Source organism: Hylobates moloch, unplaced genomic scaffold, assembly GCF_009828535.3.
Source record: "Hylobates moloch isolate HMO894 unplaced genomic scaffold, HMol_V3 SCAFFOLD_16, whole genome shotgun sequence".
Lineage (NCBI taxonomy): Eukaryota > Metazoa > Chordata > Mammalia > Primates > Hylobatidae > Hylobates > Hylobates moloch.
This window is the reverse complement of record NW_026652291.1, coordinates 53302718-53374806: the sequence shown is the minus strand read 5'-3', so window position 1 is coordinate 53374806 and position 72089 is coordinate 53302718. Positions and strand designations below refer to the sequence as shown.

At 40.2% G+C, this 72089-nt stretch overlaps 2 protein-coding genes and 1 pseudogene across 2 annotated transcripts in view; all 3 read left to right on the top strand.

Annotated features, from left to right (window-relative positions):
- PTGDR (prostaglandin D2 receptor) overlaps positions 1 to 3378 on the top strand; it is a 9032-nt gene extending 5654 nt beyond the window's left edge. The window contains exon 2 of the mRNA XM_032179867.2: positions 1394 to 3378. Within this exon, the coding sequence (XP_032035758.1) occupies positions 1394 to 1627 (234 nt within the window). The 3' untranslated portion in view covers positions 1628 to 3378. The remainder of the gene's footprint in view (positions 1 to 1393) is intronic.
- A 9556-nt stretch (positions 3379 to 12934) lies between these two features.
- Positions 12935 to 15571, top strand: LOC116484679 (pumilio homolog 3-like; annotated as a pseudogene).
- A 22975-nt stretch (positions 15572 to 38546) lies between these two features.
- On the top strand, positions 38547 to 52860 carry PTGER2 (prostaglandin E receptor 2). Its single transcript, XM_032180205.1, has 2 exons — positions 38547 to 39626; positions 51483 to 52860. The coding sequence occupies exons 1-2, from the start codon at positions 38784 to 38786 to the stop codon at positions 51714 to 51716; spliced, it is 1077 nt and encodes a 358-aa protein (XP_032036096.1). The 5' UTR covers positions 38547 to 38783; the 3' UTR covers positions 51717 to 52860.
- The last annotated feature ends 19229 nt before the right edge of the window (positions 52861 to 72089 follow it).

Genomic DNA, 72089 nt, shown 5'->3' with positions numbered 1-72089 from the left:
GAGAATGCCTCTGAAGCTCATGCCATATTCTATACACTTACACTTTCTTCCTATTGTATCAAACTGGAAATTTGAAAATTCAATCTAGTTAAGTGTTCAGCATTAAAGTGAATTTTAAAAATCATAGTCCAACAAACTTTTCATCAAGATTAATCAAATACAATATTTATGTTATGGAGAAGTTGTTGTTAAGAGTCCCTCTGCCCCCGCCCTACTTCAGATGGGCAAAGGCATCCAGATTAAACAGCTGAGTCCAATGTAAGGTATCTTCCTAAGTGCACTAGATTGGAGTGGCTGAGCCTGCTGAAATGCTCCGTAGAGAAGAAAGTAGAACAGTAAGGAAATGATTATGGGAAAAATGCATCTTCTCCAGGAGATGCTCTCTGATTGCCTCGAATGGGTCCAGTCTCTTATCCATATCCCTTCTTACTAATGTTGAGTTTGCATGCTTCCTGTTCCATTAGAGTCCATTTATCCTAATATGTATTTAGAATTGTAGGCATAGAGAATGTAATGGAAAAAGGAAAAAAGTGGCCAGACTTAGGCAGAGTGGAAAGCAATGGTTGTGCTGGTCTAGAGATCAGTGTTGGCTGAATGGGAGGAAAAGCTGTTGTTTGAGGCATTTTGCAGGGCTCCAAGGAGGCTACAGAGACCTCAGGGAAGATCAAGACAAGAGGAGTTGGTTGGACCTAGGTAAGGCAGCCTTATATTTTTGTGCATGTTTTTGCCTTCTAGATTGAAAAAAAAAAAAGATGTCAACCATGAAAAGGTAACAATTTGTGCTAAAAATAAGTACAGCAATTTACATGAGTTGAACAGTATTTTTTTCCAAGTCATCTCAGGTCTTTTCATTGTCATATTTCCTGTCTCTTCATATTGATTAAAAGCTTCCATTCTATTGGTGTCTCCATACATGTGACATTTCACAGGTATGACTTATTTCTGAGAGAACTAATAGGAGAGGATAGGAAGCAGGGAGAAGAAAGAAAGGAGAACTGAAGAAAGTAAGTGCAAGGACACTAGCTAGAAAGAGATTCTGTATTTATGAAAGCATGCTGACCCTGTTTCTAAAAGATTCGGCAGATCTTCATGGCCTGGCAGGGACCTAGAAACTTGAGCCCAGCAGGTAGAATAGCCTTCAGGAACTTAATCAGACTGGATCTCTGACAAGTACTCAGCTTCCGCCCCACCTCCCAGGTCTGGCCACACCCCACCTTCCCAGCTCCCCACTTGCACCCATCAGCTGCTGTGGCCTTAGCTACTTCTAAATGTACCAAAAATGGGTGTTCCAAGCTAAGCTGTGATGTTCTTACAGTAACTTAGGTGAAGTAAGTGAATCCATTGCTGCCATTAACCTTTCCGCATCATAATGGAATGTTTTTCTTCAAAACAGTATCGCGCTTACTATGGAGCATTTAAGGATGTCAAGGAGAAAAACAGGACCTCTGAAGAAGCAGAAGACCTCCGAGCCTTGCGATTTCTATCTGTGATTTCAATTGTGGACCCTTGGATTTTTATCATTTTCAGAGCTCCAGTATTTCGGATATTTTTTCACAAGATTTTCATTAGACCTCTTAGGTACAGGAACTGGTGCAGCAATTCCACTAATATGGAATCCAGTCTGTGACAGTGTTTTTCACTCTGTGGTAAGCTGAGGAATATGTCACATTTTCAGTCAAAGAACCATGATTAAAAAAAAAAAACAACTTACAATTTAAATCCTTAAAGGTTACCTCCCATAACAAAAGCATGTATATGTATTTTCAAAAGTATTTGATATCTTAACAATGTGTTACCATTCTATAGTCATGAACCCCTTCAGTGCATTTTCATTCTTTTATTAACTGCAACTAAAATTTTCTATATTGTAACCAATGTTAAAAGTCTTAAAAAGCAATGGTATTAATTGTCCCTACATTTGTGCTTGGTGGCCCTATTTTTTTTTTAGAGAGGCCTTGAGACATAGGTCTTTTAAAATATAGTAGAAACACCACCGTTTATGATCATGTGATGGGCATTCATAAAAAGCATAATTTCTTACCCTATTCATTTTTTGGTGAAACCTGATTCATTGATTTTATATCATTGCCGATGTTTAGTTCATTTCTTTGCCAATTGATCTAAGCATAGCCTGAATTATGATGTTCCTCAGAGAAGTGAGGTGGGAAATATGACCAGGTCAGGCGGTTGGAGGGGCCTCCCCAGCCACCATCGGGGAGTACTTGCTGCCTCATGTGGAGACCTGAAGCTGTAACTAGACACAGAGCAAGATACTATAGCCCACAACCCAAAGAAGCAAAAATTCATTTTTATCTTTTGAAGTCCAGTTTCTTTTGTATTGACTCAAGGGTGTCAGCAGGAATCAAAAGTTGGGGGTGGGTTGCAAAATGTTCTTTCAGTTTTTAGAACCTCCATTTTATAAAAGAGTTATCCTATCAATGGATTCTTTGGTGGAAGGATTTATGCTTCTTTGAAAACCAGTGTGTGACTTACTGTAGAGCCATGTTTACTGTTTGACTGTGTGGCACAGTAGGGCATTTGGCACAGCAAAGAGCCCACCCAGGACTTAGCCTCAGTTGACGATAGTAATAATGGCCTTAACATCTACCTTAACAGCTACCTATTACAACCGTATTCTGCTGTCTGTGGAGACAGTAAGATCTTAGGTTCCAAGACTGTACTTCAAATTACACCTTCAAAACTGGAGCAGGATATAGCTGAAAAGGAGCACAACTGAGCACTTTAATAGTAATTTAAAAGTTTTCAAGGGTCAGCAATATGATGACTGAAAGGGAAAAGTGGAGGAAACGCAGCTGCAACTGAAGCGGAGACTCTCAACCCAGCTTGCAGGTAAGAGCTTTCACCTTTGGTAAAAGAACAGCTGGGGAGGTTAGAGGGGTTTCAGCATCTCTGGAGTTCCTTTGTATCCGACAGTCTCAGGACTCCGAGGTGCAAAGCCTGCTACATTTGCGTGGTCTCAAGACCGCCAGCCAGAAGTCCCTTCCAAAGATAAGAGTACTCATGTTTATTTATTTCCAACTTAGCAGCAACCTCATTTGTTTCACTTATGTTTTTTCCAGTATCTGAGATAATATAAAGCTGGGTAATTTTTTATGTAATTTTTTGGTATAGCAAAACTGTGAAAAAGCCAAATTAGGAATACAAGAAGTATGATATGACAGTATAACATGATGAAAAAAATACAGTTGTTTTTGAAATTTAACTTTTGTTTGTATCCTCAATGTGTAAGTACATGTGTGTTTTATTGTCAGAGGAAGAACATGTTTTTTGTATTCTTTTTTGGAGAGGAGTGTTATGATAATTGTCCAGTTAATTTGAAAAGGCCCCAGAAGAATCAATAAATATAATTTTATAATATTTTGCAGAGGAAATTACTTTAAATGAAAGAAAAGGGCTTGGTTTTCTTTTTAGCAGTTGCCAGCAATATTTCATTGTCTAGCAGTTTCATAGTGTGAATTTTTATATACTGTCCAATTAACACATTACTTTAAACAAGCTTTCATAGACTTATCTAAGGACTCACTGCTCCTTTTCGTTTTCTACAAAACGTAGACATACCATTTTGTAGAAAACAAAATGAAGTCCGTGGATGAAGTCCGTGTTGAGTTAAAACCAACTCTTCAGTAATCTTTATAGATTTATTCATTAATTCATTAATTAATTGACAGAGACCTTGTGCCAAGCAGTTGATTAGGCACTGAAGAAAAGAATAAAAATAAGACTCAATCATGGTTCATGAGTTGCTCATTGTCCACTGGGGGAGAGAGGAGTGTAAACAGTTAGGATACAGCATAGAAATTCTCCATAGTATTGCGAGTACACATTTACTATTAGAAGAGGAGGCCCAAACTAGGGACCATGTGTAGAGTTGTCAGGAGAACTTCACAGGAAGAATATGCATTGAAAGTCAAGTATTGAAAACGAGTAGGAATTTTGACTCTGATTGAAAACTGAAAAGAACACAAAGAGAAAGTTTACATAAGAGAAAATACATATGGTTAATAAATGTAGAAAAATACTCAGCCTAATCAGGGAAATGCAAAAATAAAATCAAATTGTATATCAACAACAAACAACAACAACAACAAAAAACCTATGACTCTCAATAACAGAGGTTATTCAGAGAAGAACATTCATGTTCCCCTGGCGAGTTCGTAAATGTGTATACCTTTTCTTGATAGCAACCCAACAGTGTATCAAGAACCTAAAGTGTTCTTTTCTGTTGTTCCAGTAATTCCACTCTAGCATTCTCTTGCAGAGAATAATCAGTAGTCCTGGACAAGCAGCAGTAGCAACACCTGAAACTTACTACAAATGCAAATTCTCCAGCTCCACGTCAGACCTGTTGAATCAGAATCTCTTGGGTGGGGCCAGCAATCTGGGCTTTAACATGCCCTCCAGGTGATTCTCATGCATGCTAATAGTTGAGAACCACTGCTCTACACAAAACAAAACAAAACAAAAAATACCAAAAAAAGACAAGGAAATATGTGATAGACTATGTTTCTCTGACCTCTGATTCTCAGATCCTTTCAGTTGCAAATAATCCCTCACACCTGAACTTCCACAGTGTTTTTATCTGTAATGTTCTCAGCAAAGTTACAGCTTTTAAATATCTTTCAATACTGGCAGCCATTACTGATTATTTCCCAAGTTCACAGTTCCGATAGCAGTGATGAGATCTGTCTTGCTCACTTGGAGGTAAAGATGCTACCCTCGGCAATGATATTTCTTTGGACTCCTGCATTTAATTGGGCACTAAGCCTGATGCTGTTCCCTTGTGAAAGAAGATAAACTAAAGAGCCTTCGTTTATGAAAATATTGTCAAAGATTATATTTAAAGTGACCTTTCATTAGGGATTGAATATTTTCTAACTCTCTATAGGATAGAAATTTCCATTGAAATACGTAAAGCTATTTTTAAACTTTCATAATTTGACTTTTTTGTATATTTTCAGAAAAATATTATACATTTAATCTTTCTTTCTAGACATTAAAATCCTTGAGGACTAGTCACCTATTTTTTTCTCATTTCTCCTAGTAATTCACACATATACTGTAGAAGAGCTATAAACATACTATAAATATATTGAATAAAAGGTGTTCTTTCTCATGATAGTCCTAAAATGTACGTCTATTCAATAAGAGGCTGCTGTACGGCTTGGTTAAAGATTCCTCTGTATCTGATGAAGAATGTTGTCATATCACCATAAGGATTTTTCTCTTAGGCCAACCAAAGGTGAAAATAGTACATGTAGGAGAAAATATTTTTGCTCTATATTATTTCCCACTGTTACAGACATTATGTAACATGTATGTTTCCATTTTTATCCAGGAAATAGCAACTCATACATGACAAAATTAACATAAAAAGTTTGTTAATTAGGCAATGTTAACATTGTAAAAACAGCTTTGTCTTATTAGAACAGTGTTGACTGGCCTGCTCTTTGATTATTTTCTTCAGTGAGGCTAGGATTGCTGGTCTGGGTGTTCCCAGACTCTAGATGGAGGAATGCTGAGTGCATAGGATGGGTGGTACTATAATTAGGCTTCCTCTCCCTACCCTTTCACAATAGCCAAATTCAGTGGAATGAATCAGCAGGTCTCACCTGGTAACAGTGAGGTGAACATTCTAGTCTTCCAGACATTTTTATACAAACTGCACGAACTCAGGAGTAAGTCCAATCTTAAAAATATTTGCAATGAATGTGTTTAGAACCTATCATGCTCTGGTTAAAAAATACAGGGAGAAGATATAAACTTTTTTTTTTCCTACTAAAATGCCTCAACCGGGGAAGACAATAAAAATAAGTCAAAGCTCAAATGAAAGTATATTTTAGGCGAAGCATAGGGTCCTATGATGATCTTAAACTGAGTCAGCGCTTGGAGTCTAATTGGAAACACAAGACCAACTAGAAGGTAAAAATCATACAGTGTAGTGCAAATGTTACAAAGTACTAACGTATGAGTTATAGATTTTAAAACAATAAAGCCCCAAATCAGCGATAATTTATGTTTAAGATTAGTCTGGCAGCGCGTTGTATAAACACCTGGGCAAAGTTGGTAGCTTGCCAGCATCAATTTCCTAACACTACAAAATAGAATATGGAAACACTAATTGTCACGACACACAATTCATAATGAATTTAGACAATACTTTTTATTCCCCCCAAATTAAAAAACACCCAGAGTTCCCAATTAGATGAAAAAGATAAAGTACAATGATTTACTCATTATGATTGTGTGAAAGTAAAGTAAATCTTGGGACCCCAAACTCACTAAGCCAAATGGAAACATCAAGCTGGGAACTGGGTCACGCCAACCTGCATCTCATTTTGGCTCCTAAATAAGATGGCTAAAATACGAAAAGCTACATACCTCCCTCACATTTTGTCCACAAGGAAATTCCTTGGGGGCCCCAAGACCTTTACCCTAAAGTGTTTCTGTTAAAGTGCATCATGGCAATGTGAATTGATAGCTTTTCTCCACAGGTGTGGGGACATAGGAGAGAAATCAGTCATTCCTCTGCCCACCTGAGACAAATGCCTATCTGATTGTTTCCTCTGCTCTATCATCTACATTATCTACATTATGTAAAAATGCAGATTCACTGAGCCAGACAAAGGCATGAATGACTGTTTTCCCCTACCCTCTTCTCACATGAACATTATGTATTTCTCAATATCCTTCCCTTTCCCCTTTAGATATCGAAACCCTCAAAATCATCTTTGGGGAAAGGAGTAGACCTATCTCCCAGGTGTGTTTCCTTAACTTTGGCAACTAAACCTCAAAAAATGATCGAGATTTGCCTGGGTCATTTTCCTTGATTGACCACAGAGGGTTCCTGAGTGAAGGTGGTCCTGGCCTGCAGCAGCTCTCCTATTGCTACCAGCTTGGGCTCTTTATAGCCCAAACCAATAGGACAATTTGTTGAGGTCTGGGACCTCCTCCCTGCAGGAAGTTGGGGCTCTGAGGTTTAATTTGATGTTTAAAAAAAAAAAGAAACACCTTTTTTTTTTTTTCTGGGAGTTTTTGCTTGCTTCTATCAAGGAAGGCAAGCTTGTCTGCTTCTTCATCAGTGGAGAACAGTCTTGAGCTTGAGCCTCATCACTAGGTAAGGAGCTGAGTTGGGAATCTGTCTTGCAAATTCTCTTTAATGACTAAAGTTACTGTTAACAACCAGCTGGTCTTAATTTCTCCTTACATTTAGAGCACTCAGAAATTGTATAATTTGTGTGACTGCTGTTCGTTTTGCTTAGATATCTTATTTATTTGTTTCTGTCTTGTTAGGTGTTTTTTGTATGTTTCAGTCCTTCTCTTATTGGATTTGGCCAACTCTAAACCCTCCAGCTTATAAATATGGAATTTTCCTCTCCAAAGAAATAAGAGCTCACCCCTCTCAGCCTTTCTCAGGCAACCGAGAATTACATGAGGGTGTCTGGAAGAAACACTCCCTAAGATGTGCAACAGCTCTGAGTAGGATTTCCCCTCAGAAGAATGTACTTAGGGTCTAATCTCAGCTAGCAGGTGCAAATAAGGAGCTGATCTCCCACGCCTTCAGCCCCTGACACACTGTGCCAGTAGCCACGATGCCAGTTCAGGGAGTAACAGCCCTGAAAAGCTAGGTCCCCAAGCAGCACACTTTGGATCCAACAAACCCTCCGACTTGGTCAAATGTGAAGGAAAACTCTAAATTATGTGGGAGGAGCCCTTTAAGTTGGCTGAAACCCCCACAGCTGCGGAACACAAAGTTCCACCCTTAGAAACTCTGGCCAGGTATATGCAAAAACACTTATGATGAATTGTCATGCAAATATTTAATCAAGTGGGCCACTACAACCAAGGCAGATTCTAACCTACAGTGGCCTAGATGGGGATCTTCTGAGATGCCCAAATTAGTGTACCTGTGAACTAGGATGCAAAACGCACGCACAAAAACTAAACAACCAGAATGGGAGAGCTGCTTTCAATGGTACCTAGAGAGTAGCAAATGGGGGGAAGATCGCCTCATGTCCTTACAAGAAGCCAACAAACAACTTAGAAATGCTAACCAAGGACTCTCTAAAGTTCTATCTCTCTTAAAGAAGTCCCCAGAATCCCTTACTTCCCTGTGGCACCTCCCCACCTCCACTTTTACCCCCACTTTATCCCTGACCTCTCTGAACTTCCCGGACCAGATCTGTTCCCTCCTTCTCCTGCATGTTCTAATTTAACATCTTCCCCTCCTTGTATGCCACTCACTCAACAGAAGGCAGCAGGGAGTCTAACTTCCAAGACCCTACCTCCTGACAATTCCCTGACAGTGCCAGTGGCAGCCTCTCATCTGGAAGATGTGGAAAAGGGGGACCCTGCAGGGCCATCTCTCATGATCACCCTGTTTTGGGAACAACCGGTAACACGTAGGGGAACCCCGGTGATTGTTTACCAACGCTGGTCAAAGACTGAGTTGCAGGGCATAAAGAATTTCTGGGCCCCCATAAGATCCAACTGGGTATGCCCAAGAATTTGAATTCATTATCAGAACCTATGACCCAGGCCATTCAGACCTCTAACAGCTGGCACACATGTTGGTCTCGGAAGCTAAAGCTAAGGAATGGCTGGAGAAAGTACAGTGGTCAGACCCTGTAGCAGACTTAACCCTTGAAGGCCCAATAGAGCTACAATAACCAGCCCCCAGAAGTCGAGAACACAGACACAAAGATGCGTGGGAATGTGCAACTGCTCTGTTAAATATCATTTCTTCAATATTCCAAAGGGTTGTGGATTGGGATAAAATCCAGCAATGCCACCAGAACCCAAATGAATCAATTTTAGATTATTTTATACATTTTGACTGAGATAATATGTTCCAAATAATTAACTTACACTCTCTTGCCTGGTCCTTCTGACGAAACCCCTCATGACTATGTTCTGATGACTGACCAACTTCTCACTCCCAGGACAGACTTACAAGAGATGCCACTGGATAATGCTGAGCTAGAAAGGTATACAGATGGGTCTTATTTAAGAGGGGGGATGGAAATTTTAGAGCAGGATATGCTGTGGTCTCTTTACTAGAGGTAATTGAAGCTGGTCCTCTTCCTCAAGCCAAATCAGCTTAAGGGGCCAAATTGATTGCCCTGACTCAAGCTTGTCAAGTAGCAAAAGACAAGGCTGCGAACAAACACTGACACCTGCTAAGCATTTGGAGTTGCTCATGGCTTTGGAATGTAAAAGGAGAGAGGATATTTAACCTCCTCAGGGCAACCCATAAAAAATGGACAACCAACTATCAGAACTGTTAGAAACTATTCTCAACCAAAACTTTTGACAATTGTAAAAATCCCAGGTCACTCTACATTAGACACCACTAAAAGTGGAGATAACAAATTTGCTATTGCTACAGCCAAAGCAGCATTCAAGCCACCAGCTCCAATCCAAAAAATGATCATAAAGCCTGAAACACTTAAAAACATGTTTTTGTTTTTTTTTTTTTTTAGACGGAGTCTCGCTCTGTCGCCCAGGCTGGAGTGCAGTGGCGCAATCTCGGCTCACTGCAAGCTCCGCCTCCCGGGTTCCCGCCATTCTCCTGCCTCAGCCTCTCCGAGTAGCTGGGACTACAGGCGCCCGCCACCACGCCTGGCTAATTTTTTGTGTTTTTAGTAGAGACGGGGTTTCACCGTGGTCTCGATCTCCTGACCTCGTGATCCGCCCGCCTCGGCCTCCCAAAGTGCTGGGATTACAAGCGTGAGCCACCGCGCCCAGCCTAAAAACATGTTGAAGGAAACCTAGAGTATAGCCCCAACAAAAGAGAAATCCACTTGGAAACAGACAGAGGAATACCTGTCTCCTGAAACTAAAATATTGTATGGACTTAATAATAAACCATTATTCCAATGGGATGTCAGCTGCCCCTTAAGGAATGTGTTAATCTGACACAATGGAATCCAGATAAAAGTATATCCTAGTGTAAACAATGTTACTGGAAACCATCCTCCACAGTGGCACAAAAGGTTTATTCCCAGTGTGTTATTTGTCCTAAGTATAATCCAGGGAAGCTCCTCCATGAGGCCCAGGGTCATTTTCCCCTTCCAGCTGGACCTTTTGAGGTATGGCAGCTTAATTTTATCCAGCTGCCATCCTCTCAAGGTTACATGTTCTTAGTAATGGTCTGCATGTTTTCCCATTGGGTTGAAGCTTTTCCCTGCAAGCAAGCAACAGTGATGGCAGTTGGAAAACTTTATTAGAAAAAATTATTCCACTATGGGGAGGCCACTGTGAACTTTAAGAGTGATAGAAGAACTCATTTTCCTGGTCAAGTTATTCAAAATATTTGTGAAATTTGGCCCATATTTCAACATTTCCATTGTGCCTACCATCCCCAGTCCTCAGAGCTGGCGGAAAGGACCAATGGAATAATTAAAACACAATTGGCTAAGTTCATAAATGGATTTCACCTCCGTTGGCCTAAATCACTTCCCTGGTGCTCCTTACCCTCTGGTCCACCTTGGAAAACATCAACTATCCCCTTATGAAATTATAACAGGAAGGCCCATGTGTATGGGAACCAAAATAACCAACCCAACTTTTCTCAAGGGAGATATATTGCAATATTATAAGGGACTCATTCGTCATCTTTACAAAAGCCAAGATTTGGTAAATAATTCCTTTCATAGTCCACTCCCTGAAGACAAGGTTCCTGGTTATGATCTGCAGCCTGAAGACTCTGTCTATTGGAAAAGACATTTAATAAAGGACTCCCTTCAACTCCAGTGGAAGGAGCCATACCAAATACTATTAACTAATCCATGTGCTGCAAAAATTAGACGGTATAAACTCATGGATTTACACCTCTCATCTTAAAAGGCACAACTTCCTGAGTAGACTGTAACTCCTACCAAGGATCTTCGCCTGCAGCTCATTAACATCGACCTTCAATCCATGACTAGGAGCAGACCATAGCTGTTGTGGACTGCTTAAACCCAAGACACAGGACCAGGCCTGTATACAAAAGAACACCTATGTGTATTGTATGATAGCTATTACAATTATTGTCCTAGAGATACTGGCAACTGCTATCTTGTGCAGAACAGGGCACTTGCCTTGTCTGATTTAATGTCCTTTTAGTAGTTAAAATGAATTTCGCAACCTTGCTCCTATTTACCTTATGTCTCTGCACCTTCTTGCCACTGTCAGCCATTGTTGCCCATAAGACAAACCTGTTTCTACAATGGGCTCAGGATTATGCAGACAGATTATAAAAGGATGCCTGCTGGATATGCAGACTCATGCCTCTTTCCAGTGGCTCCAGCCTGCCATGGTGGGGATTTCCCTTCCAAGGTCAAGACTAGCTAGAATACCAAAATTTATTACATCACAGAAATGGTTTGGTATCCTTAGTGCTGGCATAACAAAAGACTAAATATATATAATTTCCCCATTAAAAACACTCTTAAAAGCAAGGACATGGGAAAAGATTTTCAAGGGAAAGGACCAGCTCACCAGCTCTCACTTTAGCATCCCCCCAACTAAAAGAGAAGGTGGCAACCATGCCCCAAACAACAGCCCATTTTCAAAATGGGATAATGCAAATTTGGAATGGATTTATCTGGTTCATCCCTTCATTTGGCCAACTCAGCCAAAATGCTCCCTTATGCTTGGAATGAAGAAACCACCCCAAGGACCAATGGCCAAACACTACAAGAGATATGGGGTGGATACCTGGAGAAATTGTGTTGTGACCTGGAGAAACTGGTGGCAGAAGCTATTGCTTCTAATAGGAATAGTAATAATAATAATTTGTGTTGTGTCCTGTTTTTGCATACAATGTTATTATGGCATGTCCAGATTAGTCATCAACTGAAAGGGCTAGAATAATGATTGCCCAAAGAGTTGCTCTAATTGAGGAGGCAGTAGCATAGCCTGATCCAGCTTCCAGGTTTGCTTTCCCTTTTGTTGCTATATATCTGGTCTAGGTCCCTATATTTTTAATTTTCTTTTTCCTTCTTTCCTCCCCCTATTTTAATCTTCATGGGACATGACCTGCTAAGAATGAGCCTTCTTAGCAAGGTGGGACCTGAATTTCTGGGAATAAACCATCCTAACAAGGAAGGACCGCTCAAAAAAAAAAAAAAAAGAAAAAGAAAAAAGCAAGCTGAGACCAGAGACATATTTTCCTTCTAAAATGCTTTCTCCAAATGATTTTAAAGAAAAAATGGGGGGAATGTGAAAATAAAATAAAGCTTGGGACCCCAAACTCACTAAGCCAAAAGGAAAAGTCAAGCTGGGAACTGGGTCATGCAAACCTGCCTCCCATTTTGGTTCCTAAATAAGATGGCTACAAGATGAAAAGCTACATACCTCCCTCACAAGGAAATTCCTTGTGGGCCCCAAGATCTTCACCCTAAAGCATTTCTGTTAAAGTGCCTCATGCCAATGTGAATTGATAGCTTTTCTTCACAGGTGAGGGGAACATAGGACAGAACTCAAAGTCATCCCTCTGCACACCTGGGACAAATGCATATCTGATTGTTTCTTCTGCTCTATTGTCTACATTAATCTTACGTAAAAATGCAGATTCACTGAGCCAGACCAAGGCAGGAATGGCTATTTTCTCCTACCCCTCTTACATGAACATTGTATATTTCTCAATATCCTGCTCTTTCCCCTTTAAATATTGAAGCCCCCAAAATCATCTTCAGAGAAAGGCATAGACCTGTTTCCCGGTTGTGTGACCTTAACTTTGGCAAATAAACCTCCAAAAATGAATGGGACTTGCCCTGGTCATTTTCCTTGATTGACAGTTGGCACATCCAAAAGAAAAATGATAGCCCCTTGCTAAAAGAGCTAAAGATAAAAATGGAACAAAGATTTATACTTCAAATGTGGACACAAAGTAATATTAGGCTAAGTAGAACTTAAGACAGTAAGTTTTATGGTTAAAAAGTCAATATGTGGTCGGCTCCACGTGTGCAAGTTGCTACAGTGGAAGTCAAAGGGGAAACAACAATTCACAGGGAAGAGTACAAAAGCATCACAAAAAAAGAAAAGTGATTCCATAAACATAGTGATTCTGGTTCTTCAAAGACATTTCCAAGAAAAGTTGTTAAGGAAGGTGAATCTAAAACCACATCTAAGAACTTTGAGAAAAGTGTCACAAAACCAGGGGAAACGGTGTGAAGCAGTTGAAGAATAAGCAACAATGGGACAAAGCACCAAGGAACAAATTCCAGCCAGCAAATAAATTCAACAAGAAGAGAAAACTCCAGCCAGATGGCAAAAGTGGTGAATCGGCAGCCAAGAAACCCAAATAGGATGACTTCAAAAAGGAAAAGAAAGACCTGAAGCAAAGCCGGCAACTCAGTGATAAAAGTAACTATGACACTGTTGTGTGGGCAAAGCAGATTTGGAAGACTTTAAGAAGAAAAGACTGTGACAAAGAAAAAAGAGTAAAGTTAATGAATGACTTGCAGAAGTTGATTCAAGGGAAAATTTAAACTATTGCATTTATTAGCTGGACATGTTGGCACATTCCTATAATCCCAGCTACTCAGGAGGCTGAGGCATGAGACTCCTTGAACCCGGGAGGCAGAGGTTGCAGTGAGCTGAGATGGTGCCACTGCATTCCAGCCTAGGGTACGGAGCAAGACTCTGTCTCAAACAAACAAACAAACAAACTATTGTATTTGCACATGATTCAACTCGTGTGATCCAGTGTTACATTCAGTGTGGTAATGAAGAACAGTCACAACAGGCTTTTGAAGAATTGGGAGATAATTTGGTTGAATTAAGTAAAGCCAAATACTCCAGAAATATTTTAAAGAAATGTCTCACATTGTGAACACGTACCCTAGAACTTAAAGTATAATAAAAAATAAAAAAGAAAGAAAGTAGGAAACTAATGTCTAGTGAGTTTAAGTATCTTGCACAAGGTCACGTAGCTAGTAAGTTACATAGTTGGGATCTGAATTCAGTTGTGGCTTCATGCCTGAGCTTTCAACTACTACTACTAAACTGAGAAGGCACTTGCTTGAGTAAATGATGTCATCCTCTTAATGAAGCATTATGCAGCTGTTAAAGATGATAGATGTAAAGGTTATGGGGCAACATGAAAATATAACTCATTTATTCAATAAATATTTGTTTCTAAATATATTCATTTGCTGAATGAATAAAATGTTAAGCCAAAAAAAAAAAAAGAAATGTCTCATGTATGGAAGTCAAACACAGATTGCAGAGATAATGAGAAGTTTAAAAGGCCCCGTGAGGAAGATGCTGTGGCAGGCAGAAACATCAGCCATCATGTAGGACACATATAATGACAAGGCCACTTTGGAGCAGAGGAACAGCTGACGAAAGAGTTCTATGGGAACACATTTCACCTTTACAAGTCAGTCGATCACCAACTCCAGACAAAGTATTAGAGGTACAGCCAGAAAAATTAAGAGCTTATTATGGACGAAATGAAACAGATTCTAACTCCAGTGGCCCAAAAGGAAGCTGTGATTAAGCATTCACTGGTGCATATTCTTGGACTTTTTTTTCTTTTTTTTTTCACCTATGCACCCCGCAAACTCAGATCAGAAGTGATTGAAGTCATCCACAAAGCAGTGGTATACCTGGCACACACACACGAGGGCATGGGTGGCCATGCACTGCCTGTGGCATGGCATGCCCAAGGACAGGGAAGTGACTGTGAAAATAATGAAGACTTAGGTTGAAAAAGTGACTGATGGCCAATACTCTTATTTGGCTTTACTGGCAGCATTTGACTGTATTGATGATACTAAGCTTGTGAAGCAGATTATCATCATATCAGGGATTAGCAGTTCATTGCCTAGCACAGGAAATGACAGACATGAAAGGAAGGTCCTGTTGTATTTACTAAGCCCCAGAGCTCCTGTATATCTACTATGAGAAATCACTGAAGTTCTGCAAAAAGGAGATGGAAATGCACACAGTAATAAAGGTACAGAAATCTGCAGATACGAGCTCCTAGAATCCATTTCTCCAGCTTTGTTAAGCTACCTGCAAAGACATGCCCAAGAGGTGGTGCTAGATAAGTCTGCGTGTGTTGGCATCTGACATTCTGGGATCTGCCACTGGAGACGTTCAGCCTGCCATGAATGCCATTGCCAGCTTGGCAGCAGTGGAACTGCAACCTAGTGGCAAGGACCGAGAGCTTCACATTGCAGAACATCCTCCAGGACATCTAGTTCTGAAGTGGTTAATAGAGCAAGATGAAAAGATGAAAGAAAATGGGAGAGAAGGTTGTTCTGCAAAATCATTTGTAAAGCATGTTGGTATGAGGAACCTGAAGTCCTGGGCTAGTGTAAATCGAAGTGCCATTATTCTTTCTAGCCTCCTCCAGGTTGTGATCAAGAAGTTGCAAACAAACTCAAAGATGGACTGAAAAGCTTGATCCCTACATTGGGAAAAAAACAAAGGCACCGACAAAGGAATAGAAACTCTACTTGAAAAATTGGGCTCATGGGTGGAAAGAGTTAAGAGCAAGATGGAATCATTTATCCTGTTCCCTGTTCTGTTTCCCAATGCAGAAAAGAAGGGCTAGGGTCCACCTTACTGGTAATTTGGGTGCTCTGTATATATGTTTCTTCTTTGTATAAGAATCTATTTATGAAATTGTTTTTAAAATGAAAGTCAATATATGGCTATAAGATACAATCAATAGTGAATTTACAGCATGGAGTTACTTTGACCAAATAACATGACGATGAAAGTACAAAAGAAAAAGCATTAGAAACATGAGAAATCAAAATATCACTATTGTCATGGATGATTTTCATGCCCCACCATCAATCAAGGTACATCAAATAGACAAAAAGACATTGGTTTAAATATATTTATATTTTTGTTTCAACATCACACAAAACTCAGATGGATTTTTATAAAATAAGCAGAATATGTTTATGCTGGACTGTGTTTCAGCACAGGCTGTGATACAGACCTACAATTCTTTGGTGACGCTAAAGGCAACTCAAGAAAGACAAGGAATGATCCCTCAAAGCAGCTCAAACAGGTTCAACAAGAGGCTTGAGTGGAAGATACCTGCCATATGTAAAACGGTACTGTGGGCAGAGAAAATGAACAGTGTTTCAAACCCAAGCCCCAGACTGGAAATCATAGGGACAGAATCTCTGACTGTTAAATGTAGATTGGTGATCACGCTGCTTTATGCATGCAAGACTCTGTATACTGCTATATATTCAGGATGAGTACCATCAGGATTCTATTTCTTTGATAAAGATGAACGATTCTCCAACACAACACAAGAGAAGCCAGATAGTGAGTTGTATCACTGTAGTAGGCAGCTTCTAAAAGAGCTACCAATGATCCTGGTCTCCAGGTCTCCTGGTATTCATGCCCTTGGGTAATTCTTTCCCTGCAAGCATGATCTGGACCTACAGACTTGCTTCTAAGGTGTGGAATACAGCAGAAAAACATCTGGAAAGTTACACCTGAGATCAGGTTACAAATAAGCCTTGGTTGCTTGCTCGCTCCGATGGAAACCAGCTGCTGTGCTGTGAGCTGTATTGTGGAGAGGCTCACATAGCAGAAAATGGAGGGAGGCCACTGGCCAACAGCCAGCAAGGAATAGAAGCTCTTAGTCCCAGGAGGAACCAAATCCTCCAACAACCACATGAATGTTCTTGGAAGTGGATCCTTCCTTCCAAGTACAGCTTTGAGCTGACTGCAACCCCAGCCAATGTCTTGACTGCAGCCTTATGAGAGACCTGAGCTAGGGGACCCAGCTAAGCTGCACCCAGATTCCTCACCCACAGAAATCGTGAGGTGAGAAAATGTTGTTTCATGCTGCTACATTTTGGGGTAATTTTTTCAGCAGTCATAGATAACTAATATAATTCATTGAATTATAATTAAATTAATGGACATCCCATTATATATGAATCCATAGCATATTTTATTGACAAATATGATACATGAAATATTTATAAGCTCTGATTATATACTAGGCTACAAGAAAAATCTCAATAAATATAAGAAAGCAGAAATTAACAGTTTATTTTCTTCGATTAGAATACATTTTTATGAGTTAAAACCAAAAAGTCTCTCTAATTACATGGAAATTTTTCTTCTTTTTGTGTGCATTATACATACTAAATTGTGCATACAACATGCATATGCAGTTAAATAGTAATTATAAAGTAAATATCCATGTAGACATTGTGCAGGTCAAGAAACGGAATATTGCCAGTACCAGAAGCCTTCTGTGTGCCTTCCCTGATCACAGTCCCTCCCTCTCGCCGAGGGAAACCCTGTCCTGACTTTTAAGAAATCATGTCTTTGCTTTTCTTTATCTTACCCCCATGTGTGCATCATAATATATGTATTTAGTGTCTTTTTCTCAAGCTTAGTAATGTGTCTTAGCTTGGATTCCTCACATGCAGTCTAGGACAAAGAGTCAGGTGCATGTGACCTGTGGAGCTCCTGCTTTCAGGAGAAAAGCGGTGAAAGCAGCAGGACAGGGCAGGGACAGAATCAAGGCAAGGATGAGGTCTCAGCTCTGCCTGATCCCAAGGGGGAGCTCTGGAGCTTGAATAGCACCACACTGTTGGTCCCACCAAGACACTTGTGATAGCCTGTTACTAAGTTTTTGGCCAACGTGTTCCTGGGGGTACCCTTTGAGCCAAGGGCAATTTTCCAGAAAAGGGGCCAGCTCTGAGCCATTAGCAACCATAACTCACAGGGGGTGGGGGCAATGGCTTGGAAAAGGAGATCTGGATGATATTCACCATATAGTATGTTTGTGAGATTCATACTTTTTGTACGTGTAGCTGAGTTCCTATATTTTCATGGCCAAATAGTATTCCACGGTATGAATATATCACATGCTGTCAATGGGCATTTGGGGCATTTCTAGATTTGCCTACTAGAAATAATGCTGTTTTATGATTCAAGGGACAAAAAAAGAAAAGAAAAATAAATAATGCTGTTTTAACTGCTCTTATTATGTCTTGTGTTGGACATGTGTACGAGTATCTCTAAGGCATACATCTAGGAGTGGAATTGCAGGGTTATAGGATATGTGCATCTTTTATTATATTATAAAAATTGTTTTCCAATTTACACTGACACCAGCATTGTTTTCATTGCTTGACATCTTTGCTAATACTTGTATTGTTAGATTTTTAGTTTTAGCCATTTTGGTAAGTTTGTAATGGTATTTCATTGAGGTTTTAATGTATTTTTCATATTAATGATGATATTGCACACCTTCTCATACATTTATTGGCTGTTTGGAAATTCTAGTTTATAAAGCTTCTGTTCAAGTCTTTTGCCTTTTTAAAAAATGTAGTGTTTGTTTTTCATATTGATTTATAGATGTCCTGATTACTGTTACTTTGTCAGTTTTATGTGTTAGAAAAATCTTTTCCCATTCTGTAATCTGTCTTTTCACTCTCTTTTTGATGACTTTTAATTAATAGAAATTTTTATTTTATTGGAATCTAATTTCTTAAACTTTTCTTTTATGGCTAAGCTTTTCATGTTTTATTTGAGAAATGTTTTCTAAACCTAAAATTATGAAATATTTTTCTATACTACTTTATAAAAGCTTTATAGTTTTGCCTTTCACTAACCCACCTATGATTTATTTGGTGTATGGTGTAATATAAATATCCAATTTTGTATTTTCACCATATAAATAACCACTTGTCCAAGTATCATTTATCAAAAAGTTTATCTTTTCCCCATTGATCTTAAATATCATCTCTGTCACATATGAAGTTTCCATATTTGTATGTTTGTTTCTATTCCATTGGCCTGTTGTCTTAGGTACATTCATGCTTCCACCTAGGTTTCCTATTAGACTCCCCACCTTTGCCAGAATATAAACTTTAACTTCTGAACTTGCAGACCCTGAAAGAATAAAAACAATAAAATCCAGCTTTCCTTCATTGGCATATGTCCTCAGAGGCAAAAGCAACTTCTGTGTTCTGAGACAGGGTCTGGCTCTATCTGCCAAGCTGGAATGCAGTGGCAGGATCTTGGCCTACTGTGACCTCTGCCTCCTGGGCTCAAGCTATCCTCCTACCTCAGCCTCCTGAGTAGCTAGGACTACAGGCGCGTGCCACCACACCCAGTTAATTTTCGTAGATATGGGGTTTCACCATGTTGCCCAGGCTGGTCTCGAACTCCTGAGCCCAAGTGATCTGCCTGCCTCAACCTCCCAAAGTGCTGAGATTGCAGGCATGAACCACCACCCAGCTGCAACTTTTGCATCCTGCTTTTCCTCTAGATTCTCATTGCCATTTACATGTTGTCATGATAAATCCTATCTTATCACCTTTCTCATGCTTTTCAGACTTTTCCAATTTTGCAGCCTTTTTCAGTTGTTTTCAACTGGTGGATTAGTCTGAATAGTTTACTGACTACATTACCCAAAATAGAACTCCTTTAAGTTTGCAGACCATCAATAATTATGGAAATGGGCAGGGAATCTCTTAAATGAAATGACTAAAATTGTTTAGTAAAAAGTTGAAACAAGATCAGTTCATATAAAACTGTACAAGATATAGTCAATCCTATAATTTAGAGGTAAATCATAGCAATAAATACTTTTCTTGTTCTTGTTTTTGTTTGCTTCTTTGGAAACAGGGTCTCTCTCTGTCACCCAGGCTGGAGTGCAGTGGCATGATCATAGCTCACTACAGCCTCAAACTTCTGGCCTCACACAATCCTCCTACCTCAGTCTCCTGAGTAGCTGGGACTACAGGCACATGCCACCATGCCCAGCTAACTTTTTGTATTTCTTATAAAGACAGAGTTTCACCATGTTGCCCAGGCTTGTCTCAAACTCCTGGGCTCAAGCAGTCCACCAGCCTAGTGCTCCCAAAGTGCTGGGATCACAGGCATGAACCACTGTGCCCAGCTGGGACAAATAATTTTTAAAGTCAGCTTCCCAGAGCCTCGCGAGAGTAGGGCACATGAGAGGAGATGGCAGAGCATCACATCGGGAGGGGTCCAAACTTTTGCCATCTGGTCACCCAGAGCAGCTCCATCTATATTGATACCTAGACTTAACCAAAAATATCACACAGAACAGATAAGCATTACAAATTGCATCAAGGGTCCCAAGACCACCCCTGGTTTCGAGGCTTCTCTAGATAGACTCGCAGGACTCAGCATACAGTTGCACTCATGGCTACGGTTGATTACAGGGAAAGGATACAAAGCAAAAAATCCGAAGGGAAGAATCACATGGAATGAAGTCAGAAGGAAGCCAGATGCAGACTTCCTAGAGGCTTCTCCCATTGGGGGCACACGGATGTGCTTCCTTCTCTAGCAACAAGGTAACAATACAAATGAAGTGTTACCGATCAGGGATACTCACTAGCAACTCAGTGCCCAAGGTTTTTGGGGGAGTTGGTGGTATAGGCAGCCTATGCCTGGCACATACCAAAATTTCAAATTCCTAGACAAATAGCAGGTGTTCAGCATAAACTATATTGTGTGCAGAAAGCAATCCCAACAAAATAAACCACGCTTATCATGTAAGAAATGGTGGGAACCCTCCCAAAATCCAGGTTACCAGATGCCAACCATGGACAACCTTGCAAGCAGGCCTTTCTAAAAACAGCAGTCTCAGGTCTGCTGTGGTGACTCTTTACTACACACACAAGAAGAAATATATCATTTTAAACTGATATTGTATATCTATAAAATATAAAGGAATTATCTGATAAACTATTAAATAAGAGCTTATAAATATGACAATATAGAATTAATAATATGTTTATATACTAGCAGAAACATATACAAACCAATGAACAAAAGGTCCTATATGCAATAGCAACCAAAACATATGTAATGCCTGGAAATAATCTTAAAAGACATATAGTGACAACATGAAGTAAAAATACCAATTATATTAAGAAATATAAAATAAAACTTGAAAAAGCAACCAGATGATTATTCCTCATTAGGAAGACTGGACATAAAAATAATGTTCAAAATTAATTTATAGGTCTAATGTAACCACCATCAAAATCTCTGCTGCTTTGAGTTCTTTCTTTAAAAGAAAAACATAGGTTTTGGGGGGTTTTTACCTACTTTAACAAAATGATCTCAAAGTTCACTCGGAGAATAAAAAGAGAAGAAAATTCAGAAAAAAAATAGTTGTTAGAGGATGAGTCTTATTCTGTTTTAATCATCTTACAATGATATGATAATTAAAACAATGTGGTAAGTGTACAAAGAATAGCCTAGATCAATGAAGCAGTTAAGTCCAAATATAATCTTAGTATATGAATAACAAAGAATGCCTCACAAATCGATGAGGAAGACAAAAGTTAGTCAATATATGATTTAGGAATAACTGTTTGACAATTTGGAGCACATTCATCTAAACCCTAATTTTTTTTTTAAAGAAAGCCAATCATGTCTGATCTTTTTATTACTGCAAATAGCCATTATGAAATATAATTAAAACCAAGATGTGTTTGGCTTTGAAAAGGTTACAGTTACATTAGTATTTGCTACTTCTATATGTCAAAAAAGGAGGTAAAATAAAAGGACAGACAGGCCTGGGAAAAATATTGCAAAGAGTTAATATATTTTATATATTAATAAAAATATACAGTCACATATTGCTTAATGAAGAGATACATTCTGAGAAATGTGTGATTAGGCAGTTTGTAGTGAGAACATCATACCCTGTATTTACACAAACCTAGATGGTACAGGTTTGCACACCTAGGTTAGATGGTATGGCCTATTACTCCTAGGCTACAAACCAGTACAGCATGTTACTATATTGAAAATTGTAGGCAATTGTAACACAGTGGTAAGTATTTGTGTATCTAACATATCTAAACATAGAAAAGGTCCAGTAAAAATATAGTATTAAATGAAAAAATGGTTCACCTGTGTGGGGCACTTACCATGAATGGAGTTTGTAGGACTGGAAGTTGCTCTGGATGAGACAGTGAGTGGGTGGTGAGTGAAGGTGAAGGCCTAGGACATTACTATACACTACTGTAGACTTTATAAACACTGTACATTTACATTACATTTATTTTTATTTAAAAATAGGGCTTTTCCTTTGATAATAAATTAACTTTGGCTTACTGTATGACCACCACCATATATGCAGTTCATTGTTGACAGAAATGGCTTCATGCAGGACATGGCTCTTTATATGAAGCAGAGGTGACAGAGGTGATAGTAGAAAGTATTTTGTCCATGGCCATGTGGCCTTGGATAAGTCATTTAGCTTCTCTAAACCTCAATTTCCTTCCTTCTTGCAGGTTGTGGCAAGGCATAAATACACATAAGGCTCTTGGCATAATATTCTACTCATTATGGTTGACTAACAAATGATAGCTAATTAGTAGTGGTGGTAGTGGTAATTATACTTGTAGTGATAGTAAAAGCTCACATAACTAAGAAAGCATTGTCCCCAAAGATAAATGCATAAAAAACATGAACAGAGAATTCTCGAAGGAGAAAATAAAACTCATGAACTTGGAAAAATGTTTGACCTCACCAAAAGTCAGAAAAGTTCAAATTAAAGCCATGAAAAGGCATTTTTTCGCCCACTAAATTATCCAAACATTTTTTAAAAAGTAGTACCCAGTGCTGCGAGGGTGTATTGAAATCGACGTTTTCATACATTGCTGATGATTTATAAATTAGCACAACTGTGTTAGGAAGTAATGTGGAAATATGTACTGTCATTTCCCCAAAAGATCATGTTCTCTGATTTAGTAATTTCAAGGCTGAGATTCACTCCTTGGAACAGACCCCAAACATGAAAAAGCTACATGCAAACAAATGTTCAATGTAGTTGTTCTTGAATAATTAAAAACAATCCAGCTGTCCAGCAGTAGGAGAAATTACTACAATTTACTCAGTAGATACGATAATTAGAATGTTACTCAGAAAATATAAGAAGTAAGGCCAGGCGCGGTGGTTCACACCTGTAATCCTAGCACTTTGGTAGGCCAAGGTGGGCAGATTGCTTGAGCTCAGGAGTTCGAGACCAGGCTGGGCAAAATAGTGAAACCCCATCTCTACTAAAATACAAAAAATTAGCCATGCATGGCTAATTTTTTATGTGTAGGCGCCTGTGATCACAGCTACTTGGGAGGTTGAGGTGGAAGAATCGCTTGAACCCGGGAGGCAGAGGTTGCAGTGAGCCGAGATCACGCCACTGCACTCCAGCCTGGGCGACAGAGCGAGACTCCATCTCAAAAACAAACAAACAAACAAACAAACAAGAAGTAGTCCAGGCGCGATGGCTCACGCCTACAATCCCAGCACTTTGGGAGGCCGAGGTGGGCAGATTGTTTGAGGCCAGGAGTCAAGACTAGCCTGGGTAACAATAGCAAAAACCCCGTCACTATCAAAAATACAAAAAATTAACTGGGCATGGTGGCAAGCACCTGTGGTCTCAGCTACTTAGGAGGCTGAGGTGGGAAGATGAGTTGAGCCCAGGAAGCAAAGGTTGCAGTGAGCGGAGATTGAACCACTGTACTCCAGCCTGGGCGACAGAATGAGACCCTGTCTCGAAAAACAGTTAAAAAATTAAAAAGAAAATACAATATAAGAAAATAAAACAGGAAGCAGCATTGTATGTGTATGTATAGCAGACAAAAGTGGAAAGACATATAACAATTTAGAAACAGTAATATTAAAATGTATGATTATGGAGAATTACTACTTTTATAATTTATAAATTGTAGTTAATCAAAATTAGATTTTGATAATTATTTCCACATGAGTTCTTTCTTCTTTAAATGACACCAAAATTTAACCTCAAAATCTTGGCAAACACTGACAGCCCTGAGTTTTTTTATATTGCTCCTCTAGAGGGAGCACAAGTGTTTAAAATACTTCATAACCATAACGATCTGTTTCACAATAGTCGAGAATTTTAGAAGGGCAAGAAAACACAGTAATCGCCGGTCGCGGTGGCTCACGCTTGTAATCCCAGCACTTTGGGAGGCCGAGGCGGGCGGATCACGAGGTCAGGAGATCGAGACTACGGTGAAACCCCGTCTCTACTAAAAATACAAAAAATTAGCCGGGCGTGGTGGCGGGCGCCTGTAGTCCCAGCTACTCCGAGAGGCTGAGGCAGGAGAATGGCGTGAACCCGGGAGGCGGAGCTTGCAGTGAGTCGAGATTGCGCCACTGCACTCCAGCCTGGGCGACAGAGCGAGACTCCGTCTCAAAAAAAAAAAAAAAAAGAAAGAAAACACAGTAATCTACCGCAGTTTATCAGTAGTGTAGTCTGGTGTAGATAATATAGTCCTGGATACAGAAGATGCCCTCTAGCTATAAATAATTTATTTTCTATTATTAGCGCTGCTTTTAAGTGACATCAATTTTCTTGCATTGAATATATCATCTTTTTGAGTTGAAGTTCCCAGTAGAGAGGAAAATGATGAAAAGGAAAAGAAAATCAAGGATGCAAGCTACTCTCAAAGTCCTAATATTACTGACATGGAATTATGGTTTAATAACTTTTCCTTAAACTTCCAAAGAAAAGTGGTATCAGCCCATTTAATTTTTTTTTTTTTTTTTTTTTGGTTGTTGTTGTTTGTTGTTGGTATCCTATTAATGTTGAGTTCCACAGAGCACCAAGAAAAGGAAAGGAAAGAATTTGTATCTTTGATGTGTTAGTTAATTTGACTAGGTGCCTACCCAGGCAGAGCAAATCTGATCAATGATCCAATGTGTCTCTTGCTATGCCAATTGCAAAAGGAGATGGGGTTTCGCTTTGGACGGTTCTCAGCGTCAGCCACTTTCTAGCTCTGAGTCCACTCTAAATGTTCTCAAGTTTGTTCGATTTGAATTTCAAAAACCCTAATTAAGGTGCATAATTTCCTTCTGTAACCCAGTTTTGCCACAAAGCTACTTGGAATCAACAGCAACATGAACAACCATAGCTTCTTCACAAGTACTTGTTCCTCCTTCCATCTTTATATACCCAGACAACAACAAAGGCAATAAAAGATGGAGATGACAGGAACCTGAGAACTCTTTTTTCTTCTGACCTGAACAATGAACATCTTTTCAAATAACATAACAAGTCGTAAGAGAACAGCAGATGAATTATTTCTCATGGAATCTAGAGGTAGAAATGCCCCATAAAACTTTTCTATTTGGGGAAGGCTTGCTCAGGAATCTCATTTCCTCTATTGGGTGTAGTCTGACAGATGAGACAAAAGGCCAGGATCCTGCAGGACCATCCCCACTTTGGAACCCTTGCCCAAAACGGAGGTGGTGAGCTTCACTCCCTGCCCGTCGGGACATCTTATCCATCTTCTTTGCACTTTCAAACTACTACTACTACTTAGTATTTTAATTACTTTTTATTATTTAAAAGGATGTGAGCATTGTAGAAAATTACCCTCCAAAAACCCAAAATCCCTGCTAATTTAACTTAAGGTTCTCCAGCTTTCCATGTCAATACATTTTCATCTTATCTAATATCTAGTCCATATTCAAGTTTCCACAATTTATTCCTAAAGTGTCCCGTATAGTTAATTTGTTCAACCCACAGTCCAATCCAGGACCATGCATTGCTTCTGGTTGAAATGTCCTTTGAGCCTCTTGATTGAGCCCCGTTTCTCTTCTCCTTCCTCCTTTTGTTTTGCGACAGAGTCTTGCTCTATCACCCAGGCTGGAGTGTTGTGGTGCAATCACAGCTCACTGCAACCTCAACCTCCTGGACTCAATCAATCCTCCTGCTTCAGCATCCCAAGTAGCTGGGACTATAGGTGGGCACCACCATGCCCAGCTATATTTTGTATTTTTAAATAGAGATAGAGTTTTGCCATGTTGCCCAGGGTGGTCTCAAACTCCTGGGCTCAAGCAATCCACCCATCTCAGCCACCCAAAGTACTGGGCTTACAGGCATGAGCCACTGCACCCGGCCCTGTCTTTCTTCTTGTTGAAGAGCCAACCAGGCCAGTTTTCCTAATTCCTGACTTTGTCTGCTTGCCATTTACCACGCTATTCAACTTGTTCCTCAACTGCTGAAGTTTACATCTGAAGTTAAAACTAAATACGATGAATTCAAGTTAATTTTTAAATCTATCATAGATGGTGGTATACTTCACATTGCATCTTCATCATATCAGAGAACATAAATATTAATTGCTTGCTAAGATTCCTCCCTAGGTTAGGGTAATAGTCTAAGCCTTTTATTGAGTGACAGAATGCTGATTTTCTAATTCTGTCATTCTTCTACATTCTTGGCAAGCATTCTTCTGAAAATAGAACTTTCTCTTTCAGTTGGAGCTATTTGGTTACTCTAAGATACATTTCTTACATAAAGGTTAGATAAATGCTTAATTCTTTCTTTCATTACCAATTGTCAAAGTAAGAAGTCAATTGTCAAGCCATCTCAAATGATGGCTTACGAGTTCTCTTTTGGGCTTTCTCTTTTTTTAGTGTCCCTATAGAAACATGGATTTTTAAAATTTAGTGTGATTCAACTCATTAAATCAATATTCTTTTTGATGTTCAAATTGTTGCAAATTTGGGTAAGGGTGGGCTCCCAATTTGGACATACTTTTTATTTTTATTTTCCATTAAAAATATTTTTAGCATTTCTTTTGTATTTGTCTACTTATTTATTTTTGTACATGAATAAGTTCTTTAGTGGTGATTTCTGAGATTTTGGTGCACCCATCATCCAAGCAGTGTACACTGTATCCAGTTGTAGTCTTTTATCCCTCACTCCACTCCCACCCTTTTCCCCAGTCCCCAAAGTCCATTGTATCATTCTTAGGCCTTTGCATTGGACATACTTTTTAACTTAGATTTTACAGATAATATTCCTTCCTCTGGGCATTATCTCAGTCCCCAATTTATGCTTAATATTTTTTGTTAATGTTCTTCTCTGTCATTGATTTAGAAATACTCTTATACCATATATCTGTGTGTGTTTTGTCTACTATAAAAAAGTTCCACTTTTTAATTTTCAGGTTTACAATTCACGTACATAAAAACTATCCTTATTTGCCAAGTCAGTGATTTGATGTCCATTTTCTTATCAGTTTTCAAAATTTTATTGTTGTTGTCTCTTCTCCGACAACAACGTGGCCTCATGGAGAGGTAGGCAAGAGCCAGGGCATGAAGAGTCTTATATGCCAAGTAGGAGAATTTAGACTTTCACCCAAAGGCAATCAAGAGACATTGAACAGGCATTGCAGAGGAGTATCATGATCAGATCTCCTTTTTGGAATGATCAGGTGATCAGGCTATAATATGGAGTATTTCACAGACATGAATAGGACTAGAGGCTGGAAATCCAGTGAGGGACCTAACCTGCAGTGACTCAAGTAACCAGACCTAAGAAAGTAGCAGTGGGTATGCAGAGAAGTGAACAGCTCTCAATGTGTTTAGAAGTAGTCACACGGGCAAGATGCCATGGCTCATGCCCATAATCCCAGTACTATCGGAGGCCAAGGCAGGAGGATTGCTCAAGCCAGGAGGTCGAGGCTGCAATAAGCTGTGAACGTGCCACTGTACTCCAGCCTGAGTGACAGAGAGAGGCCCTGAATAAATAAACAAACAAATAAGAAATAATCACCAGTGGGATTTGGTGATTATTTAGATGTAGAGGCCAAGGAAGAGGAAAGAGTCAAGGATGACTCCAGGTTTCTAGCTTGGGCAACTGCACGGGCAATGATGCCATCCACTGAGATCTAGAACAGTGGATGTGAAACCAGCTTCACAAGGAGTGTGGCATGCTGCCTTTATAAATGCCAAGTTCCACTACGTTTCATCCTCATTGAGATATTAATGACCACATTTTCCCAGTGAATGCACTTTTCTATTCCAGGAAGTAATACACATCTTTTCTACTTGAAATCACCAACATTCCCTCTTTTTTTCTTCCACAACCTCCTCCTCCTGCACTACCAGCTCCAACAAACTACCACACCTGTGCCCACATACACTGGCTTCCATCCTGCTTCAGTGGAAGAAAGGCACCTGCTGCTCTCCATGGCACTCCTCTACTTGTGCCCAAAATCCCTCTCATGTTCTTAAGGTGTCTGGCAAGTACACTTTTTCTCTTCTGTATAATCTTTTTCTCCCTCCCTTTAGGATGAGTTCCATCTATATGCTATTATCCATTTTAAAAAGCAAACTTCTCTTGATCTCATGGCCCCGCCAGCTACCACTAAATTTTTCAACACCCTCAAAGCTCTTCAAACTCATTCATATTGTTGTCTTCATTCCTAGCTTTACTTTCTCACCTTTTATTTCTCCCCCATTCTCTTCCTTAGCTCCTCTCTATTCAGGTTTTTATTCCCACCATTCCACAGAAAGAGCTTTCAGCAGGGTCCCCAGTGTAGGTACATTCTACAAAAGTCAAGGCCAGTTATCTGCACTCATCTTATTAGATCTTCCAGCAGCACTGGCCAAGTCTCCCACTCCCTCCTTCATTCATTCAACACATCTGTATTGAGCACTCACTCTATGCCAGGCACTGTTTTAATCCTTGTGGCACAACAATCAATTAAAATGACAAAGATTCCTGCCCTCTGGAGACTTATATCCCAGCAGGGGGAAACAGTTAACAAACAAAAAACAGTAAATAACTAGATTACATGGTATGTTAGAAGGCAATAAGGGCTATGGGAAGGAGAAAACATAGAACTCAGCAATAGCCTTGAAGAGTTTCCGTTTTAGCACATAATTATCCCTATAACGAAACACACCCTCTGTGACAATATTTGATATCAAGTCAAATTACAGAATACGTCTCTACATCCTCACATAATAAAAATGAATCACATTTTCATCTGCTATCTTTCTGAAGTCAGTGCTCTCCTCCCTCCTAATTCTCCTGGATTTGATGTGAGGACACTGGAGAAAACACAGAAGGAACAGTTGAAACTCGAGAAGGGAGAGTGGGGATTTGGTATTTCCCATTGTGATACTATGTATTGGATCCTGGGGGCAGGCAACAGAAATTGAAATGGCAAACGTCCAGGGTATAAGCTGACTCCTTTTTTGCCCTTTTTCCAATTATGTCAAGTGGTAGCTACTTTCTCACAGTAGAGAGTGAGTCAGAAACTCAAAGTATGATAAATGGTCCAGGAGTGAATTCTCTGTGGGTTAATACTTTTTGTTTTCATGTGAAAGAAAATAAAGCTATTGTGTAAATATAATAATTATGGTAGGTATTGATTTTATACTAGGAATGGCAGATTGCAAAAATGACTGCAATCATTCCTTCATCGCTGTATGCACACTGCTCCCATCAAGAGGTACAGTCTGTTTCCCCCTCCTGTTATCCAGTCGGGCCTTGGGACTTATGTTGATTAGCAGAATGTGGTGGAAGTGATGGTGTGAAACTTCCGCATCTGGGCCTTACAGTGTCCACTTTCGCCCTTTTGGAACGTTATGCCACCATAAGAGCCAGCCCAAGCTAACCTGCTGGGAAATGAGACAAGCCCTGCCAGCTGAGGCCTCCCAGACAAACCAATCCGCAGTCAAGCCACCAGAAGACTGCAGCCACAAGAATGAGTCCATACAAGACCAGCACAAGAACCTCCTAGCTGAGTCCAGACCAGCATAACTGACCCACTAAACATAAAACAATAAAATGACTTGGTTTCAAACCACTCAATTTTGAAGTGGCCTGTTATACAGAAATAGGTAACTAATATACTAGGTATTAAATATTTATTATTTATTAAAATGATAATTGTTTTAACATTGAGCATTGATCCTTTAATAAGTAGAATTTGAATAAGTAAATTTAATGTTTATGAAAAGAGATAACAGCAAGGAGTATATACTGGAACCTTTTTTTTTTCAATAAAAAGTCCACTAGCAGCCAGGCCTGGTGGCTCATGCCCGTAATCCCAGCACTTTGGAAGGCCGAGGCGGGCAGCTCACGAGGTCAGGGGATCGAGACCATCCTGGCTAATGCAGTGAAACCCCGTCTCTACTAAAAAATACAAAAAATTAGCCGGGCATGGTGGCGGGCCCCTGTAGTCCCAGCTACTCGGGAGGCTGAGGCAGGAGAATGGTGTGAACCCGGGAGGTGGAGCTTGCAGTGAGCAGAGATCGCACCACTGCACTCCAGCCTGGGTGACAGAGTGAGACTCCGCCTCAAAAAGAAAAAAAAAGTCCACTAGCCCTATATCTTGGTATAAGTGTTTATTTTTATAAAAATTAACCACATTATACATAGTGTTTCATGACTCACTTCATCTACTTGACATTATAGATATCTACCCGTGTCAATACATGCAGAAGTATATTTTTAAGTAGTTGCATAATATTCCATTGAAGAGATACACATATTTATATAACTCCCTTCTGACTGACAGCTGGGCTAGTTCCCAATATTAATGTATTATAGATAATACTGAAAGGAACTTCTTTATACTTACAACTTTGAATACTTACTGTTTCAGCCTCAGTTTTCTCATCTGTAAAATGGAGATATATCTGACCCCTCCTATAGAACTGTTATAAAGATTAATGACACTTTGGGAGGCTGATGCAGGAGAACTGCTTGAGGTCAGGAGTTTGAGACTAGCCTGGGCAACATAGTGAGACCCTGTCTCTACAAAACGAAAAAATTAGCGAGGCATGACGGTGCACATCTGTAGTCCCAGCTACTCAGGTGGTTGAGGCGGGAGGATGGCTTGAGCCCAGAAGTTCAAGGCTACAGTGAGCTATGATTGTGCCACTTCGCTCCAGCCTGGGTGACAAAATGAGACTCTATCTCTAAAAAAAGAAATAAATAAGATGAATGAAATAATGCGTATGAAGCCCTTAGCGGTTTTGGGAATATAACGAGCCCTTAATAAACTGGTTTTGTCATCATTATTGTTATAAACTTCATTAGGGCACAGACCATGTCAGCATGGTCCCTCAGGACCTGGCACATCATAAGTGCTCGATATTAAAATAGCTGGCACCTGTTGAATGCTTTCTATGTGCCAGGCCCTGGGTTCAACTGCAACTTATGAAGTATTACGGGTACTGCTATTATCCTCATATTACAGATAAGGAAATTGAGGCACATAGAAGTGAGGTAACTTGCTTAAGAACAGAGCTAAAATTTGATTTCACAGCAATCTGACTCCAAAGCCCATGCTCTTAAAACTATACCATGCTGCCTCAGTAAATATATCCCCAGTAAATATAGAAATCAATATGATAGATTTCTAGAAATGCAATTTTTCTGGGTCTCAGGACATACATATTTTTAAGGCTTTTAAAACATATATATAATGTAAGTTATTATAATGTTAAGTTTTTGAAAAGCAGTAAATAAAATTTTATATGCAATGTTATCATAACTATGAAAAACAATGCGTAGAAGAAAAATGAAAGGAAACTCATCAAAATGTTAAGTTACCATTTCTGAAGGACAATTCATGGGTGACTTTTTTCCTTCTATTTTTTTTAAATTTTCTATAATGAGTTGTTACCTTATAAGAACAAATTAAATAACCATAGCCTTGCTTTTGGTGTTATATGTGTTGTTCTACCTCACAGCTGGTTCTCTTCTTGAAAGCAAACCTAAGAAAAAGAATTTTCATGATGAAATGGCATTCTTTATCCTCTATCAATCTTAGAAAGGAAATTAGGGTCACAGGTAATCTGCCTTCCTAAAACGAACATGGTAACTTGTTTGATCTAACTCCTGGCACTAATAAGGAGTATTGTAGATTTACCTGTCTGATATTTCCTGACGGAGGACAAGAGAACTGTTGTGCTCTTGCATCCGTTTGCAAAGCGCTTTTTATTGACTCAGGGTTTTGCAAAGACTTTATCAAATTATTTCTCAAACAATCCTGTGAGGTTGTACTGAGTTCCACTGAACCTTGGATACACATACACACCTACATGAAAGCAAATGTAGCCGAATAATAATTTGACATATTAACCTCTGTACTTTTTGCCCAGTACTTCCTGATACTCCAGAGCTTTCCCCAGTTTTAGCAGCAGCTAGGGTGTTCTCTGCTTACTCCCTCAGAGAAAAACAATATAACAGAACTTGAAGAACACAGGTATCAATTCTTGGCTTATGACTTTCAAAAGCCTAGGCTTAGAGGAGGCCCAGATGACAGAAAATGAAGAATAGCAAAGTTTCACCACTTCTCCCCCATCTAGTTCCTCGGCCTGTGAAGGAGAGAGGGTGAAGCTCAAGAGAACAAGAAGAGCTTAGATGTTAACATGGAGATTTCTTGAAAAAGTGGTCCTGCACTCCCAAATCTCAGAGAAGTTTCAGGGATCTGACATCATAGAAAACCTATGCCTCACTTGGGTATAAACAGGGTGAGCAGGAGAAAATAATAGCTCTCTAAGCCTTACACGGTATGGAAAGAGTGAGAATATCTCCCATGAGCGCAGAAGTAATGAGGACATGGAAAGAAATGACTAGTCATCAGGTTCACTCTTCTGCCAACTCCAACCTGCTGTAAATTTTAATTCTGGAATTTCCATTGGGTTCTTTTTAGAGTTTCCATTTCTCTACTGAGATTCCCTACTTGTCCATTGACAATTTCTCTAATTCTTTGAACATATTTATTAAATTCAAAATCTGGGCTATCTGGAAGTCGGTTTCTATTGACTACTTTTTTTTTTTTTTTGACATTTTGGTGGACTAGTTACCACCTTTAGGAAAAAGGAACTTCCTGGCAATGCTAGTGTCAGAACTGGATTAAGCAATGACATTCAGAGATGACAATAATCTAATGTCGAAGTAGTTGCTTGAGGTGAAGGAGGATATTATTTTGATAGAAACGACGCATCATGTGTAATGATTTCCAATCTTCAAGTAAGCATGACAGTTGTAAAACCCTTGTGAAAAGCATCAGAATAGTATCTCCAATCCTCTTGATTGGCTTCAAACAGCTGGCACGACCTGCCCACTCATTGAAGAGTAGAACTGGAAGAGAATTTAAATCATTAACATCTAAGTCCCCGCCTTCTACTAAGTAGGAAGACTATGTCCTCCAAGGATGATAATTTTTTTCTAATCAAAAACCAGCTTCCTTGCATCCTAATATAAAGGTAATACATACTTACAGAAAAATCAACCAAAACAGACAGGTATAAAGAAGAAAGTACTACTTAATTACTATTAATATTTTGTTGAACATCCTTATAGATGCTGTTCTATGCAAATCCTTATGCATATAAATATTGCACTCATACTCTCACCAACAATGGACCCACTTCTCTATGTCTGATTATACTGGATGCGTGTAATCTTTCCAAACTTTACCAATCTTTACCATCAGACAAAAAGCAAGCCTTAAATTTTGTTGAGTGATTTGGTTCTGGTGCTGAGGATTAGTATCTTGCCATGTACTTCTTTCTGGCTTTTAATGGGCAGTAGGTGCAATATATAGTGGCCTGGAGCATAAATAAGATGGTTTGGCTACCATACTCCCAGATATATTGCACTAACTCTGTGTGTCCTTGAGTAAGCCACTTAACCTTTCAATGCCTCCATTTCTTCACATCCAAATGAAGGATTTGGAATAGGCATTCTTGAGCTTCTTCTCTAGCTATCAGTAGCGGAGTGATGGGGGATGCACCAGGCAGATCTGCAGTAGGCACCTTTGGGTGACTAACTCAGCCATTCCCAGCCCCTCTCCATACCCTGCTTCTACTCTAGAAGAGACTGGAAAAAACCAACATCCCCTCTGTAGGCCTTTTTTGGAGTTAAGGGATGACAATGTGACCAAATTCTGGCTAAAAAGACAGAGAGAAGTCTATCTGGATGCTTCTAGAAAGGCTTTTGCTTTCCTGATGGAAGAAACAGGCACAAGAGAGAGTAAGCTCACCAGCACTGTCTCTCCTTTGCCCCTGGCTTCCATGTAGACTTGATGCCTAGACCCGTGGGACAGTATGCTGGCTTTGTATTGTGTTGGTCCAGCTGAGCAGCATCTGTTTTGCAGAATCCTCCCATAGCTCCAGGTTAGCATTGGCTACAAGAGAAATATTGCATGAGATCTGGGAGGCAGCAGCCAAGCAGCAGCCATGGTTTTTATGCTGTGAAGGACAACACAAGGCATGAGGAACATTGGCAGTTCTCACACATTGTCGCTGACCTGCTGCCTCACTTGCTGGCATGGGGCAGCAGCAAGACTCACAGTTCCTCCTGCTCCCACCAGATCTCCTCCTATGGCTTCTTCAAGTCTTAAACCAAGTGCATCTGTAGCTTGGTAAAGGGTGCCAGCATGTTTTGCAGGACACCTGTATTATTGAGGCTGGAGGTAGTGAGAGACACATGCAGATCTGGTCTGTCCTAAAGGACTTCAGTCATTCATGAATTCCAGTTTGCTCTCACAGATTCCAGTCTGTTCTTGCTATCATCCACATCCAACTTTCTATCCTGATTGCAATCCTGACTGACCTATAGTGACTTCAGACTCAACACTAGAACCAAAGACAACAAACAGCCATGCCAGGACTCCTCCACCAGGTCTCACATCCTGCAAGGTCTAGGGCAGCACTGTCCAGTAGAACTTTCTGTGATGATGGAAGTGTTTTATACCTGAGCTGCCCAATATGATACCCACAAGTCACACGTGACTATTGAGCATTTGAAATGTACCCAGTGCCGCAGAGGAGCTAAGTTGTTACTCTTATTTAATGTTAATTAATTTAAATTTAAATAGCCAGATGTGGCTAATGGCTACAGTATTGGTCAAGGCAGGCCTAGTGACTAATAATAAATTCCATGTTTTTTTAATCACTCGTAGTGGCTCTGTTTCTCTGGTTCAATCCTGACTGACACAGGCAGCAGCTGCTAGCTACATGGGGAGAGCATGCAGACACAAAGCCAGCATTACTAGGAATCACAGGGCTAGAGGAAGAAGCAGCCTGGCTCCTGGAAGTTCAACCAGCCTACAACCTTTGAACTTCTTAGTGAGAAAAAAAATAGACCCCCAGTGGGCAGTGAACTATCACTGTGTACTTCCAATAAATCTTGTCTCTTTTCTTGGTGGCTTCTGCTTCCTGCCGTGAAGTGTAGACCTTGTCTCCAATACCACAGGACACAGATATTGTTCTTAGGACTCAATTTGAAAAAAAAAATGTATTTATGCACGCATAGGAATCACAAAATATAAATTTAAACTTGTCTTTTGAATGAGGAAAGTAACATCAATAGAACTATGAACAAGAATTAATGTTAGCTTTCTGCCCAAGCAATTCTCCTTTCCTTCATATTTATCTTTGCTTTCTCTTGAAGAATGACCTAGAGGAAGTAACCCACCTTCCATAGTCCTTTGAATTCATGGATACATAAATGAACACTATGAACTTTAGACTTTAAGAAGTGTGTATTAGTCAGGGTTTGCCAGAGAAACAGAGCCAGTAGGATGCATATATATAAAGATATTTATTATAACGTATCAACTCATGCAACTGTAGAGGCTGAGAAGTCCCACAATCTGTCATGTACAAGCTGGAGACCCAGTAAAGCTGGTGACAAAGTTTGAAGGTCTGAGAGCTGAAGAGCCAGTGGTGTAGATTCCAGTCCTGGTCTGAAGGCCTGACAACCACAAGTGCCAATGGCAGGAGATCAATGTCCCCACTCATGCAGTGAGGCAGAGAGCAAATTTCACCTTCCCCCACTTTTTTAGTCGATTCAAGCCCTAATGGATTGCATGAAGCTCACCAACACTGAGGAGGGCATGTGCTTTACTCAGTCCATCAACTCAAACACTAATCTCCTCCAGAAACACTTTCACAGACATACCCCGCCATCATGTTTAACCAGCTACCTGGGCATCCCATGGCCTAGTCAAGTCGACACATAAAATTAACCATCACATAGTGTTCCCCACATACAATGTCCCCACAAACAGGAACTAAACAATTAGCAAAGCTCTATGGCACAATTCTAGAATTGAGGGTGTTAATCTGTTTTCTGTTAAGAAACTCTAGGCTCTATGTAAACTGAAACTGTATCAAGATGCTGACACTAAAATTAGAAATGGGAAGAAGTAGCTTTTAAACCACAAAATTAATTGGGGGTAACTGACAAGCAAGATTAGACTTGCACTTAAAGGAAGAAATGTGATGGTCCAGTTGCTACGTAGTGACAGCAAACTTATCAACTCTCCTACTCAGCAATCTAGCAACATGGAACATAGCAGAACTGCTAAACCAAACACACACACACACACACACACACACACACACACACACACACACACACACACGTATGTATTCTGTCCAAATGCTGGAAGCAATTAAAAGGAGTAATTTGAACAAGTACTACTGAGCAGCACAGTAATTAATAAGATACTGGCCTCCCAAGATTTATAGGGCCCACTCTAGTCTTCCTCTTGTCACATACCTTACCACAGGTGAGACACCCTCAGGGAACTACTCACCCAGACCCCATTCCCCCTCCATTCTAGACCACCTTCCAGGTACCTGAGATCATGAAATTTCCTGCTCAAATGTTGGTCCCATAACTCGCTTCCAGGGCTTGATCAGGCATCTTCCCTAGGTCCATCCAATCAAGGGTCATTTGCATGTTTGAGGTGCATATTCCCAGGATCAAGGTGGCTTTGGGGAGACAGCTTGGTTATCAAGAACTATACTGTCCACATATTGAACTATACTGTCCACATATTTCTGTGCAAGACTCCTTTCGGTGCAAGACTGAGTCAGGGGTTAGGAAGATAAGGGGGCAGGGGCCTGGGGGAGGATATTCAAATGCACTCTTGCTCTGGTATTCATAAAAACCAGGGGCCGGCCTGCCACCAGGTACCCATCCAAAGAAAAGCTAGAGACAAACTTAGAGGAAAGGTTCAATTGTAGGTTTTTGTTGTGAGGGGCCTTATGAAAATTAAAAAGATATAAAAATATTTGGAAAATAAGCACTGTGCAAATTCAGTGAATCTAAAATCCCTTATTTAATAGTAAAACTGCAGCGCAGAATTATGCTATAAATCAGACTCATAGTGTTTTCCTATTAAGAAATACTTCTGATTTAAGTTTGATGTTTCCCCATTGCTTGGGGTGAGATAGGGGAAAGTTGGAGTAGGGGAATAGTCAGAGATGGATGGCAAAGATTGATGATAAGTTGTTACTGACCTGCAGAGTTTACAGCTTGAAAGAAAAACCGTAGGAGTTAAGATCCTCTTTCCTAGGAATCCATGCCATGAGAAGTTTAGGGATTGAGGTAGTGGCTGCTGACATGTGAAAACAGGCCTGTAAACTTTGCAAGCGATCCAGTAAATTATGCTTGTCCTAGTGGGACCCCCCACTCCACATTCCAATCCCCAGGCCAGAGTCATCAAAGTTGGCAAAAACTATTCATGGAGAGTAAGCAGGCTGTAGCAAGATAGGCTCTTCAGCAGGCAATCTTTGCTTCCTCCCACGTTATGACTGTCTTTCTTGCCAGTTCCCTAGGCTCCCAGTTGGCCTCCCTTCCCCAAGTGAATGTGACTTCTTGCAGAACACAATTACCTATGTTGTCTGCCAAACTGGATTTTGTTTTGTTTTGTGTTAAATATCAGCCCATTTTCACGACTCTGCAATTATGACAATATGTGGTAGGAAACCATTACTGTCAGCTCCAGTCTGAAACTGGCCACTTACCAATACACTTTGTCAGGAACAAGTCTTTCTGGATGGATACTACATGGTTAACAGAACATGTAAAGATAAACGGCTAAACAAAATATCAACATTTTCTTACAAGGCTGAGCTTAAGGACAGAACAGTGATGTGCAATGGTTTTCAAGTTGTATCCACAGACACAATTCTGTACAAGAAACATTCCTTTTTTTTTTTTTAACGGTTGCTTAAACAAGTGGTTATCCGTTATGCTGTTGACATAGGAAAAGGTGAAATGCTAGTAACCGAATCAAAGCGGCAGTGCAACAGGCCGCTCCGTGGTGCGCATTGCGTGGTTTAGTTCCTTGGATGGACACACTTGCTTTACACTTCATCCCAATTTTTGTCCCAACCTCTTAGTGTATCTTCCTGGGAATGGTAAAAACAAAGCAAAACATTCTGGTCTTACTTCAAGCAGCCTTTGGACTGTTATTCCCTTGTTCCGCTCATTTCACGGGATTGGGTTCTCCTAACTTCATTGTTTGGTGAGTCGCTTTGCTTTGCTCGTTGCCCCGATCTTCTGTGCATTCTGCGCAGACCCCGTAAGTGCTCCTGCACTCCCTCCCAGCCCTCTGCTGGGGCTTAATGCTTCCCAGCCGGTCAGACTGCCGTGCGCTCGGAGTACCGGACCCCGAGGAAGCGAGAAACGCCGCTCCCGCCGGTCGCGGGCAGCTCCAGTACGCCAGCAATACGCGCGCCTCTGCACGGTGCCGCGCCCAGCGGGTGCTCAGACTACTTTTCTCCATCCCCGCCGGCGAGCCCCAAGGACTCGGAACGCCCCCGCGAGTGTGACGCGTCCTGCCTCCCCAGCAGCACGCGGACACTCGCACTTGCAAGGCCTGGCCAGCACTCTTGGGCACGCCCCCCGACGGTGCGGGGGCGGAGACGACGGCTCCCCTAGGCTCTGGCTCCCGGCCTTGGCCGGCGCGGGTAGGCGCGGGAGCCTTGAGCTTCGCTCGGATGCAGCAGCCTAGCCGCCACTCGGCGCGCGGCGGGAGACCCAGGGCAAGCCGCCGTCGGCGCGCTGGGTGCGGGAAAGGGGCTCTGGATTTCGGTCCCTCCCCTTTTTCCTCTGAGTCTCGGAACGCTCCGGCTCTCAGACCCTCTTCCTCCCAGGTAAAGGCCGGGAGAGGAGGGCGCATCTCTTTTCCAGGCACCCCACCATGGGCAATGCCTCCAATGACTCCCGGTCTGAAGACTGCGAGACGAGACAGTGGCTTCCCCCGGGCGAAAGCCCAGCCATCAGCTCCGTCATGTTCTCGGCCGGCGTGCTGGGGAACCTCATAGCACTGGCGCTGCTGGCGCGCCGCTGGCGGGGAGACGCGGGGTGCAGCGCCGGCCGCAGGAGCTCCCTCTCCTTGTTCCACGTGCTGGTGACCGAGCTGGTGTTCACCGACCTGCTCGGGACCTGCCTCATCAGCCCCGTGGTACTGGCTTCGTACGCGCAGAACCAGACCCTGGTGGCACTGGCGCCCGAGAGCCGCGCGTGCACCTACTTCGCTTTCGCCATGACCTTCTTCAGCCTGGCCACGATGCTCATGCTCTTCGCCATGGCCCTGGAGCGCTACCTCTCGATCGGGCACCCCTACTTCTACCAGCGCCGCGTCTCGCGCTCCGGGGGCCTGGCCGTGCTGCCTGTCATCTATGCCGTCTCCCTGCTCTTCTGCTCGCTGCCGCTGCTGGACTACGGGCAGTACGTCCAGTACTGCCCCGGGACCTGGTGCTTCATCCGGCACGGGCGGACCGCTTACCTGCAGCTGTACGCCACCCTGCTGCTGCTTCTCATCGTCGCAGTGCTCGCCTGCAACTTCAGTGTCATTCTCAACCTCATCCGCATGCACCGCCGAAGCCGGAGAAACCGCTGCGGACCTTCCCTGGGCAGTGGCCGGGGCGGCCCCGGGGCCCGCAGGAGAGGGGAAAGGGTGTCCATGGCGGAGGAGACGGACCACCTCATTCTCTTGGCTATTATGACCATCACCTTCGCCGTCTGCTCCTTGCCTTTCACGGTAAGTCACTCCCTACGTTTCCACAGCCCGGCTCTGCTCAGCCTTCTCATGCTCTCCCCTGACGCCTCCACCCTTTCCACCACCCTACAAACTTTTTGCAACTTGTAAAAATATGTCCTAATTTGTAAAGATCTGTAGCCTTCCCCACTCGCTTCCCCTCCTCTTTAGCCCACTTCCTTCCTCCCTCAATCCTGGCTTATGGGCGTTGCTAGGCTAGAGTTTCTTATACAGTAATACAGACCGTCCGAAAGTGAGTCCTGGGCCTCAGCTAAGCCAGCCAATCTCCTCATCCTAGCCCTGTGCAGTGCCCCTTTCTCGCTGTTGCCTATCTTGGCTTAGTAATTGAGAAAGAGGCAGCCCCGTCCACCTTAGGATGGCTGTCACTGTTCCAGCCTGACGACCTGGAGCTGCAGTTTGCTGCCCTGTACCTCTCATCCACTGGTGCTAGTTCTCCATGCTTGCTTTCTTTTCCTGCCAGGGCAAAATGTAGTACTCAACCCATAGCATTCCAGCTGCCATTGAAAATGGTCCCAGATGAGAAGGGTCCCTGATGCAGAAGTTTAGAGCATTTGTTATTTGTCCTAAAAGTCCAACAAACATCTAGTTTATAGGTTTCCCAATTTATATATTTGAATGTAACTCTTTGTGGCCATGAAAGTTTATAAAATAATGATAACTAGAGGAAATACTTGGAGGAACACCTTGCTAAGCATTTGTAATATCTTACAAAACACCCTCTTAATGTCACTGTCAGAAATACACACAGGTGTCCTTCAGCTTACAGTTATGCACTTGATGAGCACAAAGCCACATGCAGGAATGGCTGGTCCATCTCAGGAAGGGAAGAGTGGGGCTACCTGGGGAACTGAAGGACAAGAGACCAAGTCCTGGCATCGTGCTGCCTTGATTTGGGGCAACTTTAGCAGTTATTTGATGCTAACTGCTAAATGATATGAGGCTGTGAGTTCAAGTCTCCTGAAGTGTAACCTTTTAGCTGAGCCTGGACTATGTCTGAGAATGTGCTGGCCTCTTACGGGGGCTAGGAATTGGGAGTTGTGGCAACTCCACTTCCTAATCTTCAGAAGAGCAAGACTGATGCTGCAGCATCAAAGCAGTTAATAGTGACTTCCACCTGCCACAATCTTGAAGAAAAGAAAAGAGATGGGCAGTGCCTATTATTAACAGGTCTGACCTGTAAAAGCTGGAGGAGAAGTAACTTTATCCTATCTCCTGCCTCCATTACTGCTTTTTATATCTTCATGTGCTCATCCTCAGGGATGGGAAGGGACACAGTGTCCCAAGGGTCTGAATATGATTCTCTCCTCCCCAGCCCAGTTAACTCCCTTTCTTAGCTATGTTCTCTTCTCCCTGGTCCCCACTGTCCTCACCCTTCTACCCCATCCTCTGTCAGGGCAGAAACTGTTCTGAATTGGTTACACTTTGAGGGAATGAGATGGAATATTCAAAGACGCCCTCTTATAAAATGAAGTCGGACTGTGGGAGGCTGCATCTCCCATACCACCCTGAGCAGGGGAGTTTATGCAACAGAAACGCTGTGATGTAGAAACCCACATGGCTTATATGCTTTTGATTTATTTTACTAGTAGGAGCTTTTGATTATGTTAGGAGCTAAATCAGCTTTTGAAGGTCAGCACTAGGATGCAGAACATATATCTATGAAAGAGAGCATTTCAAGTTCCACAAAACAGCTTTGCATTCAGCTTGGGGATCAGAAACTATTCCTGAAAGACTATCTTAGGATGGTGGGAATTAAGATAATCAGTTCTTAGGGTTTTATCTGTCATTTGTGAGTATATTTATAAAAATATCCCCCACTATCAGGTACTTAAATAGCCTGGGAATGGGTTTGTGGTGATAACACACTTGTGAAAATGATTTTTAGTCTCTTTCCTACACGAGCAAGAGGAAAAAGTTCTCCTCTTTGACCATGACTGACCCATTGCATAAACTGTATTTTTTTTTAAATAAAGGTAGTGGTTTCCAACAGGTTGCCCTGTTTTCATATAAATTGGCCTTTTACCATGAGAACTCCATCATTGCCATATATTTTTGTAAATTCAAATATATGTGTGTGGATATAGATAGAGATATAGATATAGAAATTGTTTTCCCCCCCTCAGTTAATATTAGGCCAAGGGCTGCTCCAGAGTTGCCAGATAGAAGGGGCTTAGCGACAGAAATCTGGCTAAAAGGTGTTCAGGGAGTAGGAGCTTTGCTTTGAAGCTGTGTTTTTATTTCAGTTTCCTGTTTATGGCTTAGGGGGGCCAGATGGAGACTATGAAGGGGCTTTAGCTCCCCCAAGCCACCTCTAAGCATTGACACTATCAGCAAATTACTTTTGCTTCTGCATATATTCATGGCAAAGATTCCCAAAGAGCCGGAGAAAATCCTAGTGTGAACATAATCAGAAAGCCAGCCTCCCTGACTTCCGTTCTTGGAACTACCATGACACCATATTCAGATGAACTATACACAAAATGGAAATTTGAAGCATCGTCACCTCTTAATAAGAAAATTTATATTGACCACTGATGGATCTTATTTTGTCAATAGATTATTGGGAATAATTGCTAGTATCTTTCACTTACATAGCACTTTAAGCTTTATGAAATGCTGTATTATCTTGATTTAAGTTATTTCTTGAAGGGCTTATCTGAAAAAGCAAGCTCATGGCTACTGTTTGGTTCATATATTCTGCTGTTCAGAATCCTCGGCATGTGCCTCCAGGGGAGGTTGCTTTTTCCTCCAAGTCCTTTTATTCTACTTGGCCCACACTAAAATTGTGGTCAGAAGTGGCCTATACCAATCTCCCACCTGAAGCAGGAATCATTTCCACATGTCCTAACAGGGGGCTCTAGAAACAAAGGTTTATGGTTGCCTTCAGAAATGTTTCTGTTTCTCTAACGGAGTGCACATGATCTGATAGAAATACAGTGTGAACCACAAATGCAAGCCACAAACGGAATTTTAAATGTTCTAGTAGTCATATAACAAAAAGTAAAAAGAAACATAGAAAAATAATTGAATTACATATTTTATTTAACCCAATATATCTAAAATATTATCAATTCAAAATATTAGTTATGTAAAATAATTATTAGTAAGCTATTCCAAGTAAGTTTCTTCCTTGTATCCCAGAAAATAGTAGCAATCTACTCTATCTCTTCCCACTCCTTCCTCAGGATAACAAGCTGCTTTCTATGTCCCTCAAAAGTGGACCAAAGCACTGGCAACAAGGAGGACAGCTGTACCCAGTGGGACACCAGTCTATTCCATAGCACTCCAGTAGTGGACAGAGGAGGGAAATGGGGGAATTCAGAAACCTAGAACTACTAATGCCAGGCATTGTCCCAAGGTTTGGGCAGGCTGGAATTACTGCTTCCTCCAAAGATGCCAGTCTAGGGCTTCCAAAATTTTGGAAGTAAAACTGTAGTTTTTTTTAAAGGCCCAGTCCCTTCAAGTGAAGTCCAATTCAACCTCATATGTCATTATTATCAACCACAAAATAAGACTTTTGAATGCTAACTTTTGCATTAACCCATTATCTTCACAACACCATAGGAAATAGTATGATGATTTCTATTGTATAGACGAGGCAAATGACTCACCCTGTGTCTCACAGCTAATGGGTGGTAGAACTGGGACTCAAAGCTAGGCAGCTTAAGCACTGAGCCAATTAACCTAACCACAACACTATCCAAGAGAAAGTACTCATTTCAGGGGTAACAGATGAGAAGATTAATCTAAGATTTCATAAAAGAGGTGTGAGAATGTTATAAATATCTGGACCACTTTGCCTCTTAATTCCCAACTAGTTAGCTTTAAAAATAGAGTGGCAAAGACCTTTCTCTTCATGTCAGCTCAAGGGAGCTGAGCCAGGGCCAACTATGTGGTTCCCTTTCTTTTCTCCACAGACCTATGAAATAAAAGACTGAGACCCAGATTCTAGGAGATTGGCTAATGTAAATGCTGGTCTAAATTAAGAAATAATCAGATTATCCCTCACATAAAATATTTCATCAGAACAAATAAAACATCTCTTAAGTGATCAAAAACCATGTGGTGTTTGGGAAATGACATTATTTTGGCTGCCCAATATGAAATTCTGCATGGAACCAACAACATATTCCAAACTGTTTATTCACTAAAGGGATATTGTATAAATTAGTAAATTCCTCCTTATGTTAATCAGCTCTGCCATCATTTTACAGAGATAAATAGAAACTTTCTTCCTGAAATGGAACAGAACACAGGAAATATATGAGACCTCTATTCTTGCCTCAGATACTGTTTGTGTCTTCATATCGAACTCATATCAAGCCCCTTTCTTGCCACTTTTCTAATTGTGGATAGCTTCTGGCCATTTTAAACTGTTTTCCACATGCCATGAGGATAAAGTGCTTATGCATTTTTATTCAGTTCTAAAATTTCAAGAGTAAACCATTGACTCATACTAAAAAGTTCTCCGTTTTTAGAAATTCTTTAGGGTTATAACTTCTAGGTAAATCTGATTAGTGGAAATCTGATCTTGGCAATACAAAACAGTCTCCAGTAAACAGTACTAGAGTTTCCTGTTCACTCCCTCGTACTCATTATGTAAAATATAACATGAATGGGGGTTGAAAAGCTGATATGACATTGGTAGATTATACACATGCAAAATATAACAATTCTGGTAGGAATGAAAAAGAACTCCAGACATCTCTATGTATAACCACAATGAACTTTGCCTGGTGATAGTTTAAGTTAATGTCCATAAACAACTGGAAGGCCCTTTATCATTTAAGCATCATTAACCATGTGTTTGGGGATCAATGAGACAGTTTTAATACACATGATCTTTTAAGAGAAAGTTCCTCTATATGAGTGTTTTCACTTGACGTCTTTTCTCCTTTGCCATTTGATATTATGAATGCTGATTTGAATAAAGACACAATTACACTGGTTTTAAAAATGTAAACAGAAAGAACCTTAGTTCTTTTCCCAAAAGAGAATTTGTGCATTATGTCCACACCTTTGGTCAAGTGGGTCCTCACTGCTATCTCAGATGGTTTAGACCAGGTCCTCAGCTTAAAGAGAAACACCTTCTGGAGATAGTATATTTCTTCTTTGGCATATCAAAAACCAATCACAGTATTAAGTTTAAAAAAAGAATAGAAATGGTGAGACCGTGTTTCAGGAAGGCAATCAACAGGTCTCTTTCCAGCTAGAGGCTTAAGACCCAGTTCATCTGCAACTTGGTCTGCTCAGTTGGCTTCTCCTGTCCTATTTTGAAGTTTCTGACCCTCTACTCCCTGTCCTTATCTTGAGCTCAAGTCCATTGTACCTCAGTTTATATTATCAAGGTGTACCAAGCTCCATTTTTCTGAGAATATTTTGCTGCCTAAAACTGCCCCTAACAGAAAACTAAACCTAAGAACTTTGCAGCTGGGACATATATGTGATAGAAAGGGCCAGGGATTGGATAAGCACATTTAGAAAAGGCTGAAAGTTCCTCTAGAGCAGGGTCCATAACCTGTGCTGCATGGAAAGTGCATGGATTTTCTGCCTGAAATCATTTGCAAAAACGTTTATATGAGTTTATGTTTATATGTTTGTATGAGTTGTGGGTAGATGGTTCATAGTGTCCATCAGTTTGTCAAAGAGTTAAGAGCCACCATCTTGGAATAAATAGGCCCAGAGGTCTAAACCTTAGCATTTGCTCTTTTTTGTTTCCAGTTCTGAGAAGCACAAGACAAAGGACACTAGTCCTGGAGCCACATGGATCCAGTTTTTCCTACTGAAGGAAAATAGGCTTCTGTTTCCCTCTACCACAAAGCACCTGTGATTCAGGCAAAGGAATTTCTTTAAAGCATCATATACCTGAAAAATAATCTCCCCCCAAAACGTTTTTTTTTTTAAAGAATGAATTAGGCAAAGTCTATAGTCAGGACACCTTAGTGTCTTTCAGAAGGCAGGTAAACATGTAACAGTCTATGCTTGCAATTTAGCTGTGGAAAAGTGTGGAGGAAAAACAAGTCCCAGAGAAAGCTAAGTAGCTACTTAGAAATAGCCACGGTTTTTCAGTCCATAAACAGGAACCATGATATCCATAAACTTTTGTGACATCTTTGAAGAGAAATCTCCTCCAAACCCATAATGTGGTCAGACATTTGTGAATTTCATACTAAGCTTTACATTACAGGCTTTTTATATAGATGACAGCAGAGTGTGTAGTGGCTAAAAGCCAAGTTTGGTGTCCCATGGATTCAGTTTGACTCCACATTTTTTCTGCTTACCCAGACTATAATTCTATGCAAAGTAACTGATCTTCTAAACCTTCATTTCCTTCTAACATGGGAATAATAATACTTTGTAGGTTTATGTAAATATTAAACATAATATGCCTTATAAATTGCTTGGCACCATGCCTAACACATAGTAGGTGTTTAATAAATGTTAGCTGCTATCTCTAGGGGATTCCACTTCCAAGGGAAAATCAGATTGTATATTAATGATCAGGAAATGAATTCTGAAAGCCCAAAGTCATTTGTTTGATTGACCTAAGTGGGCCTTTTGTTTTTAAGTGTGATAAATGAATAATTTTAAAGTATTCCAGGTTTTAGATAAGGTTCTAAAGGGATGTCTCACACCCTGGCTGCACATTAAAATTACTTGGAGGACTTTGCAAACCTTGATACCCATGGCTCAGCCTAGACTAATTAAGTCAGAGTCTCTGGGTATCGGGGGAACCCACCCCCAATATTTCAACTTAGGTTCTTTCTATTTTCCGTAAGTGTTGACCAGCTGAGAAATAAAGAGAAAGAGTATGAAGAGAGGAATTATACAGCTGGGCCGCTGGGGGTGACATCACATATCTGTAGGACCGCGATGCCCACCTGAGCTGCAAGATCAGCAAGTTTTTATTAAGGATTTCAAAAGGGGAGGGGGTGCAAGCAGGGAGTAGGTCATAAAGATCACATGCTTCAAAGGGGAAAAAGGAGAACAAAGATTACATGCTTCTGAGGAAACAGGACAAAGGCAAAATCAGAAACTCCTGATAAGGGTCCAACAAAGATCACAAGGCAAAGGGCAAAAGCAAAGATCACAAGACAAAGGGCAAAAGCAGAATTACTGATAAGGGTCTATGTTCAGCAGTGCACGTATTGTCTTGATAAACATCTTAAACAACAGAAAACAGGGTTTGAGAGCAGAGAACCAGTCTGACCTCAAATTTACCAGGGTGGGTTTTTTTCCCCACCCTAATAAGCCTGAGGGTACTGCAGGAGACCAGGGCGTATTTCAGTCCTTATCTCAATCGCATAAGACAGACACTCCCAGAGCGGCTGTTTATAGACCTCCCCCCAGGAATGCATTCCTTCTCCAGGGTAGTAATTAATATTCTTTGCTAGGAAAAAGAATTTAACAATATCTTCCCTACATGCACGTCAGTTTTTATAGGCTCTCTGCAAGAAGAAAAATATGGCTCTATTTTGCCCAACCCCACAGCCAGTCAGACCTTATGGTTTTCTTCCCTTGTTCCCTGAAAATCACTGTTATTCTGTTCTTTTTCAAGGTGCACTGATTTCATATTGTTCAAACACATATGTTTTACAATCAATTTGTACAGTTAACACAAATATCATAGTAGTCGTGAGGTGACATACATCCTCATCTTATGAAGATAACAGGATTAAGAGATTAAAGTAAGACAGGCATAAGAAATTATAAGAGTATTATTTGGGAACTGAAAAATGTCCATGAAATCTTCACAATTTATGTTCCTCTGCCGTGGCTCCAGCCAGTCCCTCTGTTCGGGGTCCCTGACTTCCTTCAACATCTGGGGAAGGGAGAAACGTCTCAGAGTATTTTTATGCATGTATGTGTGTATGTATTTATTTATTTTGAGACAGAGTCTCACTCTGTCACCCAGGCTGAAGTGCAGTGGTGTGATCTCAGCTCACTACAAGCTCTGTCTCCTAGGTTCAAGCAATCCTTCCCCTCAGCCTTCCAAGTAGCTGGGATTACAGGTGCCCACCAACACACCTGGGTAATTTTTGTATTTTTTAGTAGAGATGTAGTTTCACCATGTTGGCCAGGCTGGTCTCAAACTTCTCACCTCAGGTGACCTGCCTGCCTCGGCCTCCCAAAGTGCTAGGATTACAGGCGTGAGCCACAGCACGCAACCTATTTTCAAAGCTCCTCAGGTGATTTCAATGATCAGCCAAATAAAGCCCTCATTTGCTCTAAAATTCTGAACCCACTTTGTAATCGCATTAAAGATAGAAAAGTAGCTCAAAAGAATAGTACCTGGGCAGTGCCAAAATGAAGTTTTCTATGGGAGCCTGCTTCTATACATGACAATGCTAAAATAGCACTAATTCTCATCTGTGCCACTTTGTAAATGTCACAACAAGGCTCTACCTTCTTAACAAAGCCCTGTAGAGAGATCCTGCTCTGAGGAATTAAAATTGACTTGACTCGTTGGGATTAGCACTTGGTATTTTTCTCATAGCAAATAGATTGGTAGTGCACACAAAAAGATGGATAACTTCTACCAACCTCTGAAACTGAATTGCCGAATATTACTGACATAGTATTAATTAATTATCTTATATCCTTTGCGACATCCTTTAACTAAAAACTCAGGACTGGCCGGAGGGAGAGGAGAATGGGCAGTTATTGTTTAATGGGTACAGGTTTCAATTTTGGATGATGAAAATAATTCTGGAGATGGTAGTGATGGTTGCTGTTCTTTCTTCTTTTACGTGGATGCAGTCAAGTGCATCCACAAGAAGAGACACAGGAGACATTCAGGAAAACACCAACATGGTGGACCACTCAGGGCCACATGAAAAAGCATCAGTTTCAGTCAGGAGGCAGAGGGGCAGGAGGGTGGGGAGGACCGGGGCCAAGCCTTTATTTGAGTTTCCACAAGAAAGGCAGAGCAGGGTAAACAGTTTAGAATTGGTTAGGTTGAATAATTTCAGCAGGCTCTAAGCTATAGGGGTGGTCCCTAGTTGCCTGGTACCTGGCATTGGAATGATAAAAGCCGAGGAATAAATATTTCCTCTGTAGAAGAGTTCTGGCCCTGGATAGGTTAGTCTGTGTATCAAAGACATGCTCCCAGCCTAACTCTTTGCCATCTCTACAAATTAGCTAGCCCCGGAGGGGCAGTCTCTCCCAGCCAAGAAGAATTTAAGATGTCAAAACATAATATGCAGAAAAGTGAAAATATAAATAATATGATTGCACCACAATGTAAATGTATTTAATGTATAGCTGAAAATGGCAAAATGGTAAATTTTATGTTATATTTATTTCACCACAATTTTTTTTAAATCCCAGTATCCATAAGATCAAAAATATAGTAATCTAGGCAAAAGACAAGAACCAAAAGGAAAAAATGGGGAGGTAGAAGACAAAACTTACATCAAGAATTTCGAGGGTCGCTGAAGTATGTCTCTTCTCCGAGTATAAAAAAAGGAACTGGCTGGGCGCAGTGGCTCACACCTGTAATCCCAGCACTTCGGGAGGCCAAGGCAGGCAGATCACTTGAGGTCAGGAGTTCAAGACCAGCCTGTCCAACATGGTGAAACCCTGTCTCTACTAAAAATACAAAAATTAGCCAGGCATGGTGGCAGGTGCCTGTAATCCCAGCTACTCAGGAGGCTGCGGCAGGAGAATCACTTGAACCCAGGAGGCAGAGGTTGCAGTGAGCGGAGATCATGCCACTGCACTCTATCCTGGGTGACAGAGTGAGACTCCATCTCAAAAAAAAAAAAGCTGTCTTCTACAAAATATTGGTCACCTCCCAAAGTGCAAATTTTAAGCAATTCTCAAAATTACCCAGCATAGTAAATGAAAAGGAAAGGAAACAGTACAGAATTGCTTCATCCTCTACAACGAATTTTCACTTCTCATTATTCTGTCACGCTCTAAAGACATTCAGGAACTCTGATGTGGGTTATTCTCCCCTGAAAACCTGACTCATCTTAATGTGTGAAGCTGCAACACCAGAGGCTATGCCTTTTCTGCACTTCTCGGCTGGCCAATTCAGTGTGAATATGTTCTCTGGCTAAACTAGATCATCAGCTCAGCTGCAGGCCCTTTCTACAGGAGTGCTCAGTTATGCATCATGTGCACACATGTGTGTGCATATGTAATCACTAATGTGTTTTAATCTGTAGACCTGTGTGCATCATTATCCTGAATTTCTTACCTCCAAATCACTCTTTTAACACACCAGCCTGTATAGTTTTCATCCAAAATAGTTTAACTGACAAGAAAACTACTGCTCCATTGCACCTCCTCACCTAGCTTTCCTCTTCTCTCTATAATCTGGGAAACCCACCATCAATTCTTCTTTTTCCTTACTCATCTGCCAAATCTTTTCTCCATTCCCTATGCCAAGATTCTCCGGCATAAACACCTATGGCTGCCAAACCTTCCTGCTCTTGTCCTAACATAAACAAACTGAAGATGACTACCCTTTGCGCTCTCTGCAATTTGCTTTGTATATCCAGTTGCCAGATGCCTGCAGAGTAAGTACTTGGAGAAAGGAAACAAGCTGCTCCTTCTTCTGCAGAAGGGGAGTGAAGAAAAGAGGGGCTAGGTGTCTAAAGCCATTGGTAAGAAAGACCCTGGAGCCTTATAAAGCACTGGTTTTAAATGACTAGGTGTGATCTACCTTTGTTTTCCTCTTTTCTGTGAATTTTGTAGAAGTGTGATCTTTATCAAGATGCACTATTCCATTCCTTCCAACCTGCCCAAACATTTGTGTTGCTCCCTAAATATCTAAGAAATCGTTTGAGGGCTGGTAGAGCAGTTTGGTCCACATGTAAAGATGTGTCAGCTTTCCAGTGTTCAGGACATTGTTCTGAGGCCTTTGCTCTAATACAGGCCTGCATGTAGCACACAGTGAGCACTGCACTGACATCAGGAGAGTTGGAATTTGCATCCTGATTTGGCCACTAACCAGCTCTGGGTACTTGAGCAAATTATCTAATTTTCTATACCCCAGTGTCTGCATTTGTAAAATGGAGACAATAACAATGAACACTGTGGAGCACTTAGGATGTGAGCACTGATCTAAGTAGCTTACACATATCACTTCCTATCATCCTTTCAGCAGCTCTATGAAGTGGGTATGTTATTATTATCACCCATTTTAAAGATGTCGAAACTGAGGCACAAAGGTTCATTATTAATATCTTGCCATCAGTCCCAAACTATATATAGAGCTAGGATTCAAACCCAGTCCAATGGCCAGAACTCATACTCCCACTGAGGGTGTTCCATTGCAGACCCTGTCTCACTGAATTGTGATCATCAGATTTAGTATTTGGAAGTGAATGTAACATGTTATTAGTTTTCCTGAAGTTCACTTCCCTATCTGTTAAAAAGAGACAATCTCTAAGTTTCAGAGTTTCTATAAGGAGTAGAGATAAAGCGGGGTTAGTACCCAGAACAATTCACGACACATATATTAGGTTATTGATACACTGGAGCTACTAATATTATCATTATTATTTATATTATTAAAAGAGTCTATTCTAGATGACAAGAGAAGTTTATTTCTCTCCACTCCCGATGACACCAGGACATTGTGCATGGTGTTAATTGCATTCCGCAGAAAACATGCTTTCACTGAGTTCAAGGGGAAAAAATACATTCATTGTGTTACAGTTTACATAAGGAAGAAAGGTAAGATTCCCACCCCCCACCTTTCATTCCCCACCACTACCACAGAGAAAACATGGTTTTGCTTTTAAATCTCAGACATAACATAGGATCTAAGCCTGTCTACTGCTACGATGTAAAACTAACATCATTTTTCCCTTTTGCTTCTTACAGATTTTTGCATATATGAATGAAACCTCTTCCCGAAAGGAAAAGTGGGACCTCCAAGCTCTTAGGTTTTTATCAATTAATTCAATAATTGACCCTTGGGTCTTTGCCATCCTTAGGCCTCCTGTTCTGAGACTAATGCGTTCAGTCCTCTGTTGTCGGATTTCATTAAGAACACAAGATGCAACACAAACTTCCTGTTCTACACAGTCAGATGCCAGTAAACAGGCTGAACTTTGAGGTCAGTAGTTTAAAAGTTCTTAGTTATATAGCATCTGGAAGATCATTTTGAAATTGTTCCTTGGAGAAATGAAAACTGTGTGTAAACAAAATGAAGCTGCCCTAATAAAAAGGAGTATACAAACATTTAAGCTGTGGTCAAGGCTACAGACGTGCTGACAAGGCACTTCATGTTAAGTGTCAGAAGGAGCTACAAAACCTACCCTCAATGAGCGTGGTACTTGGCCTTTGGAGGAACAATCGGCTGCATTGAAGATCCAGTTGCCTTTTGATTTAAGCTTTCCTGTTGAATGACAAAGTATATGGTTTTGTAATTTGTTTGAAACCCCAAACAGTGACTGTATTTTCTATTTTAATCTTGCTACTACTGTTATAAACATACAGTGTACAGCCAGACCAGATTAAACTTCATACGTAATCTCTAGGAAGTCAATATGTGGAAGCAACCAAGCCTGCTCTCTTGTGATCACTTAGCGAACCCTTTATTTGAACAATGAAGTTGAAAATCATAGGCACCTTTTACTGTGATGTTTGTGTATGTGGGAATACTCTCATCACTACAGTATTACTCTCACAAGAGTGGACTCAGTCGGTTAACATCAGTTTTGTTTACTCATCCTCCAGGAACTGCAGGTCAAGTTGTCAGGTTATTTATTTTATAATGTCCATATGCTAATAGTGATCAAGAAGACTTTATGAATGGTTCTCTCAACAAGAAATAATAGAAATGTCTCAAGGCAGTTACTTCTCATTAATACTCTTTATTTATCCTATTTCTGGGGGAGGATATACGTGGCCATGTATGAAGCCAAATATTAGGCTTAAAAACTGAAAAATCTGGTTCATTCTTCAGATATACTAGAACCCTTTTAATGTTGATATTGGGGCCATGAGTAAAATAGACTTTATAAGATGACTGTGTTGTACCAAAATTCATCTGTCTATATTTTATTTAGGGAACATGGTTTGACTCATCTTATATGGGAAACCATGTAGCAGTGAGTCATATCTTAATATATTTCTAAATGTTTGGCATGTAAATGTAAACTCAGCATCAAAATATTTCAGTGAATTTACACTGTTTAATCATAGTTACTGTGTAAACTCATCTGAAATGTTACAAAAATAAACTATAAAACAAAAATTTGAAAATGGAATAGTATTTTATGAACTCCCTCAAATAACATTTTGCGATTCATATAAACGTGGTATCTTTTAAATGAGATCAAAGTGGGAAAGATTATATTTAATTTGGCAGATTCGTAAAGTGTGGTTGCCAGGTTTTAAAGTGTGGTTGCAAATTAGAGTTTAAAATATTCATTATAATACTTGGTATTAGAAGACATTTTCCTCCTCCAGTTTTTACCCTTCCAGTATGATCTTTAAAATAGTAGAACCATCTTATTTTTTGCATAGTGTTATTATTGGATAGCCACTCCTTAAAAAAAAAGAGAGAGAGAGAGATGCTTGTTTTCTCCAAAGTCTCATTGAGTTGTTTATCCAAAACTATTTCCTTTAAGCAGTTATCAAACTAGCTGATCACTTAGAATGATTTCAAACCAATCTAGGCATCAGTGTATTTTGATACAAACAATCTACGTCAAATCAGCTCTTAAGAAGAATAAATAAGTGGTTTGCTTTTCTACCAATTTAAACAAGCCAAGCAAAATTTAACTTAACTAAAATCTAGACATGTAAATAAATCTTCCCTGTCCACCAGGCATTCTAAAGTTAAGTAATTATTCTAAATGGGACTAATTAGGCCCATGGGTAATTCCTAAACATAAAATTCTGAAGTTGCTTTGAACTAAAAGATTAATTCCTTTTATCAGATGACTTGTTTTTCTCCAGATGAAAATGTCAACTACAATTTTTCACCCCACCTTACCACCCCCCTAAAATCCCAGAATAATGCCTGAGAACTGAAAACAAAAACACAAAATTGGACATAATATCACTAGCAGGAACAAAATGATTCGCTCTGGAGCCCAAAGTGTAAGAATTTAAGCCACTTATTTAAGCACTGGTATATTTCTAGAACTTTGTTTCCTCATGTACTCCTGTTCCATGTACTGTGCTGAATGACTAAATCCTGGTATTTCATCTACACCAATATATATGTAGAAGGAGTTGAAAGTAAAAATCCTCTGTAATAGTCATTACCTCCTATTAATGGCAATTTAAAGGTAACTTAGAAAAAAATTACTAAAATTATATATGTAAATATTCCCTTTCTAAAAATCCTATCACATCAGACATACCTGTTTAAGTTACTGATTCATTATCAAGTTAAATAAAAGAACAGAATTTACTTAGCCTGATATATTAAAGAATTGAATTGTGATAAAAGAAGATCTAGACTTTATTCTTTGCCCCTAGTAGTCAGAATGAAAAGGGAGAAAGAAACCATAGTCGGGATTCCCTGCAGCATGCCAGCCCTAAGTTTAGGTGTTTGGATATGGGATGGACCAAGCTCTCTGCTCTGAGCTGAGTTGTTCCTAAATGGTTCAGTGTGGCCCTGGTCATCTTTTCCAAGAAAGAACTGAAAAATTCTGGTGCTAAATTGTGGCCTTGAATCTCCAAAAATCTGATCGGGATGTGAGTTTGCTTAGAAGGTATAAGATGACTCTAGAAGACCTGCATCACAAAGTGGGTTGGACCCATGACAACCCAGAGCGAGACCGAAACTCTAGAAACCACTCCAACTCCAAATCATGATGCTTGCAGAGGCCTCGAACCCTGAGGAGGGAGGGCAAAACTGATTCACATCACTACACGCTCATGTAATTCAGTTACACTTTGGCATCTCTGTCTCCTCAGCATGAGTGCACTTTGAGAGAGGGATTGTCCTAATGCTAATGGCAGGTCAGCTCTGATCTGAACCAAGAAATAACAACACATTCCAGTTTAGAATTTGATGACTTTGAAAGGCAAGGGAAGACAATTAGTTCTCACTTAGGCAGAGTTTTGTTTATTTCACTTAGCTTAAGCCAAATCTAATGGTTTTTGGAACTTGGGAAGAGCCACTACTTGAGCCAGTTATAGAGAGAGATGCATTCCTCTCTATAAATGAGTATTTCATTCATGTCGACTTGCAATGCCTACTCTTACTTGCTCTGTTACAACCTGAATATTTGATGCCTCTCTTCTGCCTTCATCAGACACTCACTCCACTGGCTTTCCTCTCAATCACCTAACAGCACTATAACTGATTTTTAAATTTACAAGTCATTTTGATGACCTAAAATACACACTATGGAAAGAAGTATTATTTTAGCAATTCACAAAAGCTACATTTTAATTTATACATGGGCCAAGGCCATGTATTGGGCATTACTTATTTCAGAAAATCACTTTTGTTTTTCCTGGCAGCTTTTGTGTTACTATACAAAAAAAATTAAGTATATTTTTTTGAATGATATATTTTTATTTCTTATGAAATGCATGTACTATTTAAGGTCAATTTTAGTGGTTTAATTCTGTGATCCATGTATTTCATGGCACATGATAAATCCTATTAAGGTTAGGGATTAGTATCATCTTAGATACCCATTCAGTGGCCCCTCTGACCTCTTTACACACACCTGGCTCTTATTTCGGATTCTCAATGGTGGTGGTGGGTGCTTGGGGTGATACTATATATTTATTAACTCTGAGTAACTGTCAAGAAAAATGATATTACACAAATGGGACGAATTTGCATTTCATAGAATGCAATGAAGATTGGTACACATGGGAGAATGTAGAGGAATGAGTAAGTATAAAAGAGAGAGGAGGCCGGGTGTGGTGGCTCACACCTATAATCCCAGCACTTTGGGAGGCCGAGGCGGGTGGATCACGAGGCCAGGAGATCAAGACCATCCTGGCTAACACGGTGAAACCCTGTCTCTACTAAAAATGCAAAAAATTAGCCAGGTGTGGTGGTGGATGCCTGTAGTCCCAGCTACTCGGGAGGCTGAGGCAGGAGAATGGTGTGAACCTGGGAGGCGGAGCTTGCAGTGAGCCGAGATCGCGCCACTGCACTCCAGCCTGGGTGACAGAGCGAGACTCCATCTCAGAAAAAAAAAAAAAGAGAGAGGAACAAGAGAGACAGAAAGACAACAGGGCATATGACACCTCACCATTTTGGTACCTTCCTCCAGATCTTATCCAAGTTATCAATGCCCATCTAAAAACAGTGGGCCAGAACCAAACACCAGTAATTCTAAACCAGTCTTACCAATACTGAATGCTGATATGTCAGTTCCTCGCTTAATCTGGATATTATGTTTCTATTAATGCAACCTGGGATTACAAAGCTATCTAGAAACCAGGTCGTGTCTTTAAAACCTCCAACAGATGGAAGAAGCAACAGCATTCCAGTTTACATAGAGGAAAACTGGATGTGCAGGGGTGAAGTGAGTTGGTCACTAGGGACATCCTCATAAGATACCCTTATGATTATGGTGCTGATCTTGCTGCCCTGAAACCACACAGCCATCATTTCTCTCTTGTCTCTTATCTCTTGCTTTTGGATTGGCTGTGTACACTAGGGATAGGGAGCTTTGGGCTTGTCAGTTGAACCTGGTCTTTTGGGTTAATAATTTTGACCCTGAGATTATGTGCAACTAGATGCCAGTGCCCTACCCCAGAGAACAGGAGTTCTCTTGAAGTGGAACTCACTGCTTTTAGTTATCAAACAACATTTTTACTAGAGTTAATTGGCAATACTCATCTCAGTCCTAAGAGTGTGCCTGATAGATCATGATAAATAAAATGTTTAACAATTCAACAGCAGCACAAGCAAACCTTTGAAGACACAGTGGAGCCTTTTTCAGCTCTTACAGAGCTTCACAGTGTGTCCACATTGTGAAGTGCTCAGAGAACAAGCCAAAAAGCCCTAGACCTTTGAAAACCCAATGTTAACTTTTTATGTTTTTAAAAATAAATGTCCTCATGTTCCCCGTAGGATGAAAGGTATGATAACCAAAACACTGTGGGCTGCATGTTGTGGTGTACTACTGTCTGACCTGTAAAAATAAATTTTTCTGGTGTGAGTAGGCGTTCCGATAAAAGAAGAGCAAGCCTAATTGTAAACTAGAGACTTTATTCTCTTGACTACCTATTATGGTGATGGGGGAGCTGGACACCCACTCTGAGAGGAAACACTTTCAGATGTTCACATCTTTCCATGACATGCCAGTCTGGAAAACTAAGGAAAGTGAAGAGTCAGATTCCTGTCTTCTACAAATTTCTTCTCTGTGTGTGTTTTTTTTGTTTGTTTGTTTTGTTTTGTTTTTTGAGATGGAGTCTGGCTCTGTGGCCCAGGCTGGAGTGCAGTGGCCTAACCTAGGCTCACTGCAAGCTCCGCCTCCCGGGTTCACGCCATTCTCCTGCCTCAGCCCCCTGAGTAGCTGGGACTACAGGCGCCCGCCACCACGCCCGGCTAATTTTTTGGTTTTTAGTCGAAACGGGGTTTCACCGTGTTATCCAAGATGGTCTCAATCTCCTGACCTCGTGATCCACCTGCCTCGGCCTCCCAAAGTGCTGGGATTCCAGGCGTGAGCCACCGCGCCCACCTCTTCTGTGTTTTCAATGAAGGTATAGTGAACTACAATGGCTGCAAAGAAATATTAAGTGGGGAAACAAAATCATCCTGTTATCAGCATTAAATGCTTTTTCGAATAATAAGGACTTTCCTTTATTTCTCTATTTGATCACATTAAAATGCTACTAACTGGAATCCTTCATAGCAGGAATTTTGGATTAAGAGACAAATCACATGGGGGAAAAAAGCCTGATACGTTTATTTTTAAACTAACCACTGAAAGGTTAAGTGAGAATCGTGACACTGGGATTGGAATGCGATGTCTAATCATGGAGATCTTCCAGCTAGGTGAACTTTCCATTACCCAGGCCTCCTGTCTCTCCCGCTGCTCATTGACTCCAACCACACCGGCCACCATGCTGGGCCAGGAGTACACCCAGCAAGCTCACATCTCAGGGTCATTGCCCTGGCTGTTATCTCTGCCTGCAACAAATGCTCTTCCTCCAGGCAGCCCTGGCTCACTTCCTCACCTTCTTCAACATTTTGCCCCAGAGATGCCTCCTCAGTAAGGCCATTACTGAACCCTCTTCCTAAAACTACACACCCCTGCCCTCCCCATTCCCTTTGCCCTCCTCTATCTATGAGTGACCTTAAACATATCTCAAGATTGACTTATATATAATACTCATGGTCTGTCGCCCCCGAGTAGAATGTGAGTCCCAAGGACAGAGATTGCTGCCTGTTTTGATGTCTAATGTTACGGTATCTCACACTTGCCAAGTGTCCTATACACGTAGAATTGTGTCATATACATTTCAAGGCCTTTTTCTATTTTTTATTTACTCAGTGTGTTAACAGTAGTGAGGGCATATGGGTCTGCAGCAACTCGATTTTTGCCTCCTAGGAGGAAAGAATTCGGCTGAGGAGCATAAGGCAGAGGGAGAGACTGAGGCAGTTTTAGAGCAGGAGTGAAAGTTTATTAAAAAGTTATAAAGCAGGAACAAAAGGAAGTCAAGCACACTTGGAAGAGGGCCAAACAGGTGACTTGAGAGATCCAAGCATGCTGCTCAGCCCTTGACTTGGGGTTTTATCACTGACACAGTTGCAGGGTTTCTGTTTCTCCTCCCTTGATTTTTCCCTTGGGGCGGGCTGTCCACTTGCACAGTGGCCTGCCAGCACTTGGGAGGGGCCACATGCAAGGTGGTTACTGAAGTTGTACGCATGCTCATTTGAGGCACTTTTCCCTTATCAGTCATGTGTTCCAAAAGGAGGGTCGTATACCAGTTAAACTCTGCTATTTTGCCTCTTAGTGCACATGCTTAAGCCTGCTCACCCAGCTCCCAAGATCTTATTTGGAAGGTGCTGATCACCACTTTCAGGTGTTTTCTATCTATTGAGACGCAGCCTTTCCCTGGCACCAGCTGCAACCAATTATTATTTTAAAGAGACAGTTTAACAACCAGCTGACTATCACCTAATGGCTGCCTGACATTCCTGGGGTCAGGGACTCTCCTGTCCAGCTCATGTCTGCCTAGATACCTACTCTAACAAGTATATTCTTCTAATGATATTTTGAAAATGATCCCATACCATGTTTTGAATGTGGTAAATCTCATTTAGTCTTCAAAACAACACTGTAAGGTAGGCACTGTTCCCATTCTACAGATAACAAAACATATTCAAAATTAAGCAAATAGCTCAAGATCACACAGCTTTTAAGGGAAAGTTAAAAAAATTAAACTATTTTCTGGCCAGGCACGGTGGCTCACGCCTGTAATCCCAGCACTTTGGGAGGCTGAGTTGGGTGGATCGCGAGATCAGGAGATCGAGACCATCCTGGCTAACATGGTGAAACCCTGTCTCAACTAAAAATACAAAAAATTAGCTGGGCGTGGTGGCACACGCCTGTGATCCCAGCTACTCATGAGGCTGAGGCAGTAGAATCACTTGAACCCAGGAGGTGGAGGTTGCAGTGAGCTGAGATTGTGCCACTGTACTCCAGCCTGGGCAACAGAGCGACACTCCATCTCAAAAAAAAAAAAAAATTAAAATATTTTCTGATTTCAAGCCAGGGATCATTCTACTGACCCTACATAATGGAGATCTATAATGGCCCTCTATTTCCAACTCTATTCCTCCGGAAGGAAAACCCCATTGGCATGGCCCTGTCCTATCACCACCATATTTGCAGTATCTAGGATCATGTCTGATACATAGTAGTTGTTCATAAATATTTGTTGAATGAATGAATGGCTAATGTCAAGGATACAATCTCTGTCAATCTCTGAAAGGCTTCATCTTCCTCCTGTTTTCTTCCCCTCCTCTCTGAACAACTCAATGTGAAGCGCTTTGGGTGGGGCAGACTAAGGCAGGCTTCTGCAGCTGGGGGTGTGAGAGCCCACACAGGGGCCTGGAGCGGATTGTTGAAGCTCAGGTGGGGTGAGGATGGGGGTGCTGCTGTGCAGAGTGTGGAGCCCTAGTGGACTGGGGAGAGTGTTCACACAGAAAGGCAGCTTACAGTGGGCATCGGAGTCCAAAGCAGGTAAGGTTATTCACACAGGGGGCATGACATGGTGTGCGGCACTGGAACTCAAACAGGGAGGGAGTGGGTGCCCTGGTATTGGGTTGTGGGGCCTGAACAGATTGAAGCAGAGGAGGGTGTCCATTCAGAGGAGCAGCCTTGCATGGACAATCAGAGCCCAGGGGCCTGGGGAGGCTGTCCACATGGGGTGAACTGCTTTAGGGAGGCAGAGCCTGAGAGGATGGGGCATCCTTGCAAGGGGATGGCCCAGTGATGGGGTTTAGGAACCTGAGCAGGGTGAGACGGGTATGCACTTGTGGGATGGCCTAGCATGAGCTGTCAGGACCCAAGCAGGGTGAGCATGGCCTCCACGTGGGGTGAGTCGGGGACTCAGATTGGGGACTGACAGCTTGAGCAGGAAGAGGGAGGTATGGGGAGGGGAAGATGTTGGGGATGGGAGATTGGTTACATACAAAGGGATTTATCAAGTAAACAAATATATTAAAAATAACAAAAAACAGTTTAGTCACTGTTAAAGAAAAATGAAGGGGAGAAAACTGGAATGAATGCTGTGGTGTTGGATTGGAATTGGGATATTGTGTTAGCTCATATTTTTCAATATAGGGAGATAAATATGGAAATAAATTCATATGTAAATGTGTGTGAGTGTGTGTGTGTGTGTGTGTGTGTGTGTGTGTGTGTGTGTATCCTCTAGCTCTCTCCACTGAGAATAGCTGGGATTAGCAACCTCTTCCCCATCCAATATCAATGAGCACACCTAGCTCATAGGTCTTGATTTCTAAATACCATTTTCCTCTGAAAGGAACCAGGGCTCCTCTGAGAAATGGCCAACTTCAAAACTGGGGCAGGGAAAGTATAAAGCAAGCCTGGAACATCTTAATTATAAGGAAGTGCTCAAGGAAAGAGAGAGCCACCTCACAAGAACACAGAAGCCAGTTTGAAAGGGGATTCCCACTGACCAAACTGGAGACAATTTGAGCATCAACATATATAATGATAATAATAGATTATGATCCTTTGAAAAAAATAGAAAACAGTGATTCCACACAGATAAAAACAAATTTAAAAATGAAAGTTTAATGAGAAACAGGCGACTTACAAAGTTTCAAAGTACCTGACCATAAAATAACCAAAGGGAAAGAATCAGTTTACAGTAAGAAATCCTGACAGACCCTAATGTAATCAGGAGACCAAAGTAAACTATCATCAGTGACAGAACCAATTAAATTATAAGCCAGAAGACAAGCTGCAATAAGAATACAGTGTCACTTCTGGGATATTTCTTCTTATCAAAGAAGTACCTGAAAGAAGTAGCCTAACCCTAATCATGGAGAAATACCAGACAAACCCAAATTGAAGGATTTCTACAAAATGACTGGTTTGTAATCTTCAGAAGAGTCAAAGTCATGAAAGTCAAGACAAGAGTGATGAACTATTCCAGACTGAAGAAAACTAATGGGACAGGACAATCAACTGCAACAGGGGAATCAGAACTAGATTCTGTTGCTATAAAGAGCATTATTGGGACAACTGGCAACATTTAACAGGTCTTGAGGAATAGATGGTAGTGATGCATCAACGTTAACTCCCCAATTGTGGTTATTGAATTGTGGTTATATAGGAAAATGTCCTTGGAAACACACAATGAGGTACTGAGGAATGATGATGCACCATGTCCACAACCTAATCTCAAATAATTCAGGGGAAAAAGTTATGTGTACTGTGCTCCTAATGTTTCTGTGAGTTTATGATTGTTTTGATACTCAAAACAATTAAAAAATAAAACAGTAGGCATACCCCCTTCAAAAGAAAGCAAACCAAAAAAGGTCCATAGTGTTTGTACATAGAGATACATTAACAATGTAAACTAAAATCAATCTAATTTCTCTCACTCTAATTTTTCCTCATATCTTTTTTTTGAGTTGTGAATGAAGATGCATATATGAAACGAATATCAAAACTAAATGCCAATGATAGCTATCTTACTGGTTGGAGAATTAGGTGGTCCACAAAGCTACTATCTATCTATCTATCTATCTATCTATCTATCTATCTATCTATCTATATAGAGACAAAGTCTCACTCTGTTGCCCAGGCTGGAGTGCAGTGGTGCAATCTCGGCTCACTGCAACCTCTGCCTCCTGGGTTCAAGCGATTCTCTTGCCTCAGCTTCCTGAGTAGCTGGGACTACAGGTGCGCACCACCCCGCCCAGCTAATTTTTGTATTTTTAGTAGAGACAGGGTTTCACAATGTTGGCCAGGATGGTCTCGATCTCTTGACCTCTTGATCTGCCCACCTCAGCCTCCCAAAGTGCTGGGATTACAAGCATGAGCCACTGTGCCCAGCCAAAGCTGCTCTTTATAAGAGCGGTTGTCTTACCAACTTGTTCACCAACAAGTCAGGCTAAGCATTTATATGACATGAAAGGAATTTATGTACTTATCACTCTGTTCCCATTAGAAAGAAATAAACCAAACACATTGACAACTGTGAACTGTTATTTAAATTTACATGACTTATTTTGGAAAAATAATGCAGTTATTTCAGCATTAAGTTAATGATAATTCTAGCTATCATATGAAAAAATGATTCTGTGCAAAAGAAAACAGTAGTCTACCCACCAGAGGTCCAGCCCACATTGTGATTATTTGAATTTGTGGACTTTTGCAGCTTCCTCAGAATAATGAGTTCATTCTTAACTACAGAATAGCTGCACTTCAACCTTCTTGTTACTCACTTCAACCTGCACAGATGCAACAAGGTTTTGAATCTCACAAATGGAGATTTATTATTCTTAAAGATGAATTTCCATAAGTCCTTTCCCATAATGAAATTTCATTTAACTTTCCATGCATTTCCATAAGAGCAATAAGGAAATCTGTTTGCTCACTTCTCCTGTCAATCATAAATCTATGCTCAAAAGCATGGAAGGATTGTGTTTACTCTGCAGACCGTGAGCCAGGACACCCAGGGAAGGGAGCAGATTGTCAGGAAATTAGTCAGAAGTACTACCTCATCTACTTAGTGCCAATCTCCTCCCCAGCCCATCCTCCACCCTGGTGTAGGGGCATTGTCCTTGGAAGCAGAATAACACAGTGGTTGGTATAAAATTTGAACTTTGAAGTTGGACAGACCTCATTTCAAACCCTAACTCTGCCACTGTTGTGTAACCTTGAATAAGTTACTTAGACTTTCTAAGCCTGTTTTTTCACCTTCATCATGAGGGTAGTAGCTGCCCACCTCATAGGATTTCGGCAAAAAGTAAAATGATGACAAAATCATACCAAAAAAATCACATGAGGCATATGAAATAGTTAAAACAATGTCTGGTACATGGCATGAGCTTTAAAAATGCCAGTTATTATTATCATTCTTGATATTTTAAAATGAGAATCTGATCATGTTTTTAGGATCCCGTACTTATAGTGTACTGATTTCCAATCCTCTGCTACTCAAACCTTTCTCATCATGTGGGACCTACACACACACATACCACCACCAATAACAACAACACTACCAATACTAACAACAGCACCAACAACAACACAACCAATATAACAACACTACCAATACTAACAACAGTACCACTAACACCAACAACACTACCAATACTAACAACAGCACCAACGACGACACTAGACTTACTACCAATATAACAACATTACCAATACTAACAATAGCAACTTAACCAATACTAACAACAACAATACTAACAACACCATCACCAACACTACCAGTACAAACAAGAGCACCAATATAACATCAATGCTTGAGTTTATATTATATATAATATATATATTATTATATATTATATATAATATATTATATAACATCAATGCTTGAGTTGATATTTGTTGAGTACAAACATCAACGCTACCAATATAACAACACTACCAATACTAACAACAACAGCACCACCACCACCAACACTACCAACATTAACCACAACAGCAACACCACCAATACTAACAACACTACCAATACTAACCACACTCACCAACACTACTAATACTAACAGTACCACCAACACATTACCAGTACTAACAACAAAAAACTACCAATACCAACAACACTAACACCAACACCAATACCAACACCAACACCACCAACAAAACTACCACCACCAGCAACAGCACTGCAAATACCAACAACAACAATACCAACACCCTCACCCACCCACCCCTCCCAACATCGTCACCATATTTATGTTTGCCTGATGACTGTGACAGATGTTACCAACAAGTCTGAAGTTGACTGGAGAGCCTGAGGAGCCCACTGAAGCCAGAGGTGTTGCAGCTGATTGAACCTATGTTGTGTTCACGGCAAGAAATCCCCAAAGAAGTAGTGACTGGAGTGACTGCCCCACCTGTCTCCATCCATCCAAAGACATTTGGAGGCATTCATATATGTATTTTCCCCCCAGGTAGTCTCACTGCTGGCTCTCTCATTTTGTTCAGGTCTCTGCTCAATGTCACCTCCATAGATAAGTCTTCCCTGGTCTATATAAATATAAAAAATATAAATCACTCAATAAAATATTTTCATTACTCTCCTTCCCCTTCCCCTCAGTCTGTTTATTTTTCTTTCTATCACCCTTCTCACTAGCAGGCAATATAGTATCTGTCTCATTATTGTGTGTGTGTGTGTTTGTGTGTGTGTGTATGTATTGTCTTTTTTTACACATAGAAAAAAGTCTCATCATGGCAAAGCCTTTGTCTCTTTTTTTTTTTTTTTTACTATTAGAACAATACCTCATATAGTGGGTGTTCGATAAATATTTTTGAGTAAACAAATACATGAATCAATCAACCAGTCAATCAAACTATCGGCCAGCACTTTAGGGACAAGTAACCCTAACTTTTAGTTGAGGCCAAAAGTCCTTGGAAAAATGAAATATTCCCATGTTTGCTACAGAGAAATTTACAAAGAAAAGAAGATGACTTCAATACAGTTCATGCGAAAAAAAAAAAAAAATCCCCAAAGCAGCCTTCCCTACAAAGCTCTTAACACACACTTATAAAAGCATATATTTCTGTGTTATTTCTTTCCTGTTTATATTCATGACTGAGTTTCTTCTCATGAAATAGGTTTTCAGGAACAGAACCCCACTCTGTAACACTGTACCTATAGGACTTTGCAGTCCAACCTGTGACTGTTGTCTAGGAACCAGTCCATTCCTAAGTCATCAGTTTCTTCCCCACATCATTGGATTTCCATCATCCCCAGAGTTAAAATCCAAGCCCCTTGGTGGTCAAACAAGGGTGGGCTGGGTCCACTCACTTCCCCATCTCATTTCAGGCAACACCTGCTGCCTCCCCTCAGTGCTGAGATACTTCCAGTTTCCCCTCTCCATGCCTGGGTTCCTGCTGCCCCTCAGACTGCAGCACCTCCAGCGCCTCCATTTCCCTGTGCTGCTATGCACTTAACCATTCTTAAGTCTCTGAGGAAGGTATTCCTGACTTGCACTTCCTACCATGACCATAATGAAAATCAAACGAATTCAACATTGTGATCAATAATACGTTTGCAACCCTTTGCTAAAAGTGTTCAGAGCAAGTAAAACTAATATAATGGCCCTGCTTTTTCTCTGAAGCTGTGTATTCTCTGAAGACGTATCTTTAAAATGTTTTCTTCATAATATTCTGAAAAAATTCACCCTATTCCATATCCACTGTAGATCCTGAGATTCTGATTATGATAATATAATATGCATCTCTCCCAATACCTGTGGAAGTATACCATGATCCAAGCCTGTAAAAGAAATTAAATACAGGTAGAAAAATAAGCCTTAGACTAATTATTTTTCCCTCTGCAGATAATCTTACAAACAACACCCAGCTTTTAAGAAATGGCAAAAAAACAAAGCAAAACAAAACTTAACACTGATTTAGTCAGGCATATCTCTGTCAACTCATTCTATCAACTTTTAACTCAGCAAGAACTCTAAACAAGGAAGCCCAGTTTGGTCAGTCACAAAATTATATATTATTTCATGAAGATTTTCAGAGTATAAGTGATATCTCAGAAATAATGGTGTTATATTTAAATATATCATTTTACATGAAATTTTCTCAAGGCAAAACAAAATAAAATGGATATCTGATAAGCATTTGCATTTCTTATGCCAAAAAACAATACCCCAGGGACTAAAACTAGAAGCTATAGTTTGAGTTTCCTAAGAATTCAAGATAAAATCTCAAATGTGACATAAATAATAAACTTGGCCAGATATGTTAGATTAAAAAACTTTTTAGTAGGCTTCCACTTTAAATGTTGATCCCAAAGTCTTATTTTACATTCAGATATTTATTTCGAGTGAAGAATTTGGAACTAAGAATAATGACCAACGTGGGCATCTAGCTTTGGCTGAAAATTAAACACAAAAGAAAAATCAGCAAATACACACGTAAGAGAACTTGTGCTTTGATTGTGAACTGGTCATTATGACTGTATATTGCGTTTCCGAACATCAGTAAGTAACAGTGTTCGCTGAGAGGATTCTTCTCTGGAAATGAAAGTGTTGGTTGAAAGCCTTCTTCTTCAGACTTATCTTTGGAAAGTCCTTTGAAAATCAAGTACACATGCGGAAATATTTTGTTTGTTTGTTTTTTCTTTTTTTCTGAGATGGAGTCTTACCCTCTTGCCCAGGCTGGGGTGCAGTGGCATGACCTTGGCTCACTGCAACCTCCGCCTCCCGGGTTCAAGTGATTCTTGTGCCTCAGCCTCTGGAGTAGCTGGGATTACAGGCATGCACCACCACACCCAGCTAATTTTTGTATTTTTAGTAGAGATGGGGTTTCTCCATGTTGGCCAGGCTGGTCTTGAACTCCTGGCCTCAAGTGATCTGCCCGCCTCAGCCTTCCAAAGTGCTGAGATTACAGGCGTAAGCCACTGCACCTGGCCCAGTTGTATTTTTTGTATCCTATGTACTTCCGGAAAGGATTTCAGGAAAGTTACAATGGTAAGTCACCTATGCAACACAATAATCATGTACAATTATGTATTTCTATTTATATATGTAAACTAAATGAAAATAAACTACTCTTTCCTTAATACCGCATTGCCTGTCTTTTGTGTTGATGATATGACAGACATTTGTTATCTAATCCCAATAAGAGAAAAAAAACTCAACTGCTAACTATGGGGCATTCTAGAAAATGTAATAGACAATGTCCAATATTGGAACAAAAGAAATACTCTTCAAATGTAGCCTTAATTAATAGACCTTTATTAAAATTTTTAAACTTGGCCCAGTTCAGGTATTCTGTATACACAGACAAGATAATATGATATACATAATAAGATACTTTCTGACTATCTAGCAAGACAACAATCATGGTGGCTTTTTATTGTGTCAGTGTAGTTAAGCTACAACTGTTTTCCAGAGCTCCCTTCTTTTCATGGCTTTGGGTTCAGGTTGGCCGCAAGAAAAATTTTTGCCAGAATTAGAAGGCAGAAGTAAAGCCTCAGCCATGTTTAAGCTCTGAAGGGCGATGTTAGGTCAGGTAACACTGTGGCTCATGCACATTGTTACATTTGCTGACTCATCTTGTTGGCATAGGAAGGCAATGGCTGGGCCCCCAGCTCCCCATCTCCTCCCAGATCTCCACGGGACAGCAGCCTGGCCCACTGCATCTCCAACAGGAGCTAGACTGCTTTCTTCAGCTTTTTTGAAACCTGCGCCAGGTTCATGTGCTGTTCCAAGTGAGTGCACCAGGTCTCCTGAAGGTCACTCACATCATTAAGGGGGTGGTGGGAGCCCAGTAAGAGATATCCTAAATAACTATCCTAGATATCCAAGGCTGATAAAAGAGATCCTTGAAAAAAATCACCCTATCATTGAGATTTATTTGGCTTCTGGCTTCCTTCAAAGATATTTTTAGCTTCATGCCATAAACAGGGCATGTAAGGGTGAGTCTATCCACTTTCCCAAGAAGGCTGTCTTTTAGGCCAAGGAAAACAAATGGTAAAAAGATGGGAGATCATTTTAGAAAGATCTTTATAGAACTGACAGAGTAAAATAAGTGGCTAGGTTTCATAATTTGGACAGGCTATCCCCAGAACAGTACACATTGTTTCTTTATTCACAATAGAAAAAAAAAAAAAAACCCACACATATACACCTACAAAGCCAGTTGACCAGAACAAGAAGGAAATACCCTAGAAAATGTTTTATTCTATTGGCCTGGAAACCTAACCAATGAAGTGAGACAAGAAACAGAAACACATATGAGAGTTAGAAGGGAAGACACATTGTTTGTAAACAATGATTGTCTGGTGGAAAATCCACTGGGCACTTTAAGCAAATGATTGGAATAATTTTTTTTTAAGTTCAGTAAGTTTGCTGGTAAGATCAACTTGGAAAAACCTATAGTGTTCCTACACACAATGACAAATGAGAAAATATAATTTTTAAAAATTTATACCATGAACAGCAAAAATTACAAAGTAGCTTAGAATAAATATATCAAAAGATGTGAAAGATCTTTATGGAGAAAATTACACTACTTTATTGAAAGGCATAGAAGACTGACCAAATGTACAGTTACATTACTTTCATGAATGGAAGGCCCAATAATATACAGATATCAATTCCCACCAAATTTATCTACAACATCCATGCAATTCCAATCAAGATTTTTTGTGGATTTGTGTGTGTGTGTGTGTGTCTGTGTGTGTAACTTAAAGTTATTCTAAATCCATGCAGACAAGTAAAACGATCCTATTGCTGCTGCAACAAATTTCCACAAACTTAGTGACTTAACGTTTATCATCTCAGTGTTTTGAAGGGCAGGAGGTCACAATAAGACCTACAAGGCTAACATCAAGGTGTTGGCCCAAACTGTGTTCTTTCCAGAGGCTTAAGGTGAGACTTTCCCTTTACCTTTTCCAGAACAGAATTAAAAACTAACATCATACGATTATCTCAATAGATGTAGAAAAAGCACTCAATAGTATGCAGCATCCCTTTATGACAAAAACCTTCAAGAAACTAGGCATAGAAGGAGCATACCTCAAAATAATGAAAGCTATCTATGACAGACCCACAGCCAATGTCATGCTGAATGGAGAAGAGTTAAAAGCATTCCCCCTGAGAAGTGGAACAACACAAGGATGCTCACTTTCACTACTTCCATTCAACGTAGTACTGGAAGTCCTAGCCAGAGCAATCAGGCAAGAGAAAGAAATAAAGGGCATGCAAATTGGAAAAGAGGAAATCAAACTATCACTGTTTCCCAATTATATGACAATATACACAGAAAATCCTAAAGACTCCTCCAAAAAAACTCCTAGATTTGATAAATGAATTCAGTGAAGTCACAGGTTACAAAATCAGTGTACACAAATCAGTAGCAGTGCTATTCACAACAATGACCAAGCTGAGAATAAAATCAAGAACTCAATCCCTTTTACAAAAGCTGCAAAAAAAGTAAAATACCTGGGAATACACTTAACCAAGGAGGTGAAAGACCTCTACAAGGAGAACTACAAAACACTGTTGAAAGAAATCACAGATGACACAAATAAATGGAAATATATCCCATGCTCATGGACTGGAAGAATCAATATTGTGAAAATAACCATACTGCCAATTCCTATCAAAATACCAATATCATTTTTTATAGAATTAGAAAAAAAAATCCTAACATTCATATGGAATCAAAAAAGGGGCCAAATAGCCAAAGCAATCCTAAGCAAAAAGAACAAAGCTGGAGTCTTTTCCAGCTTTTAGAGGCTGCTTGCATTCCTTGGCTCATGGCCACATCACTCTGACCTCTGATTCCATCATCATATCTTCTTCTCTGATTCTGACACTTCTCCCTTTTTCTCATGAAGACCCTTCTGATTACATTGGGTCTGCCTGGATAATCCAGGATTATTTCTCTATCTCAAGATCTTTAACTTAATTATATCTGAAAAGTCCTTTTTGCCATGCAAAACAGAAAGGTTCTAGGGATTAGGATGGGACCTCTTTGAAAGAGGGTCATTACTCTGTCTGCCACATGAAGATAATTTTGAAGAAGAACCAGGAGAGGGTCCTTGCCATACTAGATACTAAGACTTATGATAAACCTCCTGTAATTAAAATCAGGTTGTATTGGAAGAAGCATAAGTAAACAGAACCCAGAAAAGGGCTATCATATATGGGAACTTGGTATATGACACAGGTAGTTTTACAAATTAGGAGGGAAAGCCAATAAACACTGTTGAGACCATTAGTTGTCCATGTAGGAAAAAAGAATTAGCTCCCTAACTCATCGTATATATAAATCAGTTCCAGATAAATTGTGTAGACATAAAGGTGAGGAAAATATTAAAATACTGGCAAATAACTTTATGACCTTAAGTAGAGGAAAATTTCCTATAAAGACCCCCAAAGCACAAATGATAAATTGTATACATAAAAATGTAATACTATTCCACAATAAAAGACACCAGACATAAAATAAAAAGACAAGCCAGAAACTCTAAAAGATGTTTGCCATCTATGTAGCCAAAACCAAACCATTAATATTGAAAATACAGAAAGAATGTCTATAAATCTATAAGAAAGTCCAGTTACATAAAAATTAAAATAGATCAGAGTCCTAAATCTAAGAGCTAAAACCATAAAAAATCTTAGGAATAAAATAGGGGTAAATCTTCATGACCTTGGATTTGCCAGTGGTTTCTTAGATACGACATCAAAAGTACAAGCACCAAAAGAAAAAATAGATAAGTTGGATTTCATAGAAATTAAAAACTTTTGTGCATGAGAGGACACTATCAAGAAAGTAAAATGACAACCTATAGAATGGAAGAAATATTTGCAAATTATGTATTTGATAAGGGTCTAGTATCCAGAATATATAAAGGGCACTTATAACTCATCAGTGGAAAAATGAACAATTCATTTAAAAATAGCAAGGACTTGAACAGACATTTCCCTGAAGAAGACATACAAATGGCTAACAGGTACATGAGAAGATGATCAATATCATAAGCCATTAGGGAAGTGTAAATCAAAACCATAATGAGATACCACTTCACATTCACTGCAATTGTGATTAACACTTTTTTAAATGGAAAATTAGTGTTGGCAAAGTTGTGGAGATATTGGAACTTTCATAAATTGCTGATGGAAATGCAAAATAGTGTAGCTGCTTAGAAGACATTTTGGGTGTTTCTCTAAAAACTAAACACAGAATTATCACATGACCCAGCAATTCCATACCCCCCAGAATTGAACAGGGACTCAAAACAGATACTTTTAAACCAACGTTTATCAGACTACTATGAAAGGTGGAAACAACCCAAATGTTCATTAACTGACGAACGGATAAATAAAATGTGCTACACCTATATTACATATACACATAATATATTATGTGTAAATATTATCTATTTACACATATTATGCATATTATATACATACACATACACCCCAATATTATTCAGCCATAAAAAGGAATGAAGTACTGATACACACTACAATATGGATGAACCTTGAAAACATTATACTAAACGAAAGAAGCCAGGCAAAAATGACCATATAGTGTATGGATCCATTTATATGAAATATCATGAGTCAGCAAATTTATAGCGCTAACAGCTTAGTGGCTTCCAGGATCAGAGGTGGGGGGAAATGCGGAGTAACTGCTTAATGGATATGGGTTCCCTTTTTGAGTGATGGGAAGTTTGAGTGATGATGGTTGCACCGCTAAATATCACCAATGGTAAATTTTATGCTATACATATTTTAACACAATAAAAATGCACAGGTGATAAACTGCATACATCAAAATGTAATACTCCTACACATTAAAAGACACCATAAATGATGTAAAAAAGATAAACCACAAATTCTTAAAGACCACCGCCACCCATGTAGCCAAAAAAGCATACAAGATTATAAAAGTGAAGGTCTATAGCTCTTTAAGAAAATACAAACAACACAATGAAAAAACGAGCCAAGGATAAGATCAGACAATTTATAGAAGAAAGAACCTAAATGTCCAAGAAAAACAAATATGAGAATATGTTCAACCTCATTAGTAATTAAGAAAATGCAAATGAAAACATATTTTGCACCCTATTAGACAAGAATCACACATCAGTTAAAAATGAATGGGTAAACTAGATCTAAATACTTTCTTATGGATAAGAAAGGTGGAAACAACCCAAATGTTCATTAACTGATGAATGCATAAATAAAATGTGCTACATATATATTACATATACACTCAAAAACAATGTTGAGTTTAAAAAGTTAAGTTTCAGCTCACTAGTAGAATAAACAGACATTTGTATAAAGTTTAAAAA

Excerpts from the sequence above, each read along its gene's own strand:
- PTGER2 (XM_032180205.1), top strand. The coding sequence starts at position 38,784 with ATGGGCAATGCCTCCAATGACTCCCGGTCTGAAGACTGCGAGACGAGA. Across the intron at positions 39,627-51,482 it reads TCTGCTCCTTGCCTTTCACG|ATTTTTGCATATATGAATGA; the intron begins GTAAGTCACTCC and ends TGCTTCTTACAG.